General features: G+C 37.1%; 1 protein-coding gene across 1 annotated transcript; it reads right to left on the bottom strand.

Moving 5' to 3' along the window:
• Window positions 1-38,429: 38,429 nt before the first annotated feature.
• LOC143270424 (vomeronasal type-2 receptor 116-like) lies at window positions 38,430-55,453 on the bottom strand. The gene is made up of 6 exons (XM_076560350.1): window positions 55,422-55,453; window positions 45,847-46,138; window positions 44,683-45,486; window positions 43,706-43,933; window positions 42,496-42,619; window positions 38,430-39,358 (listed from the first exon to the last, which is right to left on the bottom strand). Exons 1-6 carry the CDS (start codon window positions 55,451-55,453, stop codon window positions 38,430-38,432), a joined length of 2,409 nt encoding a protein of 802 aa, XP_076416465.1.
• Between the last annotated feature and the right edge of the window lie 16,636 nt (window positions 55,454-72,089).

Here is a 72,089-nt window from a genome sequence, read left to right as displayed (position 1 = left end):
TCACAAAAGTTACATGAGACAGTGACTCAGGATGATGCAAAGACCTTGCAAGGGAGGATGCCAAGGGAGACGAGAAGGAAAACATTCTGGAAAATGTCCCAACCAGATATAGTTCAATGAAAATCAGTAGGACATCCTGCTTTGTAAAACTGATTATTCCCTATGCCAATCTATCATGTTAATGACCTGGGGGAATCTAAAAACACTTTTTCTGCAAACCTTGCATGTTTGCATAACAAAATTTCTTCCATGTCCCCCTATACTTCAAAAGTTCTCTGTGTCAACACTGGAAAACTGATAGGCTGAGTTCACTAATTCCAAAAAATGGCTCAATCAATGGTGAGATTTTGATTTGTTTACTTTTTGAACTCAGACTTACTGTGCTTTATTTGTTTTTTCAATGATGAATCATTCTTTAATATAAAATCCCAATCATTCCCTACATCCAGAGAAAAGATTCAGATACTATGTTTTCTTTAATGTGAAGTATTGAGTATACCCCTTCCATTCTATCCAAATAAATAAATAAACAAACAAGAGCTTATATACACCATACATCATGTATAAAGTGTTCCTTCTTAATGTTTTCGATGAAGTTAACTTAGGAGTAGAAAGTGCCATGACTGTAAATTTAATTTCACGTGTGCAAATATACACAATATGTTAGCCATAACTTCACATAGGTTCCATTCCATTACTTTATGCAACCTTAGTGGCTAAGTTGAATATAGCTGCTAGCTTCTAACCTAGTACTCCCACACATTTCAATATTTATCTGTGAATAAAGAGCAAGTTCTGAAAACAATTACATTTACTGATTGTCACAGGGGCCTGCAGTTTTATTATCTTGACAAAGGTTATATATAACTCTAGATTTTTGTCTCACAGATGGCTCTGTTAAGCCTCTAAACACTGATACATATGACTTTCGATGGAAAATGTGTAATTTCATGAGGTGATCAGTGTGGATAAGGTCATTATTGTTGGACCTCATATGGCTGGAAAGACCAATTGCCAAGATGGAGAACATGGAAAAGAGAATTGCTGAGATATCATGATCTGACTCTCAGGGAAACCTAGTCACTTTTATTCAGATGTTCAGAGAATCAGCAGATCCAGGGAAACCTTCAGCTTGAATTTCTGTGTTTTAAGTTGTGGGAGAATATAGTTCTCATGTGTTAAACACTCATATTTGGTTCCGTTTTACAGCTTTAACAGAACAATGAACTGTGTGTACACATTGGTGGGCTGGTTCAAATCTTTTCAGCAAACAGTCTCCTTGGTAACTCAAAACAAGCCGTACAGTTCTTCTATGTGACTGCCACAGATTTGTTCTCATTTTTATTTTATTGTCTGATACTTGGGATTTCATATTATCACTAGGCCTTATGATCCCCTTCTGTGATCTGCCACATGTATGTGTAATTTACAATTCATATGTCAGTATGATGGAAATCAAAACACCTTACCTTATCATTAGTGTGGGGAGAAAAATGTGGAAATTGAACAAAGTGGACATTGATATCAGAGAGATCATAAAAGTTGAGATGCAGAAAAATGACCTTGAGTCAGGCTGTATATGAGTTCACATTACTTTTTATTTTTTAAATTTCTATTATTAAGAAATTTTCTATTCATTTTGCATACCAATCACAGATCCCACTTTTCTCCCTCCTCCCATCCTCCAGCCTTCCCTCCCAACCCACCCCTCATTCCTAACACGTCCAAAGCAAGGTCTCACATGGCTGGTCAACAAATCCTGGTTTATTCTGTTAAGGCAGGTCCAAGCCCCTCCCCACCACACCAAGGCTGCCCAAGGTGTCCTACCATAAGCACTGGACTCCAAAACCCTCACTCATGTACCAGGGACAGATACTGAACCCACTGTGTGGGGGTTTCCCAAACAGTTCAAGCTAAACAACTGTCTCACTTATCCAGAGGGCCTAGTCCAGTCCAATGAAGGCTCCACATCTATTGGTCCACAGTCCATGATTGTCCACTACATTGGCTGGCCATCTCTGTGCATTTTTCCACTATGATCTCTATGTCCCTTGCTTATACAATCCCTCCTCTCTCTCATCAACTGGACACCCGCAGCTCGGCCTGGTGCCCCACTATGGATCTCTGCATCTGTTTCCCTAAGTTACCAGATGAAGACTCTATGATGACACTTAGGATATTCACTAATCTGATTACTGGAGTAGGCCAGTTCAGGCATCCTCTCGACATTGCAAATAGTGTCAGTATACATACTAATTCATAAGTGGATACTAGATGTAAAGCAAAGGATAACCAGACTACAACCCATAGCTCCAGAGTAGATAGCTAACAAGGAGGACCCAAAGAGGGATGCATAGAGAGCCCAACAAAGAAGAAATAGATGGAAGTGCAAATGAAATAGGTACAGGTGCAAATGGGGTGAGGGTGGTTAATGGAGGGCAAGGGATAGGGGATGAGAAGATAAGGAAATGGGAGGTTTGAGCTGGAACAAGGACAGAGTGGGAGAGCAAGGAAATAGATACCATGATAAATGAAGACCCCACCTTAGACTACATTGTATTTTAATAATTTATAAAGTAATGAGTTCACTTAGAATATTTCTACAGGAGATTAGATTTTTTTGTTCTACTTCCCATTTTCTAACTTCTAGATATCCTTGCTGTATACTTCTGCCTCATTCAAACCACTTCCTTCCACTTTAAATGTGTCCTGTGTCCAGTTCATTTTTTAACACTGTGCACTCTACTCTATGGGAAACTCTTTCTTCTGCAATCAGAATTCCTTACTTACCATTTATCCCTTTGAACTTTAAATAAGAACATCTCTTATACAGAAGCAAGATTTGGGGGAGATTTTCAGAATTGTGTTAACTCAGGTTCTCTGGGTATTATTTCTAAATTAGATGTTATTTCTGACATCAGGAACTTAAATTCTGGTATTTTACAAGTTTCTTGGACAACACTGGAAATAAACTCAGAAATTTGTATCCCATGAAAAGTGTTAACATCTGTTTAGGCGCTCTGTTGCTCTTCAGAGAAGCATTCAGACATATGGAAACTTCACAAATGAAGTGTGTGTGTGTGTGTGTGTGTGTGTGTGTGTGTGTGTGTGTGTGTTGACTTACATGTATTTTAGGTATATTTATATAGAGAGTTAATAGTGTGATTCTTATTGAAATTGTCACATTTCCTCTCATTTACCATCCCTTCTTTCCCCTTATGTATTTACCTCCCTCTCTATCCCAACTAAAGTCACCCCATCCCATTTTGTCATATCCCATTAAGATCACTAGTGTACTGCACTTCCTCTTCATTTCCCATACACACCCTGCTGTGGTTGCTTTCTCTTTTCCTGATTTCTCAATTGCTTCACGTCATGGATTCATATCTGAAGATGTGGAGCTAAGACCCAAAGAAAAGGATATTGAAGATAGTAGTACAGGATGTGATTAAATACAGAAGACACTCAATTTGAACCCCATCACAGTTTTGACAAAAGGCCCAAAGTCCAGACACTTTCAAAAGTTAATTTGAATAGGTGAGAGACATGCCATCAAAATACCACAGGCTGGAAAAACAAGCGGTAAGCAAAAACATAAAAACAGAATAATATTATTGTAATCAGGATATACCAAACTCTCAATTAAATATCAAAAATACTAACATTACCATTGCATGGAACTCATGATCAACTGGGCCAAAAAGATGTCACAGCAAAGGGAGATATGAAGCCAACACTTTATCATCTGTTTCTGTGAAGGAATATTTTCCGGTTCTTGAATCATGATGTGCAAAATGCTGGGTGAATCTCTGAAGATATATCCAAATTGATTCACTGAGCAAAAATAAGCCACTATGTGGCAGTCCATTCTAGTCCGTCCACCAGCCCTTAGATAATAAGACAGAGATTCATTAATTATGAAAGTTCAGCCTATAACTTAGGCTTATCTTAACTAGTTCTTATACCTTAAATTAAACCCATTTCTACTAATCTACATACTTCCACATAGTTTGTGGCTGCTACCTCTCTTCTTCATGTATTGCTTGTTCTGATTCCTGGTGTCTCTTTCCTCATCCTAGAACCAGTAGCACATGCAAACTCTGGTCCTGGCACTTTCCTTCCTGTCCATCTTCTCTATCCAAATTGCTGGCTCATCTGAGGCGAATTCCCCTCAGCTAGTCACTGGTTCCACCCCTTGATTCAAGGTATAACTTTATTGGGTAGTCTCAGGAGTGTCTGAATGTGATCAAAACATCTCACAATACTAACTCATGACTTCATGCATTGTATTTTCAATTATTTAAGACAACACAAGTGAAGCCAACACTATTACCTATTCTCTTTAAGCTTCTGATTTCCAAATTTATTTTTACAATGTGATCTTCATTATACTCAAGTATTTATTTTCCAAACAAATATGTGTTACATTCCAAACTGCAAAAATAGTGATCTCATACTTAATTAGGATGTAAAGAAGCTTCTCTTTGGAGCAGATAATGACTAATACAGAGACAAAAAATGAGCAATATATATTCTGTATTGTGGAGAATGATCAGTCTTAAGTGGGACATTTACTTCACGTCAACTCCTACAAGGATTCTGGATCCTTGTGAAAGAGTGGAAAATTGTCAGAGTCAGTGGCTTTGATTTACTATAAGAAACTATTTCTTGGTGCACAAGAAAGCAGTTGAACATATGAACTCACATTAAGTGTGACAATATGCACAGGCCTATTGCAACCACAGAGAGGACTAAATCCATGTATTGAGATGGGAGATAGCAAGGAAGATCTGCTACTCACTGAGAAATTACAGGCTTTTGACATTTGATACATACTTACCAAGAAGAAATACAATTTTTTTAAGCAAAATATCTCTGATATCTCTACAGCATTCCAGAGGATTAGCAAAGAATCCAGACATCTATGGACAAGCCTTATATACTTCATGTTTGAAACTTAGGGCATAAAGTTAAGCTGATAAATATAGGGGTTAAATCTAGATTCCCTAGATTGTGGGGAAAAATCATCAAAACCCACTAACAAAATTCACAAAGAACTAATAAAAATAAATAAGGAATGCCTTGACCTTTGGTCAAACTTGGTGAATTAAAGATGCAGGCAAAGTTATTGCAAAGCTCCTGGTTTTGGTAAAGAGAGTAATATCTCTATACAGAAAACATACACTGTACACAGTGGAAATATTTAGGACCTCCATGGAGCAAAACAAATCTCTCTCACTGTCATCCCACAAGTAAACACACAGAGGCTTTTACTAATTAAAATTGTATGGCCATAGCAAGCTTCTACCTAGCTAGCTCTATATCTTAAATTAGCCCATAATTATTATTTCAATTTGATCCATGTGTGTTTTTGCCTCTTATTTTACCATATTCGGTTGTATAGTACTCCCTTGAATTAGAATCTTACATGGTTTAAATTTATTGCTTCAGATTTCCTGCAGTGTATGTACTCCACATGTTCATGAAATTATCATGTATCTAATGCATACAAAGCATCCATACCCTAAGTAATTTTTTCCTGATTTGAATTGTCCAACTCAATATATTAAAAAAAACAAATATTGAAATCATGTTTTGCCTTTTGTGGGTCAGGGTAATTGTACAAAACAAATGAATAATGCACCACTTGAAATCATGGAAATGTTCAAAGACAATAGCTATCCAAAATATTCAAATGATTATACAAATAATCTAATTAGGCACATAAATATTACTGACGAGGAATTATCTTTAGTTCTATCCTTTTCAGCATTGTGTCTCTATGCCCATTATCACACTCTCTGGTTATAGTTACCTTGTGACTATTTATGTTCCTTGAATGTGTTTTGATATAGATTTCAGCTACTGTTGCACCTCTTAACCTGGAAATAATGTTCCCTCCACTTCAGTATCCAGATGTGTTGTGAACAAAAGTATGGGTAACGTTATTACCCTGTAATATTGCAAGAACCGAAACTGCAATATCCTCTACTTCTCAATAGAAATTATCTCAAAATCATGCAATCATTGCATCTTATATAAAACATGCTATGTTTCATAAAATGCTTTTACACAAAAATTTGGAGGTGTTTATGAGTTTTGTATTAATGAAGTAGTGATATTTAGCCAATCCTTTCTATCCAATGCAGCTCAAGTTCATCATAACAATGTCAATGGTGAAACAACTCTAATTCTACTTCATAAAATCATAGGCAAATATTGATTTTTTTCAATATTTTCTGGTCTATGATTGTGTCTCTTGATACATGGGAAGTTCCTCCCATAATTCTCTTGTCTATATTGTTTTTGGGTATTTGGATGCCTATGGTAAAGACTGACCCTTTTTAATGATTTTTCCATGCAGCAAGGTGCCTCTTGCACTCAGAAAGTCTGTAGGAAAACAGGGAAGAAAACCTACTGACAGAAGAATGCTGAGGTTTTCTTTTGCTAGTTATCAGATGTACATACAGGGAACAATGAAGTCCAACCTTTCTGGTCAACTTTAATGAATCAAGAAATTTGCTGGGAATTATGAAAGTATGGGTGTAAAGGACCTATGCATAAGTCTGTCCAAAATAATGAGGATGTATGGGTTCAAATACATACAGAGTGGTAACTTAAATTGTGTATGTTAAATGGTTCAATAAAATGAAGATGCTATTGTGTAATGATATGTTAGAAAAAGCCTTGCTGGGCTAAATAAAGTTGAAAGGGCCAGATAACCCTAAAGCCAGGCATGATTCAATCAAAATAAATGGGACAACTTACTCTCTATTAATGAGTACTGTCTATGCAAATCTCTCTTTCCCAGGACCTGGAGGAGTTTTAAATATCTCTTTCTATAAATCATGTATGTTTGTATAACAACATTTCATCCCTGTCTAATTACTCCAAAAAAGAGTCTGTCTTAATCCTGGGGATATCAGTAGTCATGTTGAATTCATAAATTTCAAAGCAGCAGCTTAATGTCAAAGCTGAGATTAAGTTTCCTATTAACAGTCTGAACTTTGACTGTCTGTACAATTTTGTCATCTTTTCTCGGTAAATCCTTCATTCACATAGATTTCTGATTTCTCCTTGAACCAGAGTGCATGCTTCTTTACTTTTTGGGCTTTTCCTTGAATGTGTGATATTGTGAGAAACCTCTCACTTGCCTCCATAAAACATGATATCTGAGAAGTATGTCCAATATATCATGTTGTACAAAACACGCAAAAAATGTATCCTGAAATTTCTATAGTAATTTGAATTTAAAGCATGGAAAAGCGTATGTGCTATCCTGTAGCCCTAAACTAAAATTTAGTATAATTATATTCACAATAATTTAAATGTAAAACAACCATGTCAAACAAAAAATGTTAGTCACTATGCAAATGAGGACCTTCATTGAAAATGGTGCATCAAGATTGCTTAATCAATTGTGCCATAATCCCTGATAATGCAATATGTCTATACAGGAGAAAATAGAAACATTATACATGGTATGTTAACCAGGATTTTTTCTTCAATTCATTAACCTAATTACTGCTCTTAAAAACACAGTATCTTGGCCTGGCAGTGGTGGTGCATGCCTTTAATCCAAGCACATGGGAGGCACAGGCAGGTGGATCTCTGTGAGTTCCAGACTATCCTGGGCTACCTAGTGAGTTCCATGAAAGGGGCAAAGCTACACAGAGAAACCCTGTCACGAAAAACCAAAAAAAAACCCCACAATATCTTTAATATAAATAACCAAAATAACTACTTTTTCAGCAGACAAAAGTTAATTCTGGGTATTTGAAATGAAGTTTATCTGAACAGAGAATTATGGAGGGTGAACTATCCAGAGTTTCAAGGATTTTAGAAAAACACACATGCTTAATACCTCAACCACACTTCATGTAGATTCCATTGTATGATGCAAAGTATTACTTCTATTTGTTTAAACAACCTAAGTGACACAGTTGAATATTCCAGGTAGCTCTTAAACTGAGCATGATCACACGTGTACACATCTGCAGTGTATAGAGAAGCAGAGGTTCTCCCTTCTGAAGACAACAAATGCATTTACTGACTTTCACACTGAACTACACTTACCTTATCTTGAACAAAGTTATAGAAGACTCTAGACTGGCATCTCGACAAAGGATATATTGAACTTCTATGCCCTAATATCTTGTGACTTATTGTAGGAAATGGTTCATTTGATGTGATGATCAATGTGGATAAGGTAATTATTAGTGGATCTGTTGTAGTTGGAACTCTATCATACAGAATCTCCCATGGCATGGACAAGATGAACAACTTTAATGCCAGAACTTCAGGGTCTTTACTTCATGACATTCAGAGGGTAAAATGTCATTTCTTTGTCAAAAGCTCAGAGAACAATCAGGCCTATGGAAAGTTTGAGTTCCTGTGATCTAGAGTTGTGCAACAAAAATATCTCATGCTTTAAACACTCAGATTTGGATCATTATTTTTATTTTACCAGAATGTCATTGCTACATTACCAGTTTATAGACAGTTGGTCTGGTGCAACTCATATTACGATAAATGATCTGTGTAACTCAGCATGAAACATGGAATTCCTGACATTATTTTTTACTAGTATCTGAAAGCAGTTAATTCATATTATCACAAGAAACTTCTCATATCCTCCGGATATATATATATATATATATATATATATATATATATATATATATATATATATGTAATGTATACATATATAGTCTTACTAGCATGAGAGTAGACATCAAAACCTGTAATATTTTCATTATACTTTATTGAAAATTGTGGAAATAGAATCAAAATGGACACTGTGATAGAGAAATCTTAAAAACTGTCATTCTTGAGTGACTCTGTCTCTGATTTAGCATTAATTTTATTTATTTTTAATTAGATCATTGAGTGAGGAGTTTGCTTAGAGTACTTTCACCTAAGCTCAGATTTTATTGATTCCCTTCCCCATATTCTACCCCTGTATGCATATGGAGAGCCATGTGACTTCTCCAGGGGACAAGGCCTCAGAACAGCACAAACTCATTATCCTTGTGAAAGGCCCTTGAGCATCTGACTCATTTTGACAAGGACAATGAATAGTTCCCTGCATGATTCTACGCAAGACCCCAGGAGCATCTGTGCTACCTACTTTCCCTGCTCTCTTTATACAAACTATATGGCTAGCTGCCTCTAGTTTCACTTTCACAGAGCTACAGATAAAATGGCTATTACAAGAGAAAAACATCCTGCTGGTGAATTTCCTCTAGGTGAGTCAATGGGGGCATTGTTAAAAATACACAGTGTGCCTGATTAACCCCCTAAAGATTTGTTGTTTCACATGTGATTATAAATTCAGGATTTTCAAGAATAGGATGTTTCCGTTCCAATACACCTTAAAATTATCCTGAAAGAGTCACAGTTGTTAATGATATTAAAATTGTGCATAACTGTTCAGAGAGAATGATTCTAAGTGCAAGAGTCTAGGAGAAATGATAGTTCTGAGATTATAATTTCATATTCCCCATGAAACAGCACACTCAGCTGGGATTCCCTATAATCCTCGGGGATAGGACATTGTGGAATGCTTTTATCAAATATTCAATCCCAACTTCACAAGCTTTAACAAGGGGAGAATAAATACTCCTCCCGCTTCACATTTTAAATCATGCTCTCTTTGTACTTTGTGATCCTAATTTAGACTCTGAGGGCATTTCTGCTTCCCAGAGGCACTCTGATTACCAATTACCTAAAAAACCTATGGTTAGATGCCAATATACACTAACAAAAACAACAAAACAGAAAAATTAAATAGAAGGACCAAATGTCTTTTATACTTTTGAAAGATATTATGCTTGTAACTATTTACAGGATGCTGATACACCACTTTGGATTCCAGACTATTCTCATGCATTTCTTCAGATGTCCTCTGTCAAAATGATAGCATCTCATTTTTTAAGATGGATTACCTTTTTTGTACTATAAAATATTTTTGGACACTTACCATTAATTTTGTTGTTCCTCTTGGTTTGTTTTTAATTTAAGTTATTCTGTTTCCAGTCCTCTACAAAAAATTAAACCTTGCTCTTTACATACTCCTTCCTGACATTCACAAGCTCCACCTTAAAAAAAAGGCCAGGCAGTAGTGGCATACATCTTTATTCCCCGCACTTGGGAGGCAGAGCCAGGAGGATCTCTGTGAATTCGAAGCCAGGCTGGTGCAGAGCAAGATCCATGACAGGCACCAAAGCTACTCAAAGAAAGCCTGTCTCAAAAAACCAAAGGAGAAAAGTAGGGGATGATTGGAACCATGTGAATTTTTTGGGGGACAAGGCCAGAGAATAACATGAACAAATTGTTGTTGTGGCAAGGCCCTTGAGATTAAGACCCATTTTGGCTAGCCAGTAGATGGTTCACTGCTTAGTTCTGGGCATAATAACCCCAACAGCATATGTGCTACCTGCTCACACTGCTTTCTTTATACAAACCATATTGCTGGCTGCCTCTAGATTCACTGTCTCAGAGTCATGGATAAAATATCTATTGCAAGACAAAAACATTCCCCTGGTGGAGCTCCTCTGGGTGGGCATTGTTGAAAATATACAGTGTACCTGATTCAGTCACTAACAATGTGATGTTTCAATTGTGATCATGTATTCATGATTCTCCTAACAGGATGCTGCCTTTCCAACACACTTTGTGCCTGAAAGAGTCATAGTAATTCATGACATTAAAAGTTTTCATAACTGTTCTGGAGAGAGTGATTCTAACCACAAGTGTCTAGTAGAAATGCTGGCTCTGTGTTTATAATTTCATAATACCCAAGAGACAGAGCACACTCAACTGGGATGCTGTATAATCCTTAGGGACAGGCCATTGTGGAATGCTTTCATCAAATGTTAAAACCACAACTTCACAAGCCTTAACAAGGAGAGTATAAATATTTCTCCCCCTTCACAATTTAAATCATGCTCTCTTTGTATTTAATTACCTTAATTTAGACTCAGAGGACATTTCTACTTCCGAGAGACACTCTAATTACTAATCTAATTACCTACAAACCTGTGGTTAGATGGAAATGTATATTAACCAAAAGAAAAAGAACAAATGTCCTTTTGACTACCAGTAGAGATTATGCTTGTATCTTTTTGCAGTATGCTGATACATCAACCTGGTTTCCAGACTGTTTTATTAGGCAATATGTCAGGCTCTCAAATTCTACCTCTGCCCCTATTGAACCATAGGCATTTATGCTATGGAAACAATTGTTAATCACTTTTCTCATCCTAAATGCTTCATTACTGCCCTGATTTTCTATCATTGGAACTATAACTGTCTTTACTATGGCCTTTGTACAACAAGTACATATGGCTGATCATATTAATACACTGTCTTGAAATGTTTCTCTTGCTCTTTTTACTTAAGAATCTACTGATGAGGGCCTTGTGAATAGGGTTAATACACTGGAGAAAGCAGCCTTATACATAGGTACACAGATTCAACCTATTGAAATGAGACCTACTTCAATTTGTCAAACAAAATATACATGGTTTTGTGCTACACCATTGTCTTACAATGGTTCTCATTATCCATGGGAACAAATTCAGGCTCATATTAGACGAATATGGAATAGTTCTAATCTAGATATAAGTATTCATTTCTCCGTAAGCAAATTCCAATTATTTCTCATGCACATTTTCAGGTGTGCTCTCCCAAAAAGATTGCATCTCATTTTTAAAATTCGATTACCTTTTTTGTACTATAAATTGTTTTTGGGACATTTATCATTAATTTGGCTGTTGCTCTTGGTTTAATTTTAATCTTAATTCTTCTGTTTCCAATCCTCTACAAAAAAAATTAAGATTTGCCCTTTGCATAGTCCTTCCTGATGTTTTAAGTTCCAATTACAAAGAAAAGGAGATGCCAGGACCATGATACTTCTTTGGAGGACAAAGACTAAGAATAGAATAAACAAATTCTTATTGCAAGGCCCATGAGAATACAACTCATTTTGCAAAGTCAGTGGATAGTTCCCTGCATAATTCTCAGCATGACCCCAAAAGCCTATCTATGCACTACCTGCTCATGCTGCTTTTTCTATCCTAAGCAGTTGCTCACTGCCTCTAGTTTCACTTTCTCAGAGCTACTGATAAAATAGCTATTATAAGATTAAAACATCCCCCTGAAAACTGTCTTCTGTGTGAGCCAGAGGGGATGTTGTTCACAATATATATTGTGCCTGATTCAGCTCCTAAAGCTTTTGATATTTTAAGTGTGACCATGAATTTAGAATTCTCAAGGTCAAGATGTTGCCTTTTCAATGCTCCTTGTGATTAGTCTAAAAGAGTCAGAGCAGTTCATGACATTACAAACTTGCATGACAGTTCTGGAGATAACTGTTCTAACATCAGGAATCTAGGAAGAATGGTAATGAAAAGAAATCAAGAGTTATTGATAAGAGTCTAGGAACATGGAATGAAGCAGAATTATAGAAATCCACAATGCCCACATTTCTAGTGGCTTTGCCAAGACTGTGAAAATTTGAGAGGAGGCAAACATGATAAAAGGCATAAGCGATGCCGACTATTAAGAGAAAGCTTTTTTTTTCCATTTTTTTAAATTATTTTACAACACCATTCAGTTCAACATAATAGCCACAGATTCCCCTGTTCTCCCCCTCTCGTCCCCCCTCCCCCCAGCCCACCCCTATTCCCACCTCCTCCAGATCAAGGTCTCCCCCTAGGACCCGGGTCGACCTGGTAGACTCAGTCCAGGCAGGTCCAGTCCCCCCCTCCCAGACCGAGCCAAGTGTCCCTGCATAAGTCCCAGGATTCAAACAGCCAACTCATGCAACAAGCCCAGGACCCGGCACCAATGCACAGCTGCCTCCCAAACAGATCAAGCCAAATGACTGTCTCACGCATTCAGGGGGCCTGATCCAGTTGGGGGCCCCTCAGCCTTTCGTTCATAGATCCTGTGCTTCCATTCATTTGGTTATTTGTCCCGGTGCTTTATCCAACCTTGGCTTCAACAATTCTCGCTCATATAAACCCTCTTCTTTCTCACTAATTAGACTCCCAGTGCTCCACCAGGGGCCCAGCTGTGGATGTCTGCATTCAGATTCCTCAGTCCTTGGATGGGGTTTATGGCACAACTATCAGGGTGTCTGGCCATCCCATCACCAGAGTAAGTCAGTTCCTGCCGTCTCGCGACCATTGCCAGCAGTCTTTTGTGGGGGTATCTTTGTGGATCTCCATGGGCCTCCCTAGCTTTCTGCTTCCTCCCCTTCTCACCCTATCATGTGGTCTTCATTTACCATGGTCCCCTATTCCTTGTTCTCCCTCTCTTTTCTTGATCCAGCTAGGATCTCCCACTCTCTTTCCCTCGACTGTCGCTCTTCATTGCTCCCACTCATGACCAGGCTGTTCATGTAGATCTCGTCCATTTCTCTGTGTCTTTTTTGGGGGTCCCGTTTTCCATGTAGCCTCATTGGTGATGTGAGTAGCAGTCCAGTCATCCTTGTTCCACATCTAGCATCGTCCTATAAGTGAGTACATACCATATTTGTCTTTCTGAGTCTGGGTTACCTCACTCAGGATGATTTTTTCTAGATCCATCCATTTGCCTGCAAACCTCATGGTGTCATTGTTTCTCTCTGCTGAGTAGTATTCCATTGTGTATAGGTGCCACAATTTATTTATCCATTCTTCAGTTGAAGGGCATCTAGGTTGTTTCCAGGTTTTGACTATTACAAACAAGGCTGATATGAACATAGCTGAGCAAGTGCTCTTGTGGTATGATTGAGCATTTCTTGGGTATATGCCCAGGAGTGGTATAGCTGGATCTTGGGGGAGATTGATTCTCAATTTTCTAAGAAAGCACCATATTGATTTCCAAAGTGGTTGTATAAGCTTGCATTCCCACCAGCAGTGGAGGAGAGTTCCCCTAGTTCCACATCCTCTCCAGCATAAAGTGTCTTCAGTGTTTTTGATCTTAGCCAATCTGACAGGCGTAAGGTGGTATCTCAGAGTTGCTTTGATTTGCATTTCCCTGACGATTAGGGATGTTGAGCAATTCCTTAAATGTCTTTCAGCCATTGGGTTTCCTCTGTTGAGAATTCTCTGTTTAATTCTAAAGCCCATTTCTCAGTTGGACTGTTGGTTGTTTTGATGTCTAATTTCTTGAGTTCCTTATATATTCTGGATATCAGTCCTCTGTCAGATGTGGGGTTGGTGAAGATCTTTTCCCATTCTGTAGGCTGTCTCTTTGCCTTGTTGACCGTATCCTTTGCTCTACAAAAGCTTCTCAGTTTCAAGAGGTCCCATTGATTGATTTTTTGTCTCAGTGTCTGCGCTACTGGTGTTATATTTAGGAAGTGATCTCCCATGTCAATGCGTTCAAGACTATTTCCTACTTTCTCTTCTAGCAGGTTCAGAGTAGCTGGATTTATGTTGAGGTCTTTGATCCACTTGGACTTAAGTTTTGTGCACAGTGACAGATATGGATCTATTTGCAGCCTTCTACACGTTGATATCCAGTTATGCCAGCACCATTTGTTGAAGATGCTTTCTTTTTTCCATTGTACACTTTTGGCTTCTTTGTCAAAAATTATATGTCCATAGGTGTGTGGGTTAATGTCAGGGTCTTCAATTCGATTCCATTGGTCCACATGTCAGTTTTTATGCCAATACCAAGCTGTTTTTATTACTGTAGCTCTATAGTAGAGCTTGAAGTCGGGGATTGTGATGCCTCCAGAAGTTGTTTTATTGTACAGGTTTCTTTTAGCTATCCTGGGTTTTTTGTTTTTCCATATGAAGTTGAGTATTATTCTTTCCAGGTCTGTGAAGAATTGTGTTGGTATTTTGATAGGGATTGCATTGAATCTGTAAATTGCTTTTGGTAAGATTGCCATTTTTACTCTGTTAACCCTACCTATCCATGAGCATGTGAGATCTTTCCATTTTCTGACATCTTCTTCGATTTCTTTTTTCAGGGACTTAAAGTTCTTGTCATATAGGTCCTTCACTTGCTTGGTTAGTGTTACCCCAAGGTATTTTATGTCATTTTTGGCTATTGTAAAGGGTGATGTATCTCTAATTGCCTTCTCAGCTTATTGTCAATTGTATATAAGAGGGCTACTGATTTTTTTGAGTTGATCATGTATCCTGCTATGTTGCTGAAGGTGTTTATAAGCTTTATCCATTCCTGGGTGGAATCTTTGGAGTCACTCACGTATACTATCATGTCATCTGCAAATAGGGAAAGCTTGACTTCTTTCTTTCCAATTTGAATCCCCTTAATCTCCTTATGTTGTCTTATTGCTCTGGCTAGAACTTCAAGTACTATATTGAATAAGTATGGGGAGAGTGGACAGCCTTATCTCGTTCCTGATTTTAGTAGAATTGCTTTGAGATTCTCTCCATTTAATTTGATGTTGGCTGTTGGTTTGCTATATATTGCCTTTATTATGTTTAGGTATGTTCCCTGTATTCCTGATTGCTCCAAGACTTTTATCATGAAGGGGTGTTGGATTTTGTCAAATGCCTTATCTGCATCTAGTGAGATGATCATGTGGTTTTTTCTTTGAGTTTGTTTATATGGTGTATTACATTGATGGACTTTCGTATGTTGAACCACCCTTGCATCCCTGGGATGAAGCCTACTTGATCATGGTGGATAATTGTTCTGATGTGTTCTTGGTGTCTGTTTGCCAGTATTTTATTGAGTATTTTTGCATCAATGTTCATGAGGGAGATCGGTCTGTAGTTCTCTTTCTTTGTTGCATCCTTGTTTGTTTTAGGAATCAGGGTAATTGTAGCCTCATAGAAGGAGCTTGGTAATGTTCCTTCTGTTTCTATTATGTGGAACAATTTAGAGAGTATTGGTATTAACTCTTCTTTGAAGATCTGGTAGAATTCTGCGCTGAAACCATCTGGTCCTGGGCTTTTTTTGGTTGGGAGACCTTTAATGACTGTTTCTATTTCCTTAGGGGTTATTGGACTATTTAAATAGTTTATCTGGTCTTGATTTAACTTACGTATGTGGTATCTATCCAGAAAAATGTCCATTTCTTTTAGGTTTTCCAGTTTTGTGGAGTAGAGGTTTTTGAAATATGACCTTATAATTCTCTGGATTTCCTTAATGTCTGTTGTTATGTCCCCCTTTTCATTTCTGATTTTGTTGATTTGGATTCTCTCTCTCTCTCTCTCTGTCTTTTGGTTAGTTTGGATAAGGGCTTGTCTATCTTGTTCATTTTCTCAAAGAACCAGCTCTTTGTTTCATTAATTTTTTGTATTATTCTCTTAGTTTCTAATTTATTAATTTCACCTCTCACTTTGATAATTTCCTGGCATCTATTCTTCCTAGGAGACTTTGCTTCTTCTTGTTCTAGAGCTTTCAGATGTGCTGTTAATTCACTAGTGTGGGATTTCTCCAACTTCTTTATGTGGGCATTTAGTGCTATGGATTTCCCTCTTAACACTGCTTTCATAGTGTCCCATAAGTTTGGATATGTGGTGTCTTCATTTTCATTGATCTCTAGGAAGTCTTTAATTTCTTTCTTTATTTCTTCCTTAACCCATTGGTGATTCAGTTGAGCATTATTCAGTTTCCAAGAGATTGTAGGTTTTCTGTAGTTTTTGTTGTTGTTGAAATCTAGCTTTAAACCATGGTGGTCTGATAGAACACAGGAGGTTATTCTGATTGTTTTGTATCTGTTGAGATTTGCTTTGTGGCCAAGTATGTGGTCAATTTTAGATAAAATTCCATGGGGTGCTGAGAAGAAGGTATATTCTTTCTTGTTAGGATGGAATGTTCTGTAGATATCTATTAGGTCCAATTGGGTCATGACATCAGTTAAGTCCTTTATTTCTCTGTTAAGTTTTGATTTGGGAGATCTGTCCAGTGGTGAAAGTGGGGTGTTGAGATCTCCCACTATTAATGTGTGGGGTTTTATATGTGGTTTAAGCTTTAGTAATGTTTCTTTTACATATATGGTTGCCCTTGTGTTTGGGACATATATGTTCAGAATTGAAACTTCATCTTGGTCGATCTTTCCTGTGACGAGGATGTAATGTCCTACTTAATCTCTTTTGATTGATTTTAGTTTGAAGTCTATTTTGTTGGATATTAGGATGGATACCCCTGCTTGTTTCTTTTTTTTTTTTTTTTTTTTTTGGTTTTCTGAGACAGGGTTTCTCTGTGTAGCTTTGCGCCTTTCCTGGGACTCACTTGGTAGCCCAGGCTGGCCTCGAACTCACAGAGATCCGCCTGCCTCTGCCTCCCGAGTGCTGGGATTAAAGGCGTGCGCCACCACCGCCCGGCCCTGCTTGTTTCTTAAGACCATTTGATTGAAAAGTCTTTTACCAGTCTTTTATTCTTAGGTAGTGTCTGTCTTTGAATTTGAGATGTGTTTCTTGTATGCAGCAGAAAGATGGGTCCTGCTTTCGTATCCATTCTGTAAGTCTATGTCTTTTTATAGGTGAATTAAGTCCGTTGATATTAAGGGATATTAATGACCTGTGATTCTTCATCCCTGTTATTTTTGGTGGTAGTGTGTGTGTACTTCTCTTCTTTGGGGTTTACTGTTGTGGCTTTATCTATTGCCTGTGTTTTCAAGTGTGTATCTGACTTCCCTCGTTTGGAATTTTCCTTCTAGTGCTTTCTGTAGGGCTGGGTTTGTGGATAGGTATTGTTTAAATCTGGCTTTGTCTTCGAATGTCTTGTTCCTTCTGTCTATGATGATTGAAAGTTTTGCTGGGTATATTAGTCTGGGCTGACATCCATGGTCTCTTAGTGTCTGCATTACATCTGTTCAGGTCCTTCTGGCTTTCAAAGTCTCCATTGAGTAATCGGGTGTTATTCTGATGGGTTTACTTTTATAGGTCACTTGGCCTTTTTCCTTGGCTGCTCTTAATATTCTTTCTTTATTCTGTCCATTTTGTTGTTTAATTATTATGTGTCGAGGGGACTTTTTTGGGGGGGGGGTCTAGTCTGTTTGGTGCTCTATAGGCTTCTTGTATCTTCCTAGGCATTTCCTTCTTTAAGTTGGGAAAGTTTTCTTCTATAATTTTGTTGAATATATTTTCTGTGCCTTTGAGTTGGTATTCTTCACCTTCTTCTATTCCTATAATTCGTAGGTTTGGTCTTTTCATGGTGTCCCAAATTTCTTGGACATTTTGGTTCATGACTTTGTTGGCTTTAGTGTTTCCTTCGACTGATGAAACTATTTCTTCTACTGTGTCTTCAATGCCAGAAATCCTCTCTTCCATCTCTTGCATTCTGTTGGTTATACTTGCATCTGAAGTTCCCGATCTTTTACTCAGGTTTTCTATTTCCAGCATTCACTCTGTTTGTGTCTTCTTTATTTTTTCAATTTCCCTTTTCAGTTCTTGGACTGTTTCCTTTGTTTGTTTCGTTACTTTTTCATGATTTTCTTTCAGTGCTTTATTGTTTTCTTGCAGGACTTTATTGTTTTCTTCCAGGAGTTTATTGTTTTCTTGGAGGGCTTTATTGTTTTCTTGGAGGGCTTTATTGTTTTCTTCTATTTTGTTTGCTCTTTCCTCTAGTTGTTTATAGCGTTCTTCCAATTTTCTTGTCTTTTCCTCTAAACAAGCCTCTACCTTCTTCATGAAGTTACTCATAAGGCTACTTTCTTCTGCTTCTTCCAGTTTTTGGTGTTCAATGTCTAGATGTTGGAGGGGGGCTAGGTTCTGGTGATGCTCTGTTGCTCTTCATTTTTTGTATGTACTTCTGCCTTGACGTCTGCCCATCTCCTCGTAGTTCCTTCTTGGTCTTATCAGTGTACTTGTTTCAGAAAGAGCTGACAGATTCAGGAAGTCTCTCTCTCTTGTCCAAAAGGGAGTTCTCTTGTCCAACTCTCTCTGGTCCAGAAGCAAGAGAAAGCTTTTAAGTTATGACTTTTGTAGGATGATAAGAAAAAACCTGGTATATCCCCCAAAGGACATTGCTGTGGGATGTTCTGTATGTCCTGTGGGAGCCTGTTCTCCGGTTCCTCCTGGCTTTACCCAGCAGGTTCACATAGACGATGATTGGGACCACAGGCCTGAATGCAGGTGTTTGAGATGGTCTGCACTTGGCTGAGCTGTGGGATGGTCTGTATGTCAAGTTGCTCTGACTAGTCAATAAATAAAACCTGATTGGCCGTGGCTAGGCAGGAAGTATAGGCAGGACTAACAGAGAGGAGAAATAAAAGAACAGGAAGGCAGAAGGAGACACTACCAGCCACCGCCAGGACAAGCACTATGTAAAGATGCTGGTAAGCCACGAGCCCTGTGGAAAGGTATAGATTTATGGAAATTGATTAATTTAAGACATAAGAACAGTTAGCAAGAAGCCTCCACATCCATACAGTTTGTAAGCAATATAAGTCTCTGAGTTTACTTGTTTGGGTCTGAGCGGCTGGGGGACGTGTGGGTGACAAAGATTTGTCTGACTGTGGGCCAGGCAGGAAAACTCTAGCTACAAATGGTGCCCAATGTGTTGGCCAGAGTTTCTACATAAAACCTGAGAAAAAGATTCTAAAATGGAGCTAAAAACAGCTTCCTAATTGTCTCTCTCAAATGAGTGGCAGCTGCTGATTTTAGCTACTGGTGCATTCCCAGCATCTGCAAATGGCATATTAAGCTGCATGGTGTATTTAGCCTTTGCTAGTACAAAACAAAACAGGTTTCTGGGCTACACGCTGCTCGGATAAAAGCATAGACCAACAATAGCTCCCAGAGCTGGTGGTAAACAGACCACCACCATGTTGGGAAGCTGGGGTGGGTGGAGTCAGCAGCCATAGCACCGATTCAGTCTTACAAATGCTCCAGTTTAAAGCAATAGATTCACAATAAGACAGATTCAGATGGAACAAGACTTTAAATGCTTTACAATGTGTGTAAAAATGTACATAGGCTAGGAAGAGAGAGGAAAAGGAACATAGACAGTTATATAAAGAAATAGAAAGTTTTAAAAAATAAAGTTTTTAAAGAGAAAGTAAAAGTAATATAAAAATAAGCCATGTAAAGATGGATATTACATAGAGAGTCTGTATTATATTGTCTTTGGGATTTTTAACTGCACAAAGACATTTGATTGTAAAGACTGCTCAGTTAAATCAATGTGTATATTTTAAAGGTATTTCAATTTCTAAATTTATGTCTAAGTATGTGTTGCTTTGGAAAGGAGACTCTGCTTTTGTTCCCACAGAAAGTCAGAGGCTATGTATTTGTTCCAGTTTAAGATACATCAGGTTTGACCAGCCAAGAGCCCCTGAAAGGTCTCTGATGACACCATGGCCTAGATGATCCAACATCCAGAATGGTTTGAAGGCAACTGGCTCAGACAATACAGCCTCATGGACTATTCCATAATCCTAAAATTTTCTTTGTATCCCCATAAGATACAGCGCCCCCTCCAGCACGAAGTAGTAAGAGAAGCTATGCCCAAATTCCCAAATTATATGTACTTTCACTTTGTTAAGGTTAAAACCTTCCTTTTGGAAAAAAGGGGGGAAGTGCTGTGGGATGTTCTGTATGCCCTGTGGGAGCCCGTTCTCGAGTTCCTCGTGTCTTTACCCAGCAGGTCCACATAGACGATGATTAGGACCACAGGCCTGAGTGCAGGTGTTTGAGATGGTCTGCACTTGGCTGTGCTGGGGGATGGTCTGTATGTCAAGTTGCTCTGACTAGTCAATAAATAAAACCTGATTGGCCATGGCTAGGCAGGAAGTATAGGCAGGACTAACAGAGAGGAGAAATAATTGAACAGGAAGGCAGAAGGAGACACTGCCAACCACCACCAGGACAAGCAGCATATAAAGATGCCAGTAAGCCACGAGCCATGTGGCAAGGTATAGATTTATGAAAATGGATTAATTTAAGATATAAGAACAGTTAGCAAGAAGCCTGCTACAGCCATACAGTTTGTAAGCAATATAAGTCTCTGTGTTTACTTGTTTGGGTCTGAGCAGCTGGGGGACTGACTGGTGAGAGAGATTTGTCCTGGCTGTGGGCCAGGCAGGAAAATTCTAGCTGCAGGACATAGAGAAGTACAGAATGAAGAATGAATTGATTCAGCCTTGGCTGATGAGTTAATTGTGAGAAATTTAATTTGACTAGAAGGAAAAACCTCTTTCTTTTTGCATGATGCCCTAACTGTAAATGTTGCCAAGTGGGCACACTGTTTGACCTGTAGGTGTGCCTAGTTTGAAAACTTTCTTCATCATTTGTAATACTGCTTATGCTTCTAACATTAAAGCTATGAATCAAATAGGACATGATTATCAATGAGCAAGATGGGGGACAGACAGGGAGTGAGGTAAAGAAACAAATTGGTAATTATTTTAACCATTATTAGAAACATAAGGAAATAAATCTGATTATAAAACTGTTCATGCAAACTATTGAAACTGTATATTAAAAAACTGCCCAGGCTATCCAGGGCCATTTGTTTGAATCAGGTGGTCATAGTTTCTTCAATGCACTGACTTCACAATCCGTTCCAGGTTATTGGACTCCTCTGGAACAAGGCTCCAGACATATACATCCTCAGGGTATCCTTATGCCTCATTATAGCTACCTCATTTCCATGTGTTTTATTTCCAGTCCCTTCTTTAAATAGCTATGTTCTTCCTTAAAGGAGACTATTTTTCCTGTTCTGAACATTTCTTTCTCCATCTTTCCCTTGGCACCTCGAACAGTAACAACTCTTTCCCTGAAAGATAGCCCTAAAGGAGGAGGTTTTAAAGATAGTTCCAACTCAGGTGTCTCAGGGCTCTATTTCCAGAACTGAATGGTGTTTTCAGTCATAGGGACTTACATTCTGCCTCTTACAAGAATCTTTCGTACAAGTCTATCCAACAACTCTACAAAGTGCTTCTCAATGCAGATTTGGGGGTTTTCGTAATTTGACCTTTGTATTTTCAGGGGACCATTGTCAGTGGAAAGGAAATATTTATTTAAAGTGTGTGTGTGTGTGTGTGTGTGTGTGTGTGTGTGTGTGTGTGTGTGTTTACTGACTTACATGTGTTATAGTTGTTTTTGTCTAGATATTTAATAGTATGATTCTATATGGGCTTTTCAGACATCTTTATGGTTATTTTTATTCTCCTTCCCTGCACATACAAAGACACACAACTGCAGAAAGAGACACACACATGGTAACACAAACACACACATACACAATCAGGAGAAAATGTCACATTCTATCACACACACAAACACACACAGAGAGACACACACAGAGAGACACAAATATACAAACACAAGAAAAGGAGATATAAAGAGAAAGAGAGAGAATCTTTGATATGAGTGACATTTGTGTGTACAGGTGATGGAAAAGGCCAGTATATATCCCTTACCTGTTGCTAGCTACTAATCTCAATCTTGTTACCTAGAAAAACAAGTCTCAACAATAAAACACTTTAATAAAGTAAACACGTCGAAACAATATAGATTAATGTTTCAGAAAAATTAATGCATTAGTTTTTTAAAAATTAAATGTTAACTTTGTTTTTGTCATATTTTCTGTGATGAGTTTTAATGACATTTAACAATGAATACATGTTTTTTAAAAATAGTTATCAATTCTTTTGTTTTCCACTTTCCATAATTTAGACTGTTATATGACCACTAGTTAATATTCTCCAGTGAATTACTGCAGAACTCAGACCTACTTAGATTTTACTGTATTATTCTCTGTTGTAGATTTTAGAAACTGTCTTCCATGGGGCATTTTGCACAACTCAGCTCAGCCTCCATGCCTCTACTTCAAAAGTACTGCTTGTTAACATCATACTGTCTACCACTAGGCTAAACATTCATATTCTATACGTAGGTCTCAGTTGTTTAACAAGGTATTTCAAATCTGTCTTCTCTCTGTTAGTTCTCCACAGAAAAAGGACTTTCTTTCCTTCTATGTACAAAATATTATTAAAAGGGAAGGAGCTTCTATGATAAATCTGAATCACAGAAATTACTTCACACTTTAAGAAAAAATAGTCACTGACTAAGCCAAATCTCAAAGTCAGAATCCAGTTTGAAAGGTTTATATTTTTTTATTATAGATTTACTATTCATTTTACATATCAACCACAGATTCCCCTGTCCTCCCTCCTCCCACTCCCAGCCTTCACCCACAAATCACCCCCCATTCCCACCTCCTCCAAGGCAAGGTCTCCCGTGGGGAGTCAGCAGAGCCTGATATATTCAGCTGAGGCAGGTCCAAGCCCCTCCTCCCTGCACCAAGGCTGTACAAAGTGTCACACCATAGACACTAGGCTCCAAAACGCCAACTCATGCACTAAGGACCAGTCCTGATCCCACTGCCGGGGGAGGCGGGGAGGCTAAATAGTTCCAGCTGAAACAACTGTCTCGCTTATCCAGAGGGCCTAGTCCACTACAATGGGGGCTCCACAGTTCATGTGTTTTCACAAATTTGGCTAGCTGGCTCTGCACTTTTCCCAGTCATGGTCTCGATATCTATTGGTCATAGAACCCCTCCTTGCTCTTGTCAATTGGACTCCTGGAGCTACACCTACAACCTGGGCTTGGATCTCTGCATCTGCTTCCATCAGTCACTGGATGAGACTTCTGTGATGACAGTTAGGGTATTCAGCCATCCGATTATCAGAGTAGGTCAGCTCAGTCACCTTCTCGACCATTGCCAGTAGTTTATGGGTGAGTCATCTTTGGGGATTCCTGGGGACCTCCCTAGACCTCTGCTTGTCTCTATTGCTATGGTGCCTTCATTTATGTTAGTATCTCTTTGCTTGTTCTCCGACTCTGTTCCTGTTCCAGCTCGAACCTCCCGCTCCCCTAAGCTCTCATCCGACCGTCCCTTGCCGTCCATTACCCTCCATCACCCCAGTTTTCTCACGTAGATCTCATCCATTTCTCCTTTGCTGGGTGATCCATGTGTCTATCCTAGGGTTCTCCTTACTAGCTAGCCTCCCTGGAGCTGTGGGTTGCATTCTGGATATCCTTTGCTTTACATCGAGTATCACTTATGAGTGAGTATATACCATGTTTGTCGTTCTGAGTCTGGGTAAAATCACTCAGGATTATATTTTCTATTTTTTTTTGTTTTTGAGACAGGGTTTCTCTGTGTAGCTTTGCGCCTTTCCTGGAACTCACTCTGTAGCCCAGGCTGGCCTCGAACTCATGGAGATATGTCCTGCTCTAGTATCTGTCCATTTGCCTGCAAACCTCATGATGTCACTGTTTTTCTCTGCTGAGTAGTACTCCATTGTGCATATGTACCACATTTTCTTCATCCATTCTTCAGTAGAAGGGCATCTAGGTTGTTTCCAGGTTCTGGCTATTACAAATAATGCTGCTGTGAACATAGTTGAGCATGTGTCCTTGTGGTATGATTGAGCATTCCTTGGGTATATGCCCAAGAGTGGTATAACTGGGTCTTGAGGGAGATTAATTTCCAATTTTCTGCGAAAACACAATACTGATTTCCAAAGTGGCTGTACAAGTTTGCATTCCCACTAACAGTGGAGGAGTGTTTCCCTTGCTCCATATCCAACCCAACATAAGCTGTCTTCACTGTTTTTGATCTTAGCCATTCTGACAGGCATAAGGCGGTATCTCAGAATCATTTTGATTTGCATTTCCCTGATGAATAAGGATGTTGAGTATTTTCTTAAATGTCTTTCAACCATTTGAGCTTCCTCTGTTGAGAATTCTCTCTTTAGTTCTATAGCCCATTTCTCAATTATACTGTTAGGTATTTTGATGTCTAGTTTCTTGAGTTCTTTATATATTCTGGATATCAGCACTCTGTCAGATGTGGAGTTGTTGAAGATCTTTCCCCATTCTGTAGACTGTCGTTTTGCCCTATTGACCATGTCCTTTGCCATACAAGAGCTTCTCCGTTTCAGGAGGTCCCATTTATTAATTGTTTCTCTCAGTGTCTGTGCTACTGGTGTTATATTTAGGAAGTGATCTCCAGTGCCAATGTGTTCAAGACTACTTCCTACTTTCTCTTATATCAGGTTCAGAGTAACTGGATTTATGTTGAGGGCTTTGATGCATTTGGACTTAAGTTTTGTGCATGGTGACAGATACAGATCTATTTGCAGCTTTCTACACATTGATATCCAGTTATGCCACCACCATTTGTTGTAGATGCTTTCATTTTTCCATGGTACAGTTTTGGCTTCTTTGTAAAAAAAAAATCAAGTGTTCATACATGTGCAAATTAATGTCAGGGTCTTCAATTCAATTCCATTGGTCCACATGGTTTTGATGCAAGTACCAAGCTGGTTTTATTACTGTAGCTCTATAGGAGAGCTTAAAGTCAGGGATTGTGATGACTCCAGAGGTTGCTTTATTTTACAGGATTCTTTTAGCTATCCTAGTTTTTTGTTTTCTTTTGTTTTTCCATATGAAGTTGAATATTGTTCTTTCCAAGCCTGTGGAGAATTGTGTTGGGATTTTGATGAGGATTGCATTGAACATGTAGATTGCTTTTGTTGGTAAGATTGCCATTTTTACTATGTTAATCCTACCTATCCATGAGTATGGCAGATCCTTTCATTTTCTGATATCTTCTTCAGTTTCTCTCTTCAGAGACTTAAAGTTCTTGTCATACAGATCTTTTACTTGCTTAGAGTTACTGCAAGGTATTTTATATTATTTGTGGCTATTGTAAATGGTGATGTTTCTCTTATTTCTTTTTCAGCCCATTTGTCATTTGTATATAGGAAGGCTACAGATTTTTTTTGAGTTAATCTTGTATTCTGCCATGTTCTGAAGGTGTTTATCAGCTGTAAGTGTACCTTGGTCCAATTGTTTAGGTCACTTATGTATACTATCTGCAAATAGTTAAAGTTTGAATTCTTCCTTTCCAATTTGTATCCTCTTGATCTCCTTTTATTGTCTTATTGCTCTAGCTAGAACTTCAAGTACTATATTGAATAAATACTTGGAGAGTGCCCAGCCTTGTCTTGTTCCCGATTTTAGAGGAATCGCTTTGAGTTTCTCTCCATTTAATTTGATGTTGGCTGTTGGCTTGCTGTAAATTGCCTTTATTATGTTTAGGCATGTTCTCTGTATTCCTGAACTCTCCAAAAATTTAAGGGATGTTGGATTTTGTGAAAGGCCTTTTCAGCATCTATTGAAATGATCATGTTTGTTTTTTCATTCAGTTTGTTTATATGGTGTATTACATTGACAAACAAACTTGAATCTCTGAGATGAAGTCTACTTGATCATGGTGGATAATTTTTTGATGTGTACTTGGAGTCTGTTTGCCAATATTTTATTGAGTATTTTTGCATCAGTGTTCATGAGGGAAATTGGTCTGTATTTCTCTTTCTTTGTTGCATCTTTCTTTGGTCTGGGAATCAGAATAACTATAACCTTGTAAAGGAGTTTGGTAACGTTCCTTCTGTTTCTATTGTGTGGAAGAATTTGAAGAGTATTGGTATTAATTCTTCTTTGCAAATCTGGTATAATTCTGTATTTCAACCGTCTGGTCCTGGGCTGTTTTTAGTTCAGAGATTTTTAATGACTTTGTATTTCCATAGGGATTATTGGTCTATTTAAATAGTTTATCTGGTATTGATTTAACTTAATTAGGTGGTACCTATCCAGAAAATTGTCCACTTCTTTTAGATTTTATAATTTTGAGGAGTACAGGTTTTTGAAGTATGCCCTGATGATTCTCTGGACTTACTTGTTGTCGGTTCTTATGTCTGATTTTGTTAATTTGGATGCTCTCTTTCTGTCTTTTGGTTAGTTTGGATAAGGGCTTATCTATCTTGTTGATTTTCTCAAAGAACCAACTCTTTGTTTCATTGATTCTTTGTATTGTTCTATTTGTTTCTATTTTATTCATTTCAGCTATCGATTTGATTATTCCCATTTATTCCTTCTGGGTGACTTTGCTTCTTCTTGTTTTAGAGCTTTCAAGTGTGCTGTTAATTCACTAGTGTGAGATTTCTCCATCTTCTTTATGTGGGCATTTAGTGTTATGAATTTTTCTCTTAGCACTGCTTTGATATTTTGGGTATGTAGGATATTCGTTTTCGTTGATCTCTAGAGAGTCTTTAATTTCTTTCTTTATTTCTTCCTTGACCAAGTGGTGACGCAGTTGAGCACTATTTAGTTTCCATGAGATTGTAGGCTTTCTGTAATTTTTGTTGTTGTTGACATCTACTTTAAACCATGGTGATCTGATAGACTACAGGAGGTTAATACAATTTTTTGTATCTGTTGAGATTTGCTTTGTGGCCAAGGATGTGGTCGATTTTAGAGAAGGTTCCATGGGGTGCTGAAAAGAAGGTATGTTCTTTTTTTGTTAGGGTGGAATGCTCTGTAGAGATCCATTAAGTCCATTTGAGTCATAACATCAGTTAAGTCTTTTGTTTCTCTGTTAAATTTGATATGGCAGATCTGTCCAGTGGTGAAAGTGGGGTGTTGAAGTCTCCCACTGTTGATGTGTGGAGTTTGATGTGTAATTTAAGCTTTATTAATGTTTCATTTACACATGTGGGTGCCCTTGTGTTTGGAGCATAAATGTTCAGAATTGAAAATTCATCTTGGTAGATCCATCCTGTGATGAGTATGAGTAATGTCCTTCTCTATCTCTTTTGATTGATTTTAGTTTGAAGTCTATTTTGTTAAATATTAGGATAGCTACACCAGCTTGCTTCTTGATATCATTTGATTTGAAAGACTTTTCTCAACCTTTCACACAGAGGTAGTATCTATCTTGGATGTTGAGGTATGTTTCTTGTATGCAGCAGAAAGATGTGTCCTGCTTTCGCATCCATTCTGGAAGCCTGTGTCTTTTTAAAGGTGATTAAGTCCATTGATATTAAGGGATATTAATGACCAGTGATTGTAGAAGAATTACTAAACAGTCTTATGAAATAAGAAACACAGCCAATACAGAGTTAAAAGCCCAAGAGTTCAGAGCACTAGCCAAGACTACCTTAGCTTACCACTCACTGCCATCAATTCCCCTGACAGATAATTTCTTCCATTCTGACTTGTCTTTTTATTGCCTTTCTGTTCTGCCTTCTCATTGGCTCTAAACACAACCACATGACTTTCTCATTACTGCCTGTCTATACAGACCTCCTGGCCTATATGGTTGGTACTGGGATTAAAGACTCGTGTCACCACACTTGGCTGTGTCCTTGACCACACAGAGGCTCTGCCTGCCATATGATTGGATTAAGGGCATGGGCTACCCCCTACTGATATCTGTTCCTGGCTCACTAATGACCTCTGAACTCTAGGCAAATTTTAATTATTAACATACAAATAAAATTACATTTCAGCACAATTAAAATATCACCACATCTCCCCAAATTATTCTAATAAAAAGAAAAAAGGAAAAAAGTTATGACTAATATAAGAAAAACTATATATATAAATATAATAACTATATAAAATATATATAAGCAATAAATACCTAAACAATGTCTAGTCCATTTGCATTTGACAAAATCAGAGAAAATACTCCATTATCGATCCTCTTTTAGTAAGTCCAAAAAGTACCTGATTTACTTTCTATCCTAACTTATATTGCTAACAGAGCTATCTTATAATGTCTTTCAAATTTTTAGAGTTACACCTCTTTAGTGAGTTTCTTTTCTGAAATTTTTAACAAGGAAAACTATAACTATATATTCTTCAACTCACTATAACTAAAACTATCTAATCTTCATCTCCCTCAGAGACCCAAGAAGGATAATATTACATAAAAAAACAGGAAATGCATGGAAACGGCTTCCATAAGATGTGAGTTGATATAAACAGCCAGCTGCCTGGACAATCACCCAAGGCTTCTCTGCAAGATTTGGGCATCATCTTAATTCCTATAGGCTTGGCATTTCTGAAAGATTCATTTGTGAAATGGGATGTACACAAGGCATACAGTTTGACCTCACATTCGGTGAGAGCAGTCCATGTACCAGAAACACCTGAATTCCACTAGTGTCCTGTCATGTCAGGACTTTAAATTTTGGAAATTATTGATGTTTTTGGAAGTCAGCTGTTCATTCTTCTTGGCTTGTGGGAGGCTTAATTTTGGCATTCCATTCTTACTGCATCCCATTCTTCTCAGCTTGTGGGTAGCTTCATCTCTTTTATTAAATGCCAGTCTACCATTGAGAAGTTAGACTCCATCAGCTTAGTTACTTGTTCTAGAATAGCTGTTTCAGCTGCTGATCTACTGCACATCAAAAAAACATTGGTCCACTGCCTATTCAGCTGCCTTTGAAGAAAGGGGCACTGTACCTTTTCCGGATTGCAACGACCACTTCAGGGATGGTGCAATATTGTCCTGGCCTCACAGAATGCCTGTTGCTAAAGGCACAACCATACTTGTCTTGGCAAGAATCAGTAGTCCATTGTTTCATGTCCTGTCTGACCATTATGTCCTGTTTGTCAGCAGTCGATTCTGGGACACTTTGTTGTCAAGTGGCTAACTTTTACCACAATGAAAGTTAACTCCATATGCAATTTCTTCAGTGTCCCTGTCTTCTTTGAAGTAGATTGGTGCTGCCAGAAGCTGACATGTCTCATAATCATAAAAAAAATAAAAATTTCTAAGTTATTAAAACATTTTAAATGCCATATTCTGTAGATCTCTGAAATGTTTGAAGATGACCTGTCTATCTAAAATATATCTGTTTGACCTTGAAAACATAACTAATATGACTATGAGTTTGATTGCAATGTCTATTAACTTTCATTTCTTTATATCCTAGTAGTTGGTAATAATAACATTCAAAGATTAGCAAATTGCATTACATTGTTAAATAACTGTATACATACAATATCTTGAACAAGATTATAAATATGCACACAGCATTTTCTAACAATCTCCATCTCAATGTATATAATTTGTATACAATATACAAAAATCCAATCCAATGTAAACTATTTAAAACTAGTATTATCTTCTAAAAGTAGATTCAGTAATCTATCTTTTTATCTATATTGTATCTATATCTTCTCCTTACTATTCAGAGTAGACTCAATAATCTACCTTGTATTCTATCATTTCAATGTATCTTCTTTTTTTGAACAAGAACCTTAAATCTATCTCCTTTGCTTAGCCCTTTTCCTAACAACAACTTGTAAAGAACCCTCCTAAACAGTAAAAATAATCCCAGACCCAAAACCCATTGAAAGACCAAAAACACCCACCCCACACCTCTTTGGGAATGTGGGCATCATTTTCTTAAAATTACTTCCTGCTGGTTATGAGTGAAGGCATCTTTATTCTGAAAAGAAAATTTTTGAGTTAATTCTTAAATTCTAGGAAAGGTAGCTATAGCATTTGTTGTCCAGTCTCTGCATAATGCCAAAGTTCAGGGCTTATCTCAAGTTCTTGTTCATGTAGTCTGTGAAGCTGGATCATCTCAGCTAGCCATCTCAAAATTGCTCTGAGCACTTTGTAGTTCAAAGCTGATCTGTAGGTGATGTTTGTCAGTTTAGTGGTATTATTATTGTCCACGTGGAATTGTTGCTATGGGGCCCCATTATCTTTCTGGAGAGTTCAAATTTGAGGTTAAACTTAGTCGTGATTTCCTGCAGAAAACTGATATAGACTGGAACACAAAGACATATATAGGCACCTAATTGAAGCCTTTTTTCTAGAATTAGAACTCTATAGAAAGTGCTATACTTATAGATTTCATTTCACCTGTGCAAAAAAACCAAACATGTTAGGCATAACTACACATTGGTTCCATTCTATTACTTCATAGAACCTAAGTGGCTAAGTTGAATATAGCAGCTAGCTTCTAATCTGAGTATTTCCACACACTTTAATGTTAATCTTCAGAACAAAAGAGCAAGTTTTGAAAACAATTACATTTACTGAGTATAACAGGGGTCGGCACTTTTATTATCTTGACAAAGGTTATAAGTGAGTCTATATTTGTGTCTCCTAATGGCTATGTTAAGCCTCTAAACTTTAATACCTGTGAATTTTTATTAAAAATTTGTAATTTTATGAGGTTATCGGTGTAAATAAGGTCATTATTGTTGGAGGTGATGTGACTGGAAAAACCGATGTCCAAGATGGGGAACATGGAAGCCAGATCTGCTGAGACTTCATAATCTGATTCTCACACAAATCTAGTTTATTTTATTTGGAGGGTCATAGTATATATAGGGTCAAGGAAACCTTCAGCTTGAATTTCTCTGTTTCAGGTTTATGTGAGAATGTGGCGATATATTGTTTCCCCCAGTATATTGTATCTCCCAGTAAAATTTATCTAAGGATCAGAGGAAACAGCTAGCCACTATATTAGCATAGAAATCAGGCAATGATAGCACACACCTTTAATCCTATCATTTGGGAAGCAGGGATCTGTCTGGATTTCTGTGAGTTAAAGGCCACACTGGGAACAGAGCCAGGCATGGTGATACATGCCTTTAATCCCAGCATTATCCATTGAGGTCTTGAGGTCTGTATAGACAGACAGGAAGTGACAGAGTTGGACAGGAAGAAGAAATGATGTAGCTGGGCTCAGAGAGCAAGTAAAAGAATTGAGAAGAAAGGCATTCAGGTGTGGGCAGACAGGAAGTAGCTTGCTTTGGAAGCTGTAGAATTGGTAAGGTGAGGATAGCTGTGGCTTTTCCTATTCCTCTGATCTCTCTCAGGCTTTATCCCCAATTTCTGGCTCTTGGTTTTGTCTTTAATGAGACCATTTAGCAATTTTTCTACAATTGGTGCTCCAATGATTGTGGCAAGAATTCAATAAAAACCTACTTGTGGCCTTACAGGTCCCTGGCTCAGGCCTGAGCTGCATGGCTCATTCCAAACCTGCACACAGCTGGATCTCCACTCTACCTTGGCTGGAGGAGTTTTTTTACTTTTTTTCTCCTGGCGGGTGTGAGCTCTCTCTGGATTCTCATCTCAGACTGCCATCACACTACATAGCTGCTTTGAAATTCCCTCAGATTTCTACTGTTCTATGCAGTCAACAGTCTTGGTAAGTCAATAGAGATATGTTAAAGGGAGAAATTAGTTAAAAGAGAATTTTCCCATATTAAAAACTGTGAAACATTTTTACAATGGATGGAATTTAGTCTCTGTTTGATAAAACATTGGTCATTCTGAAAGTGGAACAATTAGATAAGAGGATAATTAGTGTTGATAGAATGTATGTAATATAAATTATGGATATCATTTGTTTGATATTTTTACTTTAGCATTAAAAAGTTGGCCAATTTGATTGCAAAGATAAAAGCTTTAGAAAAACCTGTAAAAATGAATTATAAAGTCAGACTCAGACAAAAGAAAATGAATTATCAAGTCAGACTCAGACAAAAGAATTTAAAGGTGAACCTATCTCAGGATTGAATTATATGGTAACAGAGAAAGAGCCTGTTTTCAAGCAACCAAACTTAATCTACCCAGTAACATTACAGGAACTTCCAAATGAGAAATGTGTATGAGCTAAGTGGACTCCAGCTTTTGAGACTGCAAGTAAAGCATTCAAGGGGGTAACTGGGCCATTAAAGGCAAGCAAGACCATCCAATTAAAAATTAACTTATACCACTAACAAGTGCTTTTCATTTAATCAGATATAACTTGCCAAAAGGGAAAACATCCAAAGTTAAGCTTGGAGAAGATTTTTTGGGTTTTGTTGTTGTTGTTGTTGTTGTTTGACGATTCCAGATGGACAATAATAATAATAACACTAAGATGCAAAAATACCCAAAGATCAGCTTTGGACTACAAACTCCTCAGGACAATTTTCAGATGGCAAGCTGAGGTGATCCAGCTTCACAGATTAATCAAGCAAGGATTTGATAGAAGCCCTGTACTTTTGCATTATGCAGAGGCTGGACAACATATGACAAAGCTACCTCTCCCAGGACTTGACAATTAATCCAAAACTTTTGTTTTCAGGATCCCCTAAAGATGTCATCACACCTATAGTGCAGGAAGCAATTTTGAGAACACAATGTCCATATTCCAAAGAGGTGGGGCAGGTAGTGTTTTGTCTTTCAGTGTGTTTTGGATAATTGTCATTGTCTAGAATGGTTGGTTACAAGTTGTTATTGTTATTGATCAGGAAAAATACTGAACAATGGAGGTTAGATGTAAGGTTCTTATTTTTAAAAAAAGTAAAAGAAAAAAGAGGATACAGATAAGAGGTAGACCAGTGAATCTACTCTGAAAAAAGTTATACAAATGATAGAATAAAGGTAAGATTATTGTATTTACTCCAAAAACAAAAAAGAGAGGGTATAGATATGATATAGATAAAAAGGTAGATTATTGAATCTACTTTTAAAACGTAACTACTAGTTTTAAATATTTTACATTGGATTAGATGTTTGTGTATATATACATATTATGTATATTGCTTCAAATCTGAGGTTGAATTTTGTAGATATGATGAGATAAAAAGGTAGATTATTGAATCTTATCTTAGAAAGCAACTACAAGTTTTATATATTTTACATTGGATTGGATTTTTGTATATCCTATAAAAGTTATGTATATTGATGCCAATTTGAGATTGATATATTGTACATATATTTCTAACCTTCTTGAGGATATTGTAACTATACAGTTCATTTAACAATGTAATGCAATTTGATAATACTTGAAAGTTATTATTACCAATGATTGGGATATAAAGAAATGAAAGTTAGTAGTTAGATGTTACAATTGAGCTTGTAGTCATATTTGGTATGTTTTCATGGTCAAAAAGAGATGTATATTCAATAGGCAGGTCATCTTCAAACCCTTAAGAGATCTACATAATATGGTATTTAAAATAATTTTATAACATGGATTTTTTTCTTTTTTATGATAATGAGACATATCTGCTCCTGGCAGCACCGACTACTTTAGAGAAGATATGGGCATTGAAGAACCTCCACATGGAGTTTACTTTCACTGTGGCAAAAGTTAACAGCTAAGCAAGAAAGCGCCCTCACATTGATTGCTGACAGCAATTCAATATGAAAAAGCAGGACACAAAACAAAGGACAGCCAATCCTTATGAAGACATGTGTGGTTGCACTTTTCGCAACAGGTGTCCTCAGAGATCAGAGCAATATGGCACCATCGCTGAAGTGGCTTTGCAATCCAGAAAAGGAGCAGTGTCCCTTTCTTCCAAGGCAGCTGAACAGGCAGTGGGCAGATGGATCCTGGTGTATAGTGGAACAGTAGCTGGAACAGTTATTCTTGTAAGAATCTATGCTGATGAAGTCTGGCCTCTCAATGGTAGACTGGCATTTAATAAAGGAGATGAAGCCACCCACAATTTGAAAAGAACAGTAAGCCAAATTCCAAAAATACCTGCAATTACCAGTATTTAAAATCCTGAATCATGACAGGACACTGGCAGAATTCATGTTTATCTGGTACATGGAACACTTGCACTGATTGTATGATCAAGTTGTAAGCACTGCGTACATCTTGCTTCACAAATGAGTCTGTCAGATATTCTAAGCCTGTTAGACAAATATGATGCCACATTATTGCAGAGAGACCTCAGGTGACTGTCTAGGAAGCTGGCTGTTTCTGTCATAACTCACATTTTTGGGGAGTCACTTGTTTGCACTTCCTGTTTTACTAGGTAATATTTCCTTCTCAGGTCTCTGAGAGAGTTGAAGATTGGATAGTTTTAGGAACAGTTTTCCTTGATAACAATTTCACAAAAGAAACTCAATATGAGATGTAAAATGTGTGAGTTTGAAAGACATAAAAGATATTTTCTGTTGGTAATATAAGTTAGGATGGAAAGTAATTTGAGCATTTTGGGCTCACTAAAATAGGATAGATAATGAAGTTTCTCTCTGAATTTGTAAAATGGAAATGGACTAGGCATTGTTAATGTATTTATTGCTTGTATATATTGTATACAGATATTGTTGTTATTGTATAGTTATTCTTATATTAGATATAAATTTTTTATTTTTTTATTTTTTATTAGACAAGAAAAGGGGGAAAGGGTGATATATTGTGGCCCTCAATGTGTTGCATTCTTATTTTTATTTTATTGTCTGATATTTGGGATTTTATATTATCACTAGGACTTATCATCTCTTCTTCAGATCTGTCACATGTATGTTTAACTTACAATTCACATCAGTATGATAGAAATCAAAACACCTTGCATTTTCATTAGATTCAGGAGAAAAATGTGGAAATTTCCACATTTTGAAAAATGTGGAAAATTGATATGAGAGAGATCATAGAAATTGGGATGCAGAACTATGAACTTGTGTCAGACTGCATCTGAGTTCACATTAATTTGTATATTAATTATCTTATAAAATAATGGGTTCACTTAGAATACTTATGCAGGAGGTTGGATTTTATTGGTTCTACTCTCCATTTTCTAATCATTTAGACATCCTTGGAGTACCCTTCTGCCTCATTCTACTTACATCCTTCCATTTTAAATGTGTCCTGTTTCCAGTTCTTTCTGTAAAGCTGTGTTTTCTTCCCTAGGGGAAACTCTTTCTTCTGCAGTCAGAATTCCTTATTTACCATTTCACCCTTTGAACTTTATATAACAACTTCTCTTATACTGGAGCAAAACTTTAGGGAGATTTTCAGAATAGTTTTACCTCAGGGTCTCTGGGTGTTATTTCTAAAACAAATGTTCTTTTTAGCAGGAGGAACATAAAATCTAGTATTTTAGAAGATTCTTGGACAACAACTCAGAAATTTGTTTCCCATGTCAGGTGTTTATAATTTTTAGGTACTCTATTGCTCTTATGAGGACCATTAATTTAGATGAGAAATTACCATATGTATTATTTATATATATTTATTCATAGACTTATGTAGATGTAACCAACCGTCTTATTAAATAAGAAACAGAGAACAAGCAAAGAAGAAAGCCAAGAGGTCAGAGCTAAGAGCTAAAACCTTACCATTCCTCCTGCGGTGCTCCTACCTCTCTGAACCAGAGCTACTTCCTGTGTGTCTGTGTTTTTATAGTGTTTCTGTTCTGCCTTCTATTGGTTGTAAACCCAACCACAGGCCTTGTCACGGCCTGTCTGTATAGACCTCCAGGTTTTCTACGATTGGTATTGAGATTAAAGGCATGTGTATCCAATACTGGCTGTATCCCTGAACACACAGAGACTTACCTAGCTCTGCCTACCAAGTGCTGGGATTACAAGTGTACGCCACCACTGCCCTGCTTTTCTATGGCTTGCTAATAGCTCTGACCCCCGGCATACAAATAATATTTTAATACAAATAAAATATCACCATACCACTGAGTTTGTTTTCTGTTGGCAATCTAACGCTAGTTTTACAGTCTATACTTAGAAGTAGTTTGGGTTTCACCAGTGAGACTCTCATAGAGAAAACTAGACCTTCATTGATAATTGGTTAGTAATTAGAAATAGATACTGTGCTAGGAATAGAGGAATGTGTACATTCCCCTTTTAGCTGAAGGACCTCATCTGGGACAGACAAGAGCAGGCCCTGTTGATGTTGCTTTCATCTCTATTAGATCATATGTGCATCTGTCTTGTTGATGTCAATGGCTTTTTCTCTTAGTGTCTTGTATTCCTTCTGCCTCCTACATTTTTTCTGCCTCATCTGCCACAATGTTCCATGTGCCCTGAGCAGAGGGACTAGAGGGAGGCACACAGTTTAGGTCCCAACAATGTCTATCACTTTTAGCATAATGCCTGGCTGTGGAACTCTATATTTTCTCTCATCTGCTGCAGGAGGAAGCCTCTCTGATAATAATTAAGGAAGGCACTGTTATATATCAGAATGTCACTAGGAGTCATTTTATTGTTATATTCCTCTGGTAGAACTGTAGTACTTGGTATTATTCTAGGTCCTTTTATTGTCTAACTTCAGGTGCATGGTCATGAAACAGTGTCAGGTATGTTTTCCAATTCATGGTGTGGACCTTAAGTCAAATCAGATATTGGTTGGTTGCTGCATGAATCTCTATGACACTACAGCACTACAATGCCTTGCAAGCCGGACACCTGTGTGACAATGTGTGTGTGTGTGTGTGTGTGTGTGTGTGTGTGTGTGTTAAGTTTAACATGTATTCTACATACTTTAGATTGTTCTGTCATTGTTTGTTTTTATTTGTTTTGTTTTACTCTAGTTGAATGTTTTTCTTAGTTTGTTTTCAAAATGGAGAAAAAAGATGTCATGAAGTGGGGTGGGTGGGCATTTAAGGAGGATCTTGGGTTACAAACCATGTTCACCACATATTGTACAAGAAAATATATTTTGAAACGTTACCCATTCCAAAAAAAAAAAAAAAAAAAAAAAAAAAAAGAAGCCAGTCGGTGGTGGCACACGCCTTTAATCCCAGCAATTGGGAGGCAGAGGCAGGCGGATCTCTTTGAGTTTGAGGCCAGCCTGGGCTACCAAGTGAGTCACAGGAAAGGCACAAAACTACACACAGAAACCCTGTCTCGGAAAAAAAAGTTACCCTGATGAACAAGTTTTCAATGATGGAATCTGGTTTGTTTGCAACTTAAATATAGTGATTCACATAATTTAGCCTCTATTTTATTCTTCAAATTTTACAACTTGTAAACTATAAAAAGACTGATTACTGATAAATAACAAGATACAAGGCATACAGCATGTGATGTCTTTCACGTTTATATAAATATACATTAGACTAAAAATAAGAGTCATAAAAGTTGTTCCCAAAAAATTATGTATCAGTTATGACATGTTGATAAAATGTAGAAGAATGGGTCCTCATAAATGTACAATAGTCACACAATACAGAGTTTCAGCTGAAAGAATATAGGGCAGTTTATCAAAAATGAAGAACTGTGAATGGCTGAGTACAGAAAATGTTTAGGTATGTGTGTCAAATTAGATGCGAAGACAAGTTGTACAGTGCCATTTATAGCAGAGAGTTGAACAATGTTTGTAGATTTAACATAAACTTTATGTAATTGACTTCTTGAATAAGTACTTGATTAACTCAAATCTGACATTAGCCTATAATTAAAAAATGTATTGGTCTGTGTTCTACTCACTACACAGCTCATTATGCAATTAATAAAGAGAGTAATTCCTTCCTGTCAAAAGTGTATTAATTTTTTAATATGTGCTTTTCTTCATAGAAGCATCATACATGAACTGTAAGCTTGATGAATCCAGGAAACCTAACAAGGGCATAAAAAAACATGGAAATGTATGATATCATGTGGTGTTATAACGTTAAAGTTGCACAGTGTTGAAGAGGTGAAGAATACATACACATCTCATTCATCTCTCATTTAATATAGAGAGCACAATAATTTTTTATGAATTCAACTTTCTAATTTAGAGAAATTTGTAAATAATATTAGAATTGAGAGAATAAAGATGGATTTTATCAATAAAAGAAATCAAAACATATAAAATCTTAAATCACTATTTTATCTGTGACAACTGAAACCTGGGTGATAAACAAGATGGAAGACTTCTCTATAATTAAGAAAAACATGGACTATGCCGTAAAATTGACTTTTCCTTTAAAATGTCCTTTGTTCCTAACATGATGAAGCACATTTCTATGTGGTTTGAACAAAATAATATGGCACTTAGGGATAAAGATGCAACCTAGGAGACCTGCACTGGAAGCCAAAATAGAGAAGACTTCTATGGCCACAGTGATTTTCCCCCTGGTGCTGTGGTAGACAGGGAGGAAGGTGACCCACACACTGAAGAACACCAACATGCTGAAACTGATGAACTTGGCTTCATTGAATGTGTCAGGCAGGTTCCTGGACAGGTAAGCCATAGTGTAGCTCCCAAGTGCCATGGAGCAGAGGTATGCCAGGACAGAATGAAAGGCAAGAGTGGAGCCCTTGTTGCATAGAATAATTATGTGGCCATGTTCAGTGTAAGCATCTGAGTCAATAAAGGGAGGAGAGGTGCTCACCCAAATTCCACAGATCACAAGTTGGATAAGAGTGCAGACAGGAATGATAAGATTAGTAGACCTGGATATCATTATCCACCTTATCAGTCTCCCTGGCAATGTGATCTTGAAAGCCAGAACCACAGTAACAGTTTTGGCCAAGACTGTGGAGTGAGCCACTGTGAATAAAACTGCAAATGTGTATTGCTGCAGGATACAGGTTGCTGTGTTGGGATGGCCAATGAAGAGCAATGGACACAGAAAACAGAAGATCAGAGTGATGAGCAGGATGTAAGAGAGAGCCTGATTGTTGGCCTTGACAATGGGAGTGTGGTGGTACTTCACAAAGATACCAAGAACACCAGCTGTTAGGGCAGAGAAGCCCAGGGCCAAGTAGGTGAGTGCCTTCCCCAAAGGGTCTTCATAAGACAGAAAATTCACTGCTTTCTGGAGGCAGTCGTTCTGCTCTGTGTTTGCATATTGACTTTCTGGACACCTCACACAATGATCCATATCTACTGAGGAATTAAAGTTATTGTGAGTCTCTGCACAGTTTCTCATTTTATCTCAAGCCACTTCCCAGCACCAGCTCTCTGGCAGTTGCCCTCATATCCTTTTCATGTTTGAGACTCAAGTAAACAAGTGTTCAATAGTGATGATTACCATTCAATGGTGGTGATTACCAAATGATATCTAATCAACCATTCCACATCGATACTGACAAGTCTCTGCACAGTTTCTCATTTTATCTCAAGCCACTTCCCAGCACCAGCTCTCTGGCAGTTGCCCACATTTCCTTTTCATGTTTCAGACTCAAGTAAATAAATGTTAAATAGTGATGATTACCAAATGAGATCTAATCAACCATTCCACATCGATACTGACAAGTCTGTCCTTTTCATTGTTATATTTAAATATATTTTCAATTAAGTGATAATTTGTATTTTTATATTGCCATAAACTATTGAATTAAATTACATAAGCCTAACTTGATCATATCATCACCTCTTTCTGTATTCCCTTGTGTGACGTTTTCATGTGAGTTAAGTAAAAATTACATGCTTTGGTATGTCTTTCTTTTAATGTTTTTCTCAGTCCTAATATCAAAACTTATCTGTTTACATTGAATTTATTGAATTCTTCAAACTGTTCATTCTCTGATAATTCTTGTGGGAATGAGAATTATTAGATTCATAAAAGATGGAAAAAATCCCCTTGTGAATCTGTTTAATCATTCTCAGGGAGAAAATATCTGTTGAACAGATAGACATGAAACTCTGGGCTTAGTCTTAGATGATCATGGAATAAGTTTTGTAATACTTTATCATTATAATTTATGTTTCATCTTGAATTCAAAAGATACAATGTCAATCTATTCATTACATATTTTAATTAAAATATTTCCATTACATAACTTCAATTAAAATACTTGATATTTTTGCAAAGTGAAATTTGCAGTTTAATTGGTGTTGAAAATTCTAATTAAAAACTATGGAATTCATCTTTCTGGTAGACTCTGTAGCATCTTTTACTCCATTATCAGCGTTTTATTTGTTTCTTCCAGATGTGCTTCCTGTTGTGCTCACACTCCTGAGGAAATTTGTCTCTGTTATATTCCATGTGTTTATTTCTATTGGTTTCCAACAAATGACGAATGATACATCTGCACAACCCCATATATTATTTTGTAAATGCACAAGGTACATAAGTCATGATACACATTCAATAAAGATTTAAATATGAATTTTAAAATATAAATACAACTCACTCTATAGGATTTGAGGTTTAGGATTCATTATTTTGAAATATTAACATTTATGTTGTATTTTCTTCTTTCTTATAATAATTTAAAGTGTCTCCTTAAACTACAAACATGCATTTGATATTGATGTTTTTAGTTTCCTCCAATGAATAAAATTAGCATGTTCATGAACTTACCATGTATATAGAGTACCTATACTTTGCATTAAGACTTTGATGGTCTGTATAGTCAGTCTCAATATGCATGTTTTAAATTTAGCAAATTAAAGCCACCAAAAATTTCTAGTTTCTATCTTTATAAAGTAAAGACATCTGCGTCTTCAGGAAAAACATTATGTTACTCAAAGTATTCCAATTAATATATGAAAAATTCTCACTAGACATTAATGTTGAGGAATCCTCGTTAACTTCCTCTCCATATTCAACATTGTGTTTGTGTGTGCTTTGAACATTCAGTGTTCTCAATTGTCTTATGCCTATTTTCTTGTCTTTTATATATTCTGACATAAAGTTCCTCTACTTTGTCCACCTATTCCTGGAAAAAAAGGGTTCTTCAAATTTAGTGCCCTACCTTGTTAAAAGATCAAGGGTTTGCATTTATGCATCACTTATTCACAATAGCATCATTCCAGAAGTCATGATAGGCCATTTCAAATAGTTTTCATGAGCCATTGTCCTATAATTTACCTCTTCTGGGTCTAATAATGCTTCCATTAACTTGTTTAAAAACAGAGACAATTGTATACAATGAATCAATTAGTACTTACTACATCCTTTAGCTTATGTTAATCAAATTAACACAGAAGTTATACAAATCTAGATTCAAATTCATGATACATAGCAACTATTGATTTAAAATAATTGTGTTCAATAAAAGATTCTCATAATAGGTTATTGACATACTTCCCTAGTGGTTATAGTCTGGTCCACAACAAGTTTTAGATTTAATATCTATGTTATGGAAGCATATCCCAATCCATGGACGTTACAGTGCTTGAATTTTTAATACTCATATGGGGATGGAGGAAAAATGGGAAGAAAGATACACTTTAAGGGAACGTTGAATGTTATTTTACTAGAAACCAAAATATGAAGGTAGATAAATGGTTCTGTGGTTCAGGATACTATTACTCTTAAGGAGGTCCTAGTTTCAGTTTCAAGCACCCACAGAAATATCAATGCTCTCTGTGCCTCCATCTCCAGGATTTCTGCAACCCTCTTCTAACTTTCATGTGCACTAAACATATACATGTGAACATACATCTATGCAGGCAAAACACTCACAGATAAAACAAAAGGAAAAAGATTCTAAAACAAAACATATTAAAACATGTCCACAGGTAAATCAAATATGATCTTTCTGATCACATCTGATAAACCTAGAACCATGACTGAAATTATGCAATGTGTGGCATAAGGGTCTGATCCTTAAATATCTGCCAATCATGAACTAAATATGATTTGAAATGCAAGAAAATTCAGTATTTATAATGTGTGTGTTTGTGTGTGCATGTGTGTGTGCCTATGCATGTGTATGCATGTGTGTGTGTGTGCCTGTGTGTGTGTGCGTGTGTGTGTGTGTGTGTGTGTGTGTGTGTGTGTGTGTGTGTGTGTTAAATGCCATGGTGAAATAAAGCAGACTATTCTGTGACTGGTAAATTTGTTCTCTGAAAGGAACAATGGCTCCAGTGGATCAAATATATGAATCGAGTAAGAGATTCAACAGCCTGAGCACCATTTAAAATGATGATAAAATGAACCACATTATTTTTACTTCTAAGTGAAAAAAACCACAGGACTTATCTCTACTTTTCCTTCCCAGAACTTCTCAGCTTAGAAATTGCAGAACACTGAGGAGAGGTGAGAATACCCCAGTTAGACTGACACTTACCTGTCTCATTGGAAATCGCATTGTCTGGACAACGAGTGCAATCATAGCAGCAGGCAGCCTTGCCCTCCTGGGGTGATTTCCTGAATCCAGGAACACAGATCTCACTGCACACAGAGTGAGGAACCTGGGAATTAAATAGTGAAAAGGAAATAATAAGGAGTGTATAGTTTTAAAACAAAAAAAAATATTATTTCTCAATATTGGACAATGAGATGGCAAGGTTTTATAATTATTCTTTGCAGATTCTTGTTTTGATGCTTCTAATTTCAATATAGTATATACATGAAGATCATTGTGTTTAAATAATGGCCTAGAGATAATAGAAAACTGAACAATTGTGAAAAATAAGAGTTTTGGCAAAAAAAGATGTTTGCTAACTGAGTATACGTTTAAATGGGCAAGTGTAATGCCATCCTCTTCTTGTTGTATACTTTATGATGGCGGGTGTGAGAGTATCATTGTTTCCCAATGGTCATGGTTAATTCACATTTGTTTACTAGACAGGACTCAGTTAGTATATAAACTTCTCTCTGTGACTTTCTTTGAGAGATGATCTACATTAAGGTATTTGAAGTGGGAAGACATATTCAATAACTAGGTATTCCATTTCATTGGATGTAGTTAAGGACAGAAAAAAATGAAGAAAGTATGAGAAGAGAGTGTTCACATCTGTCTACTTTCTGACTGGAGATACAACATGACTTACTTTCTCAGGTTCCTGCCATGATAGCCTGAATCATTATGAACTACTCACACCAAGTGTGAACAATAAATCAATGTTTTTAAGTTATGTCAGCCTATATTTTTTTGGTTGTTTGACAAATTGTCTCTTTTATCATCAGGAAGATATGTAATTAACCCATGTACATGTGCCCTCCATGCTACAGTGCATTGCCAGGTGATAAAGCAAAATGATCATGTCCTGATATTTCCTAATCTGGGAGTCAAATTACTACTCATGACAGGTGGTTTCAGGTCAGGAAAGAAAACTTAATAAATAGACACTGTATTTATTATTGGAAAAATGTATCCAAAGATAAAAGTTTGGAAAACAAACAATCACATGCTGTATAAGGCAACAAAAACTTTCTCAAATGTCAGTAGTTTGGGGCATGTAGATGGGCATTCAGTAAGAAACCAACAATCTTACATCCACAAACACATCTCTATTGACATAAGGATCAAAACAATGAGATAAGATCCAGCCCACCTCTGCAAATCTTATACCCCACTGTACCATATGGTCAGACAGAAACAGTTCTTGGCCCTGTGGAGCATTTGGAGAAAATGTTCCAACTTTTATCTTTTGTCTGAGACCATCTGGAAAATTCCAGAGGTTGAGAATATCATAGTCTGAATCAAATATCCTTTGTGAATCCAAAACCATAAGTTTTTCAGCACCACTTTTGAAATGGATATTCTTGAGATATGGGTGTACCTAGAAGAAATGCAGAACTTTATGATAAATTTATTCCCAGAAAGGCTCAACAGAATCCAATGAAGGTATAGTTCTCAGTGTCCCAAATCCCTAACATTAATTGCAAGCTATACCAAGCTATCAACATTTTAATGGATGAAGACTAAAGTTGAACATATCAGGTTTCTAGACTATTATTTCAAAAGAAAGAATTCACATATGCTTACACAATAACAAGTAGACAAACAAAAATATTTACTCCATGAATGTTAATTCACACAAATTACAAAACCTTGAAGTGCTAGCTATATCTAAATATTTAAGCAATCTGCTCAAAGTTTCAGTTTGTCAATTGGGGTGTTCATGTCCAAAATGTAATAAAATGGTCAGTTAGGAATCATAACCATAAATTCAGAATTTAAACTTTAAGGATGTAATAGCATTTGACGATTTAGGATTTAATTCTCCTATTTCTGTTCTGAAATATGCTTAAAAATAATGGGGTTTCAATTGGGGATAGCAAGATCTGATGTTAATTGTAACACAAAGTAGATGATGAGATACACACATTTAAACATTCTTATTACCACCCATTCATCATGAACAATAGCACATGTGTCAGCAAAGACTTCTAGATGATGAATTTTATACAGTCTCTCAGGCACTTTTTTGTAAAACCTGCCACTGTATACAATCATGTAGTGTGTTCTTTCAGAAACCTCACTATGTCACAGGGCTATGTATAAAATATACAGAAAGAGAGAAATTACCTCCCAAGGATAGGTATTTAACGCCCCATTGCTATGATGGTGGATTTCTACTTGTTTGACAGTCATCTCATGGAGACTGTGAGCCACAGCATATACAGAATTATATACATTGTAACTCTCTTCGCTCATGTCCATTTCCAAAGCATTTCCAGGCAACATTTCCAAAGAAGCATTGGGTAGACAGTTAACCAAACTTTTACAATCAGGTCCAGAAAAAGAGCAATTGAAATATGTGTTCCAAAGAAGAGCAAGGATATGATCTCCTGGATATTTGGAAGGGTTGTATGTCTGGATAAACTTCCTAAAATCAGAAATCTCAGCATGGTGTTGTGCAAAAATGAGACTACCATGGAATGGATCAAATATGAAATAAGGAACATCAGTAGTTACTTCCCATTGTGACTTAATGATCCAGACTTTCCAAGCACTTGAATGTATACTTATATATATTATTAGAGCATATAAAGATTTAGTGACATCGTAAATGATAACCACATTTGCAGATGATTTCAGGATCTGTGGATGCATTGTTCTGGATTTAAAAACAGTGTTTATCCAGTTGAATGGAATCAATTCTACAAAAGCTAAACACACTCTGTTTCTATCCATCTCTCCTCTCAAGTTGGATAGAATCTCAGCTGCATTGTGGTCATCTATGAGAACCAGTCCCACCCAGGTCCAGCTGAAATGAACCATCAAAATCACAATGCCATGTGACAGAAATATGTCCCTGGGTGCTGTCTGGTAGAGAGAAGAAAACTGGCCTCTGTCACTTAGGATAGTGTCAAATCGCCCAAAAGTAATCTAAAGAAAATTTCAAATAGGAAACAAGAGTGAAAAGATTGACATAGAATACAGTCTTATACCAGAGTTGACACTTTGGATTGGTATAGACTTATGCTCGTGGTATTTTAAACTCCCATCCTTTCTCTGGAGACATTTATGAAGAATTCATCACAAGAAACAGAGTTTTCTAAACACAGACTATAAGCTTCACCCTCTTTCTCTTGTCTCTCGTAAGCAAAGTATATAAGGACATAAACAAATGCCTGATTTATTCTCCAATAGATGAAAGTCACAGCCTCACTTTTTTACATTTGAAAACACCTGAAATGTCTCCAGTTTAATATGAGTTTCTTGTTCCCTCATAGCCATGTACCTCACCTGTGGATATTTGTAAAGATTCAGTAGTCTCCCAATTTGTATGGACGTTTCCCATGATGTTCCTGTAAGTAAAGCAGCAGGCTTGTTCTCCCTTCTACATGTGTAATTGGGGATATTTATTCTCATTCCTATGAGGAAAAGTAAAGTTTCCTGCAGAATATCCAGGTGATTGTTTACGACATTATAGAGCTCAAATCCTAGAGATGTGTTGGGTAAAATGTGAGTGTTCCTGTTGATCTCCTCAATGGCAAATATGAAGGCCAAAGAAAACTGGTAGCTCCTCAATTTGAACCTGAAGAGAAAGATTGCCAATACTTATGATGGGGACTCATATCATATCTTTCGGTAAGATGTTGGGTCACATCCTGATGATATAGTAACAATGGCTTTTATACTGTCAATATTATATATCTACAAAGACTTTTTGTCATCAGGGTAATGGTTGTAGATTCAATGTCATGGTATATAAGGTTAGTGATGTTTTAATTAAATTTCTGGACTGGAACATTGACCTGGACTGATATAAACCTTGGAATCTCTAGGATGGGAAAACACAAACATAATTCTTTGATGCTCTAGTGAAATAACCAGGAGAGGGACACTTCCATCCTTTAAGGTTTAATTGTTCTGTACTATAAAAACTCCAAGGCTCCCACACCACATTCACTCTGTCTGTATATAGATGGAGACTGCAGCCTTTCATTTCTTCTGATTAAAGACCAATGACACTTATGGTGATGTCTGCCTGTGTCACATGCAACAACCCCAAGCAATCTTGGAAATGAACCTGGCAGGGGTTATAGCTTCCCACACCCATGCACATCTCTTTGAACAACCTTCCTCTCTCCCATTGCCATCCCACTTTCCTTTCTAAGAGCCATACAATGAAAAGCAGAATGACTGAGTGAGTTTCCTGTATTTTAACAGCCTATAATCATGACTTAAACCCTCTTGGGTACTTTGTGCTATTTGTTTTATTTTCCTCTGTTGCCTGCCTCTTTCTTTATTCTTTCACTATGTTCTTACCTCCCACACAAAGTGAATTACACAACAGCTTTAAAAGCCCTGATAATAGATGAAATTATATTACTCTGAAGCTGACTTCATTTTGAACAGAAAATATGACATGGTTTATTGAACACATGACTTGAGGATCCTCATCAAATGAAAGCAACTATGTAGCTTGGCTGCTAACATTGCTAATGGTATGATAAAGAATGCATATGCCATGTGACTTCTACACCATCTTGGTAAATGTGACCACTTTGGACAGTCCAAAATGGTGGCCACTATTATATGCCACAGTCCCATTGAGTCAAATGGGATCCCCATGCCCATTTAACATATGACAATGGAGAAAATATCAGACCTCTATCGTGTTTTTTTGTCATTTTTAAATATATTTTCCTCTGTTTTTTGAAATTAATAGGTTAATACATGATATAATTACTGGCTTCTAAAGAGATCCTAACACGCGTCCCAATCGAGACTCTAAGCATAAATGGCCTTGTGAGAGACAAGCTGAAGCCAGGAAAGTGCTATTATGTCAAACTCTACTGGGTCTCACTGCTAATTCTGACTGGAAAGTCCAAGTTAATTTTCTTCTAATTGAGATAAAATGTCCTTTGCCCCTTATGCTCCATTGTTCTCTGTAACTTTGCTTTTGTTTCTGCCCAAATTAACAACATGTTGACTAAAGATTCATCTATTAAGTTTCCCTTTTACAATGAAAAAATAAAAATCTAATCCCAACCAACAATCATGATAAAATCTTGGTTTATTAGAATTTGTCATTTGTATTAATTGTGTCTAGACTATCCATATGAAATTATGGTTTGTTGTTCATATCATGTATTTAATAACAAAATGATTATGAGTAAATGTTCCTGTTAAGTAAATTTTCTGATTTGACCCTCCCTAGATCATTTTGGTGTTAGTAATACTAAACCTAAAAAAATCTTAAATAAAATCAATCTGACCAAGTAGATAAAATAGATAGAAATGACCATGCTTCTGCACACTTCTTTGGAACAATTTACCTGAGGTTTTAAATATAAATTTAATGTCTACATTTAAGTTGAAGACATGTGAAATCATACAATTATGGTCAAAATGATATCTACTTGATGGCTATCACAACTCTAGTTCTACAATATGTTTCATATTCCTTAAGGTTATCCATTACCTTTAAGATATTATTGTTCCTAAAACAGGATATGTTACTCATATTGGAAATTTTCCATTCTTTATGTACAAATAAGTTATATCTGTGATTTCAAATTTGATATATATATATGCATACATGTATGAATGCATATACAGAAATAAATATTTTAATGATTATAAGGATATTTCTCACCAATGAAGCCTCATTAAAACAAATAAATGAATAAATATGTGTTTGAAGATCCAACAGGGATTTTGTCCTATTAGTTAAATTAGACAACAGCCTCTTGCATTCCTTCAATTGACTAAAAGGACCACAGAGGGACATCTTAATAGTTAATACAACTTTAAGAGATAAGTAGGTTACTTGACAATATTTTTAAAAGGTGGAAGGGGAATATTTATGTATGAAATGATAAATTATCTTCACACATACTGAGTAAAGAATTTTCAGTGTGACTAACTCTGTGTCATCGCACTCTCATCAGAAATACCTTATTTATTTTCTGTAAGTATTCCTCATGAATTCATGGGTTCTCTATGGAGAACATTGGTGAGAATGAAATTTGGTGTCACTGAGACCTTAAAGAGAAGAGACAGATTTTACTTAAGGCCTCCCCATTGATAGAATATTCTCACAATACATCGTAGATGAATTTGATAAACCTCCTATGTCTCGTGGTCTGTTCATTTGGATACAAATCACATCAAAAGGAGTTATCATTGTGTATTCATTTAGCAAGGGGTGGGTTTGCAATGGCTAATTTTGGTTATCTACATCGCTATGTATAATCTGAACCTTAGAGGTAGCGAAACAGTCTTTTAATCCAGTTATTTTAGACACGTATTTAATCTGGAACTTTAGGCAGGAAGACACTCCTTTAATGCAGTTCATATAGGATGGAAGCCTATGTAAGGACATGGGAGAAGGAAACTTTGATTTCAGTCTGCTTGCTACCACCTCACTACCAAGTCCATTCCTTCACTGGCATTACATCTTCTGAATTCCAGAATATATATCATGATATGTATGTGGCCTTGACATTTCTAATCCTGGGATTTACCTTTATCCTCTACATCATGTATTCAAAGTACTATATGTATACATGCAAATGTGAAAAGTTTAAAAAAAAACACTGAGTAGTAATACACACATAATAACTAAACTGGCAACAGAGATAAAATAAAGCTTCATTTGTAGAATAAAAATAAAACAATTCTTTTAAATAGAAAAAAATTCAGAGAATTTGAAAGCTAAAGTATTCATGCTATAATATTTTATTCACAAATTCAAGAAACACACAACACACACACACACACACACACACACACACACACACACACACACGTATTTGAAGAATTAGAAAAGAAAAGAAAGATGCGTCCTGCTTTCGTATCCATTCTGTAAGCCTATGTCTTTTCATAGGTGCATTAAGTCCATTGATATTAAGGGATATTAATGACCAGTGATTGTTCATCCCTGTTATTTTTTGGTGGTAGTGTGTGTGTACTTCTCTTCTTTGGGGTTTACTGCTGTGGCTTTATCTATTGCCTGTGTTTTTGAGGTTGTATCTGACTTCCTTAGGTTGGAATTTTCCTTCTAGTGCTTCTGTAGGGCTGGGTTTGTGGGTAAGTATTGTTTAAATCTGGCTTTGTCTTGGAATGTCTTGTTCATTCCATCTATGATGACTGAAAGTTTTGCTGGGTATATTAGTCTGGGCTGACATCCATGGTCTCTTAGTGTCTGCATTACATCTGTCCAGGTCCTTCTGGCTAATTGTCGTGCTAGAAACCCCATCCAATGACGGAGGGAACCAGATGCAGAGATCCACGGTCAGGCCCCAGGTGGAGCTCCAGGAGTTCAATTGGTGAGAAAGAGGAGGGTTTGTATGAGCGAGAATTGTTGAGACCAAGGATGGGAAAAGCACAGGGACAAATATACAAATGAAAGGAGACACATGAACTATGAACCAATAGCTGAGGAGCCCCCAACTGGATCAGGTCCTCCAGATAAATAAGAAAGTTGATTAGCTTGATCTGCTTGGGAGGCATCCAGACAGTGGGAGCAGAATCTGTCCTCAGTGCATGAACTGGCAGTTTGGAACCTGGGGCTTATACAGGGACACTTGGCTCAGCCTGAGAGGAGAGGACTGGACCTGCCTGGACTGAATCTACTAGGTTGAACTCAATCCTCAGGGGAGTATTTTCCCTGGAGGAGATGGGAATGGGGGGTGGGCTGGGGGAAAGGCAGAGGTGAGGTTGGGAGGGTAGAAGGGGGGAAAACAAGGGAGTACTTGGCTGATATGTAAAATTAAATTTAATAAATAAATTGTAAAAAATGAAAAAAAAGAAGAGAATGTTCTCATCATGAAAAATGGTTAATATTTTGTAGAAATGTGTATCTAGTTATGTAAATATATTGCAATAAACTTAATTTTATACTGAAAAGTTAATTAAAAAATAAAATTAAAAAATGTATTTTAATTACAAAACCAAACAATAACTAAAAATGATAAGAATATTATTCATAGTGATATAAAATCTCCATGACTGAATGTAGAGTTTTCTGGAGGCCAGAAGTGGAATTACTGTTTCATATGTCATTTTATTTCTATTTTAAAAATTTGATGAGCCTCCAAAACAATTTCCCTAATATCTCTGTACATCTTAATGCACACCAATATCAAATAATGATTTCTGTTTGCCAACAGACTTTCAAATGCACATGATTAGATTTCTTGATGATAATCATTATAGTGGAGTAAGCTTGTACTTCTAGATAGTTGTAATTACATTTACACATCAATGGTACAGCCAAACATTTTTTAGGCAAGGAGGAAAATGAATAGTTCAGAACAAAGATCCTATACAACAAAGGCATCTGACAGGCTGGGTATCAACATGCAGTAGAGTGAAAAGCAACCATTACCTACAACTTGTATAGGAATCAATTCAAAATAATCACAGTCCTTACCTTAAAACATGAAACACTGAATGTGATAGGAGAATACACAGCTAATAATTGTCAAGACATTAATGTAGGCAAGAACTTACTGAAGAGAATGCCAGTGATACACAAATTAGCCTTAGATATCAAAAGAAGAAATAGCACAAAATGAATATGGAACGACAAAATAGTATTCTCTACACCAAAGAAAACTGTCATCACAACACCATGTAATGGGAGAAAACACATTCCATATGTTCTTGAACTAATGTCAAATATTTTCAGATAACTGAAGGAGTTTTAAATCAAGGTAACACAGCCTCCAACCAACAAACCGGTAATAACATGAACTAATCTTCTACCAAAGAAAAACTCATACAGCAAGCACCTACTTTACAAATTTTAACATCACTGATCACCAAGTAAATGTAAAACTAAAATTAAGCATTGATTGTTTCCAGTAATTGGTGTAGAGCAATAACTAAGATACATGAGCAGAAAGAGAAAAAGAACAAAATGTCCACTATGGATTTCTGAATGTTTTTCAATTCACATCATTTCCATTGAAAAATCAAAGGAGATAGAATATCACTTAAAAGGATAACATGAAAGACTGGAAAAATTAATGGGGGGTTAATCCATTGATATTTCAGGGAACTTTAAATGACATGCAGATCACATTATTAATGAAAGTAAATGGAATAGAAGAAATGAAGTACTTATATTTGTAGACTGCGGGTATACATGAAAAAAATGAATAGTGAAGTTAAGAACAGAAAGCTTTTGATCAATCTTGAAATTCATATTTTTATGTTTACAAAAAGAAATGTGGACCTATTTGAAAGGAATTGTGAGAAATTTTAGAATAACCACAAAGCAAATCTTTGTCCTGTAATATGAAATACATTTATTGGGAAGAGAGCACCTAATTAGAAATATTGTGAAGTCCAAACTATCAAGGAATATATTCTCCATGAAACTGAAAACCTTCTGTAAGGCAAAGGAAACTGTCAAAAGAACAAAACAGCAGTCTACAGAATGGGAAAAGATCTTAAGCAACTCCATATCTGACAGAGGGCTGATCTCCAAAATATACTAAAATCAGGAAACTAAATATTAAGAAACCAAAAAATCCAATTAAAAAATGTGGTACAGAACTAAACAGAGGTTCTCAACAGAAGAATCTCAACTGGCGAAGAATCACTTAAAGAAATGTTCGACATCCTTAGCCATGAGTGAAATGCAAATAAAAAGAACACTGGTCATCCATCTTACACATGTAAAAATGGCTAAGATCAAAAACTCAAGTGACAGCTCATGCTGGTGAGAATGTGGAGCTAGAGGAACACTCCTAAAATAATGGAGGGAATGAAAACTTATGCAGCCACTTTGAAAATCAATATATTGGTTTCTCAGGAAGGTAAACATAGTTGTAGATCAAGACCCAGCTATACCACTCCTAGAAAATACACCCAAAGGATGCTCTACCATATCACAATGGGTTTTGTCCAACTGTGTTCATAGCAGCTTTATTTGTAGTAGCCATGAACTAGAAACAACCTATATGCCTTTTAACTGGTGAGTGTATGAAGAAATTGTAGCACATTAACACAATGAAGTATTACTCAGTTTTAAAAAAAATAACATCAGCCGGGCGGTGGTGGCGCACGCCTTTAATCCCAGCACTCGGGAGGCAGAGCCAGGCGGATCTCTGTGAGTTCGAGGCCAGCCTGGGCTACCAAGTGAGTTCCAGGAAAGGCGCAAAGCTACACAGAGAAACCCTGTCTTGAAAAACCAAAAAATAAATAAATAAATAACATCATGAAATTTTGTGGCAAATGGATGGAACCAGAAAAGGTCATCCTGGGTGAGTTAACCCAGAATCAGAAACACAAACATGGTATGTACTCACTTATAAGTGGATATTAGCTATAAATGAGAACTACACTACAATTAACAGACCCATAGAAGCTAAGTAACCAGAGGGGATCATCCGATGGGAGAGAGGGTTGCTTGTTTAAGTTTCTGAACACAACAGATCTACTTGTAATTGTATTGTTCAAATGCCATATTGACTTGTCATGTAAGCTTTACCTTTAAGTGAATGTTAAAAAATGATGCTCATAGATGAGTAGAGAGATTCTCTGTTTGGAGTCTCTTAGGGGATATTGTGGTCCACTCATAAAATACATTTAAAAAATGTACCTGACAAGGAAACTAGCCATCCTGCTCATATGAATTAATACACATTAATCTGAAAGGAAATACTTCCTTGTAATATGTATATATACCTAGTATAAATAGTTATATATATATATATATATATATATATTTAAAAAAAAATTAGGACTGCATGAAAGTAAAATAAAATTAGAAATTAAGACACAAAAATATTAAAGTGATGAATATATTCCTGGCCACACATTCCATGTACATTTTGTTACAATTATCAGAAAGAAAATACCTATGTGCATACAATCAAAATGTGAGGAAAACCAAGCATGAGAGGAAAATACAAAAGAAACCCACATTCCACATAAGGGCACATAGGCACACTCCTGTAAATGGATTTCTGTCACCACATTTGCTGTGTCTATTTCAGACTAAGCTGTCAATACATACTTATATCTATCAACTTTGCCTCCCTGATCATTTTTCCTGCTCTATATCCCCAGAACAGATGAATTAGCACTGCATCCAGGTTTCAGCAAAAACACAATTGTATCAGCACGACCTAAATGTATCTTCTTTCTTAATTGTCCACCTGCTCACTACTCACCTGTACCTTGTTTCTGCTTTTCCCATTTTACAGGGTGTTGTTCTAAATTAAATGCACGCCATCTTCCCCCATTTCAGACCTTAATAAGTGGATTCTAGGGCTACAGGAATGTCTGCATGGAGTAAAACAAATCCCACATCCTTCACAAAGACTCCTGCTTAGACATTTCTCTCCAGCAGAGGCCACTCAATGCTACTGCCATTGTCTGCCATGGCCTCTAATCCAACTGGCATCAAACTAGATACAACCAGCAGAGGTCACCAACAATATCTATGTGCCTTGCAGAACACACCCATACCAGATGTAAATAATTAGAAAATCTGGAATGAAATGGAGAGTATGGTGCAAGAATGACAGAATCTAAAAGATTACTTATCAGAATTATACACAAAAATTATATTTCAATTTGAAATCATTTTAACAGATGAGATCCCAAAACCAAGTTCTCATATTCTGACTTCCAAAACAGCAGCAGCTAGCAAGGCAGTCCCTGTCACTCTATCATCATATGAAGACTCTGTAGTCACTGCAATGAATAGCATTACATATTCTCAAAGGGAAAAAAACTACACTTTAACAACTGTCTAAAACAATGTGTCAACTTTTGAAAATCATTGTCTCTGTGGAAAAAGCCATAAAAATGTCTTACCCATGAACAACAAAAGGCAAGGCAGAGGAATGCAGAGAGATTCAGAGTACCAACTTTACTAAATAACATGAATTAAAACAAACCCTTCTTTCTTTGAGGGATGAAAAAAGGGAACAGAAGGAAGACACACCTGGAAAAGAGTTCTGTGTATACAGGAGAGGGAATGCCAGGATGGAAAATGAAAGTTAAATTCATGTGAATGCAAACTTAGTTGAGGACAATGAAATCCGAATTCTGGAAAGGAATAAATTTTAAAAGCACTTACTCTATTGGCTTTTCATCTTCACATCTAGAATCATATATATCCATGCAGTAATAATTAACAAGTGAAAAAAGTGCAGCAATAATCACATTTCCATCACTATGTAAAGGACTTAGTGAGTTTAAATCGCACTGAAAAGCATCAAAGGAATTAAGAGTAACAAGAGTCTGCAGGAGCAAGAACAGAAAAATCCAAGAGAACATCATAAAATACAAGTGTCTACCACAGTGTAACACAGATTCCAATGTGTTCAGCAGCTACTTATAGAGCTCAAGTATTTGTGAGCACAAGAGTTTGTACTAGTTTTGGTGACTGACATTATCACTCTAATCACAGATATTTTTGACAAGCCTCTTCTACACTCCATGGAGAATTGTGGACAATTTTCTTCCCTGAGACTTCTCATCTGAGACCCTGCACTCAGGATAAAAACAAGTTTCAAAACTCATTTGGGATCTTCTTTATCCACAGGCCCCATGACTTCATCTAGGAAGACAGAACAGCAAGACTCCAGTGATGACTCCTCTTGAATGGACTTGGCAACAACACTCTATCACAAAAGTTACATGAGACAGTGACTCAGGATGATGCAAAGACCTTGCAAGGGAGGATGCCAAGGGAGACGAGAAGGAAAACATTCTGGAAAATGTCCCAACCAGATATAGTTCAATGAAAATCAGTAGGACATCCTGCTTTTTAAAACTGATTATTCCCTATGCCAATCTATCTTGTCAATGGCCTGGGGGAATATAAAAACACTTTTTCTACAAACCTTGCATGTTTGCATACCAAAATTTCTTCCATGTTCCCATATACTTCAAAATTTCTCTTTACCCCCCTTGGGAAACGGATAGGCTGAATTCACTAATTCCAAATTAATAGCTCAATCAATGGGGAGATTATGTTTTCTGTTTACTTTTCGAACTCAGACTTACTGTGCTTTGTTTGATTTTTCAATGTTGAATCATTCCTTTAATATAAAATCCCAATCACTCCCTAGATCCAGAGAAAAGATTCAGACACTATGTTTTCTTTAATGTGAAGTATTGAATACACCCCTTCCATTTTCCCCAAATAAATAAATAAACAAAGAAACAAACAAGAGCTTATATCCACCATACATCATGTATAAAGTGTTCATTCTTAATACTTTAAATGAAGTTAATCTGAGGAGTAGAAAGTGCCATGATTGTAAATTTAATTTCATGTGTGCAATAATATACAAAACATGTTAGCCATAACTTCACATAGGTTCCATTCTATTACTTTATACAACCTTAGTGGCTAAGTTGAATATAGCTTCTAGCTTCTAACCTAGTACTGACACACACTTCAATAATGATCTGAAAATAAAGGAGCAAGTTTTGAAAAAAAATTACATTTACTGGTTGTCACAGGGGCCTGCAGTTTTATTATCTTGACAAAGGTTATATATGACTCTAGATTTTTTTCTCCCAGATGGCTCTGTTAAGCCTCTAAACACTGATACCAATGACTTTAGATTGAAAATGTGTAATTTTATGAGTTGATCAGTGTGGATAATGTCATTATTGTTGGACCTCATATGGCTGGAAAGACCAATTGCCAAGATGGAAAAAAATGGAAACGAGAATTGCTGAGACATCATGATCTGACTCTCAGGGAAACCTAGTCACTTTTATTCAGATGTTCAGAGTAGCAGCAGATCCAGGGAAACCTTCAGCTTGAGTTTCTGTGTTTCAGGTTGTGGGAGAATATAGTTCTCATGTGTTAAACACTCGTATTTGGTTCCGTTTTACAGCATTAACAGAACAATGCAATGTGTGTACACATGGGTGTGCTGGGTCAAATCTTTTCAGCAAACAGTCTCCTTGGTAACTCAAAACAAGCCATACAGTTCTTCTATGTGACTGCCACAGATTTGGTCTCATTTTTATTTTATTGTCTGATACTTGGGATTTCATATTATCACTAGGCCTTATGATCCCCTCCTGTGATCTGCCACATGTATGTTAATTTACAATTCATATGTCAGTATGGCGGAAATCAAAACACCTTACCAATATATATTGACTTACATGTATTTTAGGTATATTTATATAGAGAGTTAATAGTGTGATTCTTATTGAAATTGTCACATTTCCTCTCATTTAGCATCCCTTCTTCCCCCTTATTATTTACCTCCCTCCCTATCCCAACTAAAGTCACCCAATCCCATTTTGTCATTTCCCATACAGATCACTAGTGTACTGCTCTTCGTCTTCATTTCCCATACACAGCCTGCTGTGGTTGCTTTTTCTTTTCCTGATTTCTCAATTGCTTCAGGTCATGGATTCATATCTGAAGATGTGAAGCTAAGACCCAAAGAAAATGATATTGAAGAAAGTAGTACAGGATGTGATTGAATACAAAAGACACTCAATTTGAACTTCATTACAGTTTTGAAAAGACCCAAAGTCCAGACACTTTCAAAAGTTAATTTTAATAGGTGAGAGACATGCCATCAAAATGCCACAGGCTAAAAAAACAAAAGGTAAACAAAAACATAAAAACAGAATAATATTATTGTAATCAGGGTATACTAATCCTTCAATTAAATATCAAAAATACTAACAGTGCCATTGCATGGAGCTCATGATCATCTGGGCAGAAAAGATGTCACAGCAAAGGGAGATATGAATCCAACACATTATCATCTGTTTTTGTGAAGGATTATTTTCAGGTTCTTAAATCATGATGTGCAAAATGCTGGGTGAATCTCTAAAGATATATCCAAATTGATTCACTGAGAAAAAATAAGCCACTATGTAACAGTACATTCTAGTCAGTCCACCAGCCCTTATATAACAACACAGAGATTCATTAATTATGAAAGTTGAACCTATAACTTTGGCTTATCCTAACTAGTTCTTATACTTAAATTAAACCCATTTCTACTAATCTACAAGCTTCCACATAGTTTGTGGCTGTTACCTCTCTTCTTCATGTACTGCTTGTTCTGATTCCTGGTGTCTCTTCCCTCATCCTGGAAAAAGTAGAACATGCAAACTCTGGTCCTGGCACTTTCCTTCCTGTCCATCTTCTCTATCCAAATTGCTGGCTCATCTAAGGCCAATTCCACTCAGCTAGTCACTGGTTCCACCCCTTGATTCAAGGTATAACTTTATTGGGTAGTCTCAGGAGTGTCTGAGTGTGATCAAAACATCTCACAATACTAACTCATGACTTCATGCATTGTATTTTCAATTACTTAAGACAACACAAGTGAAACCAACACTATTACCTATTCTCTTTAAGCTTCTGATTTCCAAATTTGTTTTTACAATGTGATCTCCATTATACTCAAGTATTTATTTTCCAAACAAATAGGTGTTACATTCCAAACTGCAAAAATAGTGATCTCATGCCTAACTAGCATGGAAAGAAGCTTCTCGTTGGAGCAGATAAGGACTAACACAGAGACAAAAATGAGCAATGTATATTCTGTATTGTGGAGAATGATCAGTCTTAAGTGGGACATTTACTTCACGTCAACTCCTACAAGGATTCTGGATCCTTGTGAAAGAGTGGAAAATTGTCAGAGTCAGTGGCCTTGATTTACTATAAGGAAACTGTTTCTTGGTGCACAAGAAAGCAGTTGAACATATGAACTCACATTAAGTGTGACAATATGCACAGGCCCATTGCAACCACAGAGAGGACTAAATCCCTGTATTAAGATAAGAGATAGCAAGGAAGATCTACTACTCACTGAGAAATTACAGGCTTTTGACATTTGATACGTGCTTAGCAGGAAGAAATATAAAATTTCTTAAGCAAAATATCTCTGATATCTCTACTGCATTCCAGAGGATTAACCAAGAATCCAGACATATATGGACAAGCCTTATGGACTTCATGGTTGAAACTTAGGGCATAAAGTTAAGCTGATAACTATAGGGGTTAAATCTAGAGTCCCTAGATTGTGAGGAAAAAAAATCATCAAAACCCACTAACAAAATACACAAAGAACCAATAAAAATAAATAAGGAATGCCTTGACCTTTGGTCAAACTTGGTGAATTAAAGAAGCAGACAAAGTTGTAGCAAAGCTCCTGGTTTTGGTAAAGAGATTAATATCTCTATACAGAAAACATACACTGTGCACAGTGGAAATATTTAGGATCTCCATGGAGTAAAACAAATCTCTTTCACTCTCATCCTACAAGTAAACACACAGAGGTTTATGTTAATTAAAATTGCATGGCCATAGCTCAAGCTTCTAGCAAACTAGCTCTATATCTTAAATTAGCCCATAACTATTATTTCAATTTGATCCATGTGTGTTTTTGTCTCTTATGCCTATGGTAGAGATTAACCCTTTTAAATGATTTTTCCATGCAGCATGGTGTCTCTTGCACTCAGAAAGTCTGTAGGAAGACAGGGAAGAAAACCTATTGACAGAAGAACGCTGGGGTTTTCTTTTGCTGGTCATCATAGGTACATACAGGGAACAATGAAATCCAGCCTTTCTGATCAACTTTGGTGAATCAAGAAGCTTGCTGGGAATCATGAAATATGGGTATAAAGAACCTCTCCATAAGTCTGTCCAAAATAATGAGGATGTATGGGTTCAAAAACATAAAGAGTGGTAACTTAAATTGTGTATGTTAAATGGTTTAATAAAATGAAGATGCTATTGTGTGATGGTATGTTAGAAAAAGCCTTGCTGGGCTATAAAAAAAGGTGAAAGGACCAGATAACCCAAAAGCCAGGAATGGTTCAATCAAAATAAATGGGACAACTTACACTCTATTAATGAGTACTGTCTATGCAAATCTTACTTTGCCAGGATGTAGAGGAGTTTTAAATATCTCTTTCTATAAATCATGTACGTTTGTTTAACAATATTCCATCCCTGTCTAATTACTCCAAAAAAAGTCTGTCTTAATCCTGGGAATATCAGTAGTCATGCTGAATTCATAAACTGCAAATCAGGAACTTGATGTCAAGGCTGAGATTAGGTTTCTTATTAACAGTCTGAACTTTGACCATCTGTGCAATTTGGTCATCTTTTCTCAGTGAATCCTTCATTCACATAGATTTCGGATTTCTCCACGAATCAGAGTGCAGGCTTCACTACATTTTAGGTTTTTCCTTGAATATGTAGTATTGTGAGAAACCTCTCACTTGCCTCCATAAAACATGATAGCTGAGAAGTATGTCCAATATATCATGTTGTACAAAGAACTCAAAAATAGCATCCTGAATTTTCTATAGTAAGATGAATTTAAAGCATGGAAAATAGTATGAGCTATCCTGTAGACCTAAACTAAAATTTAGTATGATTGTATTCACAATAATTTAAAGGTAAAACAACCATGTCACACAAAAAAGTCAGTCATTAAGTAAATGAGGACCTTCACTAAAAATGGTCCATCAAGATTGATCAATTGTACCATATTCCCTGATAATGCAATGTGTCTATACAGGAGAAAATAGAAACATTATATGTGGTATGTTAACTGGGATTTTTTTCTCCAAATCATTAACCTTTATACTGCTCTTAAAAACACAATATCTTTTTTTCCCTTTTATTTCATTTTACAATACCATTCAGTTCTACATAAGAGCCACAGATTCCCTTGTTCTCCGCCCTCCTGCCCCCCTCCCCTTCTCCCCAGCCCACACTCCATGCCCACCTCCTCCAGGGCAAAGCCTCCACCGAGGACTGAGATCAACCTGGTAGACTCAGTCCATGCAGGTGCAGTCCCCTCCTCCCAGACTGAGCCAAGTGTCCCTGCATAAGCCCCAGGTTTCAAACAGCCAACTCATGAAATGAGCACAGGACCTGTTCCCACTGCCTAGATGCCTCCCAAACAGATCAAGCCAATAAACTCTCTCACCTATTCAGAGGACCTGATCCAGTTGGGATCCCCTCAGCCTTTGGTTCATAGTTCATGTGTTTCCATTCGTTTGGCTATTTGTCCCTGTGATTTATCCAACCTTGGTTTCAAAAATTCTCGCTCATATAAACCCTCCTCTTTCTCGCTAATTAGACTCCCGGAGCTCCCTACACCCCCCCCCGGGTTGGGGGGGGGGCTAGCCGTGCATCTCTGCATCCAGATCTGTCAGTCTTTGGATGGGATTTCTGGCACGACTCTTAGGGTGTTTGGCCATCCCATCACCAGAGTAGGTCAGTCCCGGCTGTCTCTCGACCATTGCCAGCAGTCTATTGTGGGGGTACCTTTGTGGATTTCTGTGTGCCTCTCTAGCACTTTGTTTCTTCCTTTTCTCATGTGGTCTTCATTTACCATGGTCTCCTATTCCTTGTTCTCCCACTCTGTTCTTGATCCAGCTGCAATCTCCCGTTCCCACAGGCTCTCTTTCCCTCGATCCTTGCCCTTCATTACTCCCATTCATGTCCAGGCTGTTCATGTAGATCTCAGCCATTTCTTTGTCATTGAGCGATCCTTGTGTCTTTCTTGGGGTCCTGGTTTCCAGGTAGCCTCCCTGGTGATGTGAGTAGCAGTCCAGTCATCCTTGTTCCACATCTAGTATCCTCCTATGAGTGAGTACATACCATATTTGTCTTTCTGAGTCTGGGTTACCTCACTCAGGATGATTTTTTTCTAGATCCATCCATTTGCCTGCAAACCTCATGATGTCATTGTTTTTCTCTACTGAGTAGTATTCCATTGTGTATATGTGCCACAATTTATTTATCCATTCTTCAGTTGAAAGGCATCTAGGTTGTTTCCAGGTTTTGTCTATTGCAAACAATGCTGATATGAACATAGCTGAGCAAGTGCTCTTGTGGTATGATTGAGCATTTCTTGGGTATATGCCCTAGAGTGGTATAGTTGGATCTTGGGGAGATTGATTCCCAATTTTCTAAGAAAGTGCCATATTGATTTCCAAAGTGGTTGTACAAGCTTGCATCCCCCCAGCAGTGGTGGAGAGTTCCCCTGGTTTCACATTCTCTCCACCATAAAGTGTCTTCAGTGTTTTTGATCTTAGCCATTCTGACAGGCATAAGGTGGTATTTCAGAGTTGTTTTATTTGCATTTCCTTGATGATTAGGGATGTTGAGCAATTCCTTAAGTGTCTTTCAGCCATTTGAGTTTCCTCTGTTGAGAATTCTCTCTTTAGTTCTATAGCCCATTTCTCAATTGGACTGTTGGTCATTTTGATGTCTAATTTCTTGAATTCCTTATATATTCTGGATATCAGTCTTCTGTCAGATGTGGGGTTGGTGAAGATCTTTTCCCATTCTGTAGGCTGTTGCTTTGCCTTGTTGACTGTATACTTTGCTCTACAAAAGCTTCTCAGTTTCAAGAGGTCAAAATGATTGATTATTTCTCTCAGTGTCTGTGCTACTGGTATTATATTTAGGAAGTGATCTCCTATGCCATTGCATTCGTTAAGAGTACTTTCTACTTTCTCTTCTAGCAGGTTCAGAGTAGCTGGATTTATGTTGAGGTCCTTGATCCACTTGGACTTAAGTTTTGTGCACGGTGACAGATATGGATCTATTTGCAGCCTTCTACACGTTGTTATCCAGTTATGCCAGCACCATTTGTTGAAGATGCTTTCATTTTTCCAATGTAGACTTTTGGCTTCTTTGTCAAAAAATATATGTTCATAGGTGTGCAGATTAATGTCAGGGTCCTCAATTTGATTCCATTGGTCCACATGTCAGTCTTTATGCCAATACCAAGCTGTTTTTATTAATGTAGCTCTACAGTAGAGCTTGAAGTCAGGGATTGTGATGCCTCCAGAGGTTGTTTTATTGTACAGGATTCTTTTGGCTATCCTGGGATTTTTGATTTTCCATATGAAGTTGAGTATTATTCTTTCCAGGTCTGTGAAGAATTGTGTTGGAATTTTGATGGGGATTGCATTGAATCTATAGATTGGTTTTGGTAAAATAGCCATTTTTACTATGTTGGTCCTGCCAATCCATGAGCATGGGAGATCTTTCCATTTTCTGACATCTTATTCAATGTTTTTTTTAGGGACTTAAATTTCTTGTCATATAGGTCCTTCACTTGCTTGGTTAGTGTTACCACAAGGTATTTTATGTCATTTGTGGCTAGTGTAAAGGGTGATGTATCTCTGATTTCCTTCTCAGCTTCTTTGTCCATTTTATATAGGAGGGCTACTGATTTTTTTGAGTTGATCTTGTATCCTGCTATGTTGTTGAAGGTGTTTATAAGCTTTATCAGTTCCTAGGTGGAATAATGAGGGTCACTCAAGTATACTATCATGTCATCTGCAAATAGGGAAAGCTTGACTTCTTCAATTCCAAATTGTATCCCCTTATTCTTCATATGTTGTCTTATTGTTCTGGCTAGAATTTCAAGTACTATATTGAATAAGTATGGGGAGAGTGGACAGCCTTGCCTCGTTCCTGATTTTAGTGGAATTGTTTTGAGTTTTTCTCAAAACAATTTGTTGGCTTGCTGTAAATTGCCTTTATTATGTCTAGGTATGTTCCCTATATTCCTGATAGCTCCAACACTTTTATCATATAGGGGTGTTGGATTTTGTCAAGTGCCTTTTCTGTATCTAGTGAGATGATCATGTGGTTTTTTCTTTGAGTTTGTTTATATGGTGTATTCCATTGACAGACTTTCATATGTTGAACCACCCTTGCATCCCTGGGATGAAGCCTACTTGATTATGGTAGATAATTTTTCTGATGTGTTCTTGGAGTCTGTTTGCCAGTGTTTTATTGAGTATTTTTGCATCAATGTTCATGAGGGAGATCAGTCTGTAGTTCTCTTTCTTTGTTGTATCCTTGTTTGGTTTAGGAATCAGGATAATTGTAGCCTCATAGAAGGAGTTTGGTAATGTTCCTTCTGTTTCTATTGTGTGGAACAATTTAGAGAATATTGGCATTAATTCTTCTTTGAAAATCTGGTAGAATTCTACTCTGAAACCATCTGGTCCTGGACTTTTTTTGGTTGGGAGACTTTTAAAGACTGTTTCTATTTCAGTTATTGAACTATTTAAATAGTTTATCTGGTCTTGATTTAACTTAGGTATGTGGTACCTATCCAGAAAATTGTTCATTTCTTTTAGCTTTTCCAGTTTTGTGGAGTAGAGGTTTTTGAAATATGACCTGATAATTCTCTGCAATTCCTCATTGTCTGATGTTATGTCCCCCCTTTTCATTTATGATTTTATTGTTTTGGATTCTCTCTCTGTGTATTTTGATTAGTTTGGATAAGGGCTTGTCTATCTTGTTGATTTTCTCAAAGAACCAATATTAGTTTCATTAATTTTTTGTATTATTCTCTTAGTTTCTATTTTATTGATTTCACCTCTCACTTTAATAATTTCCTGGCATCTATTCTTCCTGGTAGACTTTGCTTCTTTTTTCTAGAGCTTTCTGGTGTGCTGTTAAGTCACTAGTGTGAGATTTCTCCAACTTCTTTATATGGACATTTAGTGCTATTAATTTCCCTCTTAGTACTGCTTTCATAGTGTCCCATAAGTTTGGGTATGTGGTGTCTTCATTTTCGTTGATCTCTAAGAAGTCTTTAATTTCTTTCTTTATTTCTTCCTTAACCCATTGGTGATTCAGTTGAGCATTTTTCAGTTTCCATGAGATTGTAGGTTTTCTGTAGCTTTTGTTGTAGTTGAAATCTAACTTCAAACCATGGTGGTCTGATAGAACACAGGAGGTTATTCCAATTGTTTTGTATCTGTTGAGATTTGCTTTGTGGCCAAGTATGCGATCGATTTTAGAGAAACTTTGATGGGGTGCTGAGAAGAAGGTATATTCTTTTTTGTTAGGATGGAATATTCTATAGATATTTATTAGGTCCTTTTGGGTCATGACATCAGTTAAGTCCTTTATTTCTCTGTTAAGTTTTGATTTGGGAGATCTGTCCAGTGGTGAAAGTGGGGTGTTAAGATCTCCCACTATTAATGTGTGGGGTTCTATATGTGGTTTACGTTTTAGTAATGTTTTTTTTACATATGTGGGTGCCCTTGTGTTTGGGGCATAAATGTTCAGAATTGAAACTTCATCTTGGTGGATCTTTCCTGTGATGAGTATCTAATGCCCTTCTTGATCTCTTTTGATTTTTATTTGAAGTCTATTTTGCTGGATATCAGCTACACCCGCTTGTTGCTTAAGACCATTTGATTGGAAAATCTTTTCCCAGCCTTTTATTCTTAGTTGGTGTCTGTTTTTTAATTTGAGATGTGTTTCTTGTATGCAGCAGAAAGATGGGTCTTGCTTTCGTATCCATTCTGTAAGCCTATGTCTTTATATAGGTGAATTAAGTCCATTGATATTAAGGGATATTAATGACCAGTGTTTGTTCATCCCTGTTGTTTTTTGGTGGTAGTGTGTGTGTACTTCTCTTCTTTGGGGTTTACTGCTGTGGCTTTATCTATTGCCTGTGTTTTCAAGGGTGTATCTGAATTCCTTAGGTTGGATTTTTTCTTCTAGTGCTCTCTGTAGGGCTGGGTTTGTGGATAAGTATTGTTTAAATCTGGCTTTGTCTTGGCATGTCTTGTTCATTCCGTCTATGGTGATTGAAAGTTTTGCTGGGTATATTAGTCTGGACTAACATCCGTGGTCTCTTAATGTCTGCATTATATCTGTCCAGGTCCTTCTGGCTTTCAAAGTCTCCATTGAGTAATCGGGTGTTATTCTGATGGGTTTGCCTTTATAGGTCACTTGGCCTTTTTCCTTTGCTGTTCTTAATATTCTTTCTTTATTCTGTACGTTTAGTTGTTTAATTATTATGTGGCAAGGGGATTTTTTGGGGAGTCCAGTCTGTTTGTTGTTCTATAGGCTTCTTGATCTTCATAGGCATTTCCTTCTTTAAGTTGGGAAAGTTTTCTTCTATACTTTTGTTGAATATATTTTCTGTGCCTTTGAGTTGGTATTCTTCTCCTTCTTCTATCCCTATTATTTATAGGTTTGGTCTTTTCATAGTGTCCCAAATTTCTTGGACATTTTGGTTCATGATTTGTTGGCTTTAGTGTTTTCTTTGACGGGTGGATCTATTTCTTCTACCATATCTTTAATGCCAGAGATCCTCTCTTCCATCTCTTGCATTCTGTTGGTTATACTTGCATCTGTAGTTCATGTTCAATTACTAAGATTTTCTATTTCCAGCATTCCCTCTGTTTGTGTCTTTTTCATTTTTTCTATTTCCCTTTTCAGGTCTTGGACTGTTTCCTTCATTTGTTTCACTGCTTTTTTATGATTTTCTTTCAATGCTTTATTCTTTTCTTCCAGGACTTTATTGTTTTCTTCTAATTTGTTTGCCCTTTCCTCTAGTTGTTTATAGTGTTCTTCCCATTTTTTTGTCTTTTCCTCTACACAAGCCTCTACCTTCTTCATGATGTTATTCATAAGGCTGTTTTCTTCTGCTACTTCCAATTTTTGTTGTTCATATCTAGATGTTGGAGGTGGGCTAGGTTCTGGTGATGCTGTATTGCTCTTCATTTTGTTGTATGTACTTCTGCCTTGAAGTCTGCCCATCTCCTTTTGGTTTGTTCTTGGTCTTATCAGCACACTTGGTTCAGACAGAGCTGACAGATTCAGGAAGTCTCTCTCTCTTGTCCAGATGGAAGCTCTCTTGTCCAAATGGGAACTCCGGGGCAGGATGGGAGCTCTTGTCCAGACAGGAAGTCCAGGGCAGGATGGGAGCTCTCTCTGGTTCAGAAGGGAAGTCTGGGGCAGGATGGGAGCTGGGGGCCAGTCTCTAAGTCTCAGGAAGTGGCTGGAGTCTCAGGCAATGGTCGTGGGGGCAAGGCGTGGAAATTGCAGGGTCTGCCAGGGGTCTTGGAGAAGGTGATCCTTCCCATTGGGGCTAGAAGGGAACCCGCCCAGTGGCCAGAACCTGGGATCAAGTTGGGCAGGTCTTCCCTGGAGTGGCTGGTGCCCAGGGATGTGGCCCAGGCTGAGCCTGGATACTCACCTCTGGTCCATAAAGGAAGTCCAGGGCAGCAAAAACACAATATCTTGGCCGGGAGGTGGTGGCACATGCCTTTAATCCAAGCACTCAGGAGGCAGAGGCAGGTGGATCTCTGAGAGTTCAAGGCTGTCCTGGGCTACCGGGTGAGTTCCATAAAAGGCACAAAGCTACACAGAGAAACCCTGTCTTGAAAAGCAAACAAAAAAAACCCACAGTATCTTTATTTTAAATAACCAAAATTACTAATTTTTTGAGCAGTCAGAAGTTAATTCTGGATATTTGAAATGAAGTTTATCTGAACAGAAAATTATGGAGTGTGAATTATCCAAAGTTTCACAGACTCTACACAAACATGCATGCTTAACACCTCAGCCACACTTCATGTAGATTACATGGTATGATGCAAAGTATTACTTCTATTTGTTTATAGAACCTAAGTGACACAGTTGAATATTCCAGGTAGCTCTTAATCTGAGCATGATCACAGGGGTCTAATACACATCTGCAGTTTATAGAAGAACAGAGGTTCTCCCTTCTGAAGGCAACAAATGCATTTACTGACTTTCACAATGAACTACACTTACCTTATCTTGAACAAAGTTATAGATGACTCTAGACTGGCACCTCGACAAAGGATCTATTGAACTACTATGTCCTAATATCTTGTGACTTATTGTAGGAAATGGTTTATTTGCTGTGATGATCAATGTGAATAAGGTAATTATTAGTGGATCTGATGTGGTTGTAACTCTATCATACAGAATCTCCCATGGCATGACCAAGATAAACAACTTTAATGCCAGAACTTCAGGGTCATTACTTCATGACATTCAGAGGATAAAATGTCATTTCTTTGTCAAAAGCTCAGAGAACAATCAGGCCTATGGAAACAATCAGTTTGAGTTCCTGTGATCTAGAGTTGTGCAACAAAAAATATCTCATGCTTTAAACACTCAGATTTGGATCATTATTTTTATTTTACCAGAATGTCATTGCTACTTTACCAGTTTATAGACAGGTGGTCTGGTGCAACTCATTTTAAGAAAAATGAACTGTGTAAGTCAGAGTGAAACATGGAATTCCTGACATTATTATTTATTATTTTTACTAGTATCTGAAACCAGTTAATTCATATTATCACAAGGAAATTCTCATATACTACGGATTTGTTATATACATACATATGTGTGTGTGTTTTAATTACAATTTATTTATTAGCATGAGAATAAACAACAAAACCCATAATATTTTCATTATACTTTATTGAAAATTGTGGAAATAGAAAGAAAATGGACATTGTGATAGAGAAATCTTAGAAACTGTCATTCTTGAGTTACGGTCTCTGATTTAGCATTAATTTTATTTATTTTTAATTAGATCATTGAGTGATGAGTTTGCTTAGAGTACTTTCACCTAAGCTCAGATTTTATTGATTCCCTTCCCCATCTTCTCCCTCCATGCATGTGGAGAGCCATGTGACTTCTCCAGGGGACAAGGCCTCTGAATGGCACAAACTCATTATCCATGTGAAAGGCCCTTGAGCATCTGATTCATTTTGGTCAAGGACAATAGATAGTTTGCTGCATGATTCTGGGCAAGACCCCAGGAACATACGTGCTCCCTTCTCTCCCTGCTTTTTATACAAACAATATGTCTAGCTGCCTCGAGTTTCACTTTCACAGAGCTGCAGATAAAATGCTATTACAAGAGAAAAACATCCTGCTGTTGAATTTACTGTTTGTGAGTCAGTGGAGGGCATTGTTAAAAATACACAGTGTGCCTGATTAATCCCCTAAACCCTTTGTGGTTTCATATGTGATTATGAATTCAGGATTTTCAAGAATATGATGTTTCCTTTCGAATACACCTTATGATTATCCTGTAATCATTAACAGTAGTTTATGATATTAAAAATGTGCACAACAATTCCAGAGAGAATGATTCTAAGTGCAAGAGTCTAGGAGAAATGCTAGTTCTGAGTTTATAATTTCATATTCCCCATGAAACAGCACATTCAACTGGGATTCCCTATAATCCTCAGGGACAGGCCATTGTGGAATGCTTTTATCAAATATTCAATCCCAAATTCACAAGCTTTAACAAGGAGAGAATAAATATTCCTCCCCCTTCACATTTTAAATCAGGCTCTCTTTGTACTTAACGATCCTAATTTACGTAATTTCGACTCTGAGGGCATTTCTGCTTCCCAGAGGCACTCTGATTATCAATTACCTAAAAAACCTATGGTTAGATGCAAATATACATTAACAACAACAACAACAAATGTCGTTTTTACTGAAAGATGTTATGCTTGTAACTATATACAGGATGCTGATACACCACTTTGGATTCCAGACTATTCTCATGCATTTCTTCAGATGTCCACTGTCAAAATGATAGCATCTCATTTTTTAAGTTCTATTACCTTTTTTGTACTATAAAATATATTTGGACACTTACCATTAATTTTGTTGTTGCTCTTGGTTTGTTTTTAATTTACGTTATTCTGTTTCCAGTCCTCTACAAAAAATTAAGACTTGCTCTTTGCATACTCCTTCCTGACATTCACAAGCTCCATTTTAAAAAAAGGCCAGGAAGTAGTGGCATACATCTTTATTCCCCGCACTTGGGAGGCAGAGCCAGGAGGATCTCTGTGAATTCCAGGCCAGGCTGGTTCAGAGCAAGATCCAGGACAGGCAACAAAGCTACACAGAGAAAGCCTGTCTCAAAAAACCAAAGGAAAAAGGAGGGGATGATTGGAACCATGTGACTTCTTTGGGGGACAAGGCCAGAGACTAGCATGAACAAATTCTTGTTGTGGCAAGGCCCTTGAGAGTGAAACCCATTTTCCTAGCCAGTAGATGGTTCACTGCATAGTTCTGGGCATAATGACTCCAAGAACATATGTGCTACCTGCTCACACTGCTTTTCTTATACACACCATATTGCTGGCTGCCTCTAGATTCACTGTCTCAGAGCTATGGATAAAATATCTATTGCAAGACAAAAACATTCCCCTGATTGAGCTCCTCTGGGTGGGCATTGTTGAAAATATACAGTGTACCTGATTCAGTCACTAACAATGTGATGTTTCAATTGTGACCATGTATTCATGATTCTCCAAACAGGATGCTGCCTTGCCAACACACTTTGTGACTAGTCTGAAAGAGTCACAGTAATTCATGACATTGCAAATTTTCATAACTGTTCTGGAGAGAGTGATTCTAACCCCAAGTGTCTAGGAAAAATGCTAACTCTGCATTTATAATTTCATATTCCCCATGAAACAGAGCACACTCAACTGGGATTCTGTATAATCCTTAGGGACAGGCCATTGTGGAATACTTTCATCAAATGTTAAAACCACAACTTCATGAGCCTTAACAAAAAGAGTATAAATATTTCTCCCCCTTCACATTTTAAATCATTCTCTCTTTGTATTTAATTACCTTAATTTAGACTCAGAGGACATTTCTACTTCCGAGAGACACTCTAATTACTAATCTAATTACCTACAAACCTGTGGTTAGATGGAAATGTATATTAACCAAAAGAAAAAGACCAGATGTCCTTTTGACTTCAGTAGAGGTTATGCTTCTATCTTTCTGCAGTATGCTGATACATCACCCTGCTTTCCAGACTGTTTTTTTAGGCAATATGTCAGGCTCTCAAATTCCACCTCTGCCCCTATTGAACCATAGGCACTTATGCTATGGAAACTATTGTTAATCTCCTTTCTCATCCTAAATGCTTCATTACTGCCCTGATTTTCTATCATTGGAACTATAACTGTCTTTACTATGGCCTTTGTACAAGTACATATGGCTGATCATATCAATACACTGTCTTGAAATGATCCTCTTGCTCTTTTTACTTAAGAATCTATTGATGAGGGCCTTGTAAATAGGGTTAATGCACTGGAGAAAGCTATCTTATACATAGGTACACAGGTTCAACATATTGAAATGAGACCTACTTCAATTTGTCATACAAAATATACATGGTTTTGTGCTACACTATTGTCTTACAATGGTTCTCATTATCCATGGGAACAAATTCAGGCTCATATTAGATGAATATGGAATAGTTCTAATCTAGATATAAGTATTCATTTCTCCATGAGCAAATTAAAATTATTTCTCATGCACATTTTCAGGTGTGCTCTCCCAAAATGATTGCATCTCATTTTTAAAATTCGATTACATCTTTTGTACTATAAATTGCTTTTGGACATTCCTCATTAATTTGGCTGTTGCTCTTGGTTGAATTTTAATCTTAATTCTTCTGTTTCCAATCCTCTACAAAGAAATTAAGATTTGCCCTGTGCATAGTCCTTCCTGATGTTTGTAAGTTCCAATTACAAAAAAGAGGAGATGCCAGGACCATGAGACTTCTTTGGAAGACAAAGCCTGAGAATAGCATAAAAAAATTCTTATTGCAAGTCCCATGAGAATACAACTCATTTTGCAAAATCAGTGGATAGTTCCCTGCATAATTCTCAGCATGACCCCAAGAGCCTATCTATGTGCTACCTGCTCACCCTACTTTCTCTATCCAAAGCAGTTGCTCACTGCCTCTAGTTTCACTTTCTCAGAGCTACTGATAAAATAGCTATTATAAGATTAAAACATCCCCCTGAAAACTGTCCTCTGTGAGAGCCAGAGGAGATCTTGTTAACTATATACATTGTGCCTGATTCAGCTCCAAAGCCTTTGTTATTTTAAGTGTGACCATGAATTCAGAATTCTCAAGGTCAAGGTGTTGCCTTTTCAATGCTCCCTGTGATTAGGCTAAAAGAGTCAGAGCAGTTCATGACATTACAAACTTGCATGACAGTTCTGGAGATAATGATTCTAACATCAGGAATCTAGGAAGAATGGTAATGAAAAGATATCAAGAGTTATTGAGAAGAGTCTAGGAACATGGAATGAAACAGAATCGTAGAAATCCACAATCCCCACATTTCTAATAGCTTTGCCAAGACAGTAAAAATTTGAGAGGAGGCAAACATGATAAAAGGCATAAGCAATGCCGACTATTAAGAGAAAGCTTTTAAGTTATGAAGTTTGTAGGATGATAAGGAAAAACCTGGTATATCCCCCAAAGGACATTGCTGTGGGATGTTCTGTATGTCCTGTGGGAGCCTGTTCTCAGGTTCCTCGTGGCTTTACCCAGCAGGTCCACATAGAGGATGATTGGGACCACAGGCCTGAGTGCAGGTGTTTGAGATGGTCTGCACTGGCTGTGCTATGGGATGGTCTGTGTGTCAAGTTGCTCTGATTGGTCAATAAATAAAACTTAAATGGCCATGGCTAGGCAGGAAGTGTAGGTGGAACTAACAGAGAGGAGAAATAAAAGAACAGGAAGGTAGAAGGAGTGTGGGAGCCCGTTCTGGGGTTCCTCGTGGCTTTACCCAGCAGGTCCGAATAGAGGATGATCAGGACCACGGGCCTGAGTGCAGGTGTCTGAGATGGCCTGCACTTGGCTGTGCTGGGGGAGGAGGTCTTTTGCTCCACCCCTTGGCGTCTCTATAAA

Source organism: Peromyscus maniculatus, chromosome 23, assembly GCF_049852395.1.
Source record: "Peromyscus maniculatus bairdii isolate BWxNUB_F1_BW_parent chromosome 23, HU_Pman_BW_mat_3.1, whole genome shotgun sequence".
In the NCBI taxonomy this organism is placed as follows: domain Eukaryota; kingdom Metazoa; phylum Chordata; class Mammalia; order Rodentia; family Cricetidae; genus Peromyscus; species Peromyscus maniculatus.
Note: the sequence above shows the minus strand (reverse complement) of the source record. Positions and strands in the feature narration are given on the sequence as shown.

Excerpts from the sequence above, each read along its gene's own strand:
- LOC143270424 (XM_076560350.1), bottom strand. The coding sequence starts at position 55,453 with ATGGAAGAAATTTTGGTATGCAAACATGCAAG. Across the intron at positions 46,139-55,421 it reads TTGGTATGCAAACATGCAAG|GTTCAAATTGAGGAGCTACC; the intron begins GTTTGTAGAAAA and ends CTTTCTCTTCAG. Across the intron at positions 42,620-43,705 it reads GGGGTATAAGATTTGCAGAG|GTTCCTCACTCTGTGTGCAG; the intron begins GTGGGCTGGATC and ends TTTAATTCCCAG.